At 44.7% G+C, this 71,455-nt stretch overlaps 1 protein-coding gene across 1 annotated transcript; it reads left to right on the top strand.

Annotated features, from left to right (window-relative positions):
- The first annotated feature begins 46,202 nt into the window (after window positions 1–46,202).
- On the top strand, window positions 46,203–66,557 carry VSTM2B (V-set and transmembrane domain containing 2B). Its single transcript, XM_054640882.2, has 5 exons — window positions 46,203–46,856; window positions 47,444–47,628; window positions 49,197–49,226; window positions 50,003–50,420; window positions 65,844–66,557. The coding sequence occupies exons 1-5, from the start codon at window positions 46,784–46,786 to the stop codon at window positions 65,930–65,932; spliced, it is 795 nt and encodes a 264-aa protein (XP_054496857.1). The 5' UTR covers window positions 46,203–46,783; the 3' UTR covers window positions 65,933–66,557.
- The last annotated feature ends 4,898 nt before the right edge of the window (window positions 66,558–71,455 follow it).

The raw sequence follows: 71,455 nt of genomic DNA, 5'->3' as shown, positions 1-71,455 counted from the left end.
ATGACCTCTGCTAAAAGGCAAAAGAGGAGAAGGAAGAAGAAGTGACAGACTCTTAGTGCAGTATCTTTAGTTTCACTTCCAAACATAATTTTAGCTCCTCAGAAACAAGGTTAATGCACACAGGCAGCTCGATACAATTCCTGCTCTTTTTCATTCACGATGTAACTCATAAAAATGTCTTGCACCATTTATGTGGAGTCTGTTGTACTTGACATAAAAAGGTGGAAAGAAGTTGTTTCATGGAGACTGTAGCATGGTCCTCTGGGAGTCATGAAACTCAATTTTCCCTGACTATAATTAATATCTTTCCCATTATGGACTCAGGGGTGATCCATGTAGCCTGAGTTGGCAGCAAACTAATCACCAGGAGAGACACAGGGCAGGGAGAATCATATGCTGGGTAACCATTTAGAGAGTGAACTCGAGGGGAAATCTGAGAGAAGCACTAACATCAGGCTTTATGGCATCTCTACAAACTGAAGAGGGCCTTTCCCTGGCCTCCAGCAGTTGTTATGCAGTGCAGTGGGTCATTTCAGCAGCACCTTTATCAAGTTCTCATTGCACACAAGGGGCCAAACCATTCCTTGATGCAATCCCCCTCACTTTGCTGAAGGAGCACTGTAGCTGAATTTGGTTCACACTTGCTGTAAATTGCAGCCTTTTACCAGAAATTAAAAGGAGAGGTCAGTGTTGCCCTGATTTTTTAAGATTTTCTGAGCCTTCTGATATTGACATTCTTGTAGCGAACTTTCTCACACACATTTTGTAAATAACTCATTGTTTTGCATTCTTTTATGGAGGAGGAGAAATTTGATGGACTGGTGGTTTGTCCAGTGTCATTGGAGAGGTGGCACTTTCACCCTCCAATCCACTGTCACTTTTGGAAAACTATAAATGTTTGGGTCAGAAAATAAAAAGTGCCTTTTTACCTTGGAAAGAGCAGCAAGTCCGCGTCGTGTTGTTTCGTGTCCTACGGTGACAGGTCAGCACAGCATTTTCCATCCCCATGGAATAGTTTTTCCCCAATAATTATGGGCCATGACATTTATCACCAGGTAGCTGTGCTTATCTTTCTGTCAGATGTAAAGCACCTTTATCAAGTTCTCCCAAAGCTGTTGGGACCTCAGTGTCACTGGTACAGACTGGGGGAGCAGCGTGGCCTCCAGCAGGCAGCGACTCCAGGAGGGCTTTGAGCTCTAAGGGCCACATGTGGAGTGCATTCTCTTTGTGTGGCACTGAGGGGTGACAGAGCAGTGTCTGGCCTTTCTGTGAAGCCTTGGTGAGCAGACTCGTGTGACAGGGTAGCTCCAGGGAGGAGGCACTGCTTGATCAACTGCCAGAAACCTGAGGATGTCAAAACCATCTTTTATTCTTAACCCTTGGAACATGGCTTCAGCAGCAAAAAGCTTCCTTGGACTGAGAGTTTCTGCCCCTATGAATTGAAGATTCATAGCCCCCTCTGGGGCTTCTTCTTTTATCTGCCAGTAGGGCTCTCTCCTCATGGAGTGACTGTGGCAGCCACTGTGCCAACAGTCAGCACAGGGCTGGGTGCTCCTCTCCAGATCTCAGTGCAGTGGAACAGCACTGCACCTGTCAGGCTGGCTCTCTTCTGCTTGGACATGTCCTGCTTATCACTTTCCACTTTTATCACCATTTTCTGCTCAGGGACAAAACCTCCTTTTATGTTCCAACAAAAAATGTTCTCTAAAGCGATTTCCAACTTATGTCTGATGTCTTCCACTATTAGACTTGGTTTTTTATAAATTCTTTTCTGTGGTATTCTGGATGAACCAGTTCAGATTTTTTTCAGGGATTTCACCCTGACATCTCTGAGCAAGCACAGAGGAATGTGTGATGAGCTTGGTGTAGTTGAACCACCATGGAAATATCCCCAAACCCTGAGAGTCATTTCAGTAATAAGCAACATATTTACTGGTGGAGTGAGAGACCAAAGCCTTCTCTGTGTTTCCTGACCAAGCCTCTGGAAAGTTTCCATGCAGTGAAGGAGACTGAGCTGTGGCTGAGGCAGTCAGCAGCAGCCTGAAGGAGCCTGTGGTGAGATTTTTAGCTCTGCTGGAGGAGCCATGAGCTCATCACACAAGGGCAGCTTTGGGAGGGATGGAGCTGTGAGGCCAAAGAGGGCAGGAGTGTGTGGCATTCCTCTCATTACAGCCACCTCTCCTTCTAGGGTTCATTTTCTGGCTGCTACAGGCAATGAACCTGTGAAGTGCCACAACCATCTCAGAGTGGCACAGGGTACCAAACAGTCCCACCTCCCATCGAAGCCAGGGAGAGTTCAGCATGTTGAAATTCTGATGGCTTCACAAATCAGGACCAAGTCCTTCATTTACCAGTTATCTGCACTTGTCTGATGGCAATCAAGTCCATTGGTGTTATCCTATTTGTATAGGTCAACAGCATTAATTGGTTTTCCTGCATCTCTTATATTGAGCATGCAGAGCGTGGACTGTCTTGCCAAGAATAGAGGCAGAGGCAAATTACAGACTGCTTATGTTGGGGTAATCATAAGATGCTTCCAGGTAATTTTAATAAATTAGTTGTTCAAGTCACTCAGATAGCACTAAATTAATATGTCTAGAGCAATGTGCTGCATTTTCTATCAATCTTTTTTTTTATTCTTCTTAATTACATTTCCTCCACTTTAGCTATTGCCTTCTAGCTGTGGAGCCACTATACTTTAGCTGCAGTAGGTACAAAGATTAGAATACAAACAGTGCATTTAGCTCTCAGCAGGGGGCTGGGTTTAAAAATGGTTCAGTGAGTGAGTGCACAACAGTGTTAAATGTGGAGTGTACCACAGATGGAGGAGCAGTTCAGAGAATCCTGTTCAGCTAATGCACAAGGAACATACCCAGGGCTACAGGGTGTGCAGAGACACTAGAAAAGACAGCCCTGAATACCTAGTGGGCTATTTTTGTGTAGATAATGGAGGGCACTTGGCTTTTACTAAACATCAGAGATGAAAATTTTTAATAAAATAGGTTACTTTAGACCTAGCATAGGCTTCCCTCCTCTGCACAGTGGTATTATCAAAGTCCTTGAAGCTAAAGAAGCCATGGGAAATGTCACTTGCATCTTCAAAGGCCATTTTTTCCCTTTCTCTGCTGCTGATGTGTCAAGAGCAATTCTAGTGAAGTCCAACCAGTTAGACTGGCAAAGAACCAATCCAGATCACCTCTTCAGAATACAAGGCCCTGATCCTGCAAATCTGTCCTGCCTTCACAGACAGCTTCTGACAATCTGTGCAGTTTGTGAGTTACCTGCACTGAGCTCTTTGGCTCTCCAGCAGCTCCTCTCCAAACCTGTCAGCACGCTTTAGCCCTGGAAGGCCATTTCAGCCTTGTGACACAGGAGGTTAGCAGGGACTGCTGAACCATATTGAACACACCAACACAGCTTTATTAGCTGCTTCTCCCTTCTGGAGACAATGAATTGGCAGAGCATATGCAGAGACATTTGGAAAAAAAGCTGGGAATTCAGTGCAGAAGCCATGGCTTACAGCCATGGCTCATCCAACCCTGAGGTTGGAATATTGGAATACATTTTCCTTGGGTGTACTCCAAAGGGAGGGGAATGTCTGATGTACTGGCAGGGGGGATGTAAAAGCACAAAAATTGCAAAATTGGCACAAATCTGCTGAAGATACGAGTGAGAAAATCATTCTTACCTGGCACCAATAAAATCTTTGTGATGGAATGTCTATATTTAGATTTCTTCCTGTTTCCTCACGCACTTTCTGAGTGTGGTGTTTTTCCCTTTCTTTTTCTAAATCTGTGAATTTTTACATGATTTTAATAATGATGTTGACACTAGGCTAGTGCATCCTTTAAGACAAAGCCTTTAAGGCATGCTGGCAGGGCTCCAGGAAGCCTAGTTGTTGTTGTTGTTTATGCATGATGTCAGCCACAGAGCTGCCTTGGCAGTAAGGCCCAGCCCCAGAGCCTGGGCTGTTTGTGTTTTCCAGTTCACTCTGTAGTTACATAGATCCTGAGTAGTTTGTATCTAGCAGAATTGTTTTGTTCATATATTTAACATTCTGGCTGAAGGTGAGATAGGCAATCAAGTTGTAGCAGTCTCTGTTCTTAAGAGAGTCCTGTTTAGCAGTGCTTCACCTGTTAAATTCAAGGGTTGCCATCTGGGTTGCATGATGGATGTTTAGGGGAAACACCAACTTAGTTTTAGCCAAAGTTAATCTCAAGTTGAGGGGTTCTGCTCCTTTCTTCTTGCATTTTATTTTTTTTTTCCCAGTGTATCACTCTGAAATATGTATGAACACTTCCAATTATGATTTCTGACCATCTGTGCAGTCTAGTGGGGATTTCATAGACTACTTCTAGTAAAATTTCTCATTTCTTATCCATTTTCTGGAGGACTGAACTTGTACAGGAGATACATGAGGAATGCCCTTGAGATTCTGAAGTGCTGAGGAGAAGAGCACATAGAGAACAATACAACCAAACAAAAGCTTAAGAGCCACTGGAACATCCTTGGATACTTGATAAAGCTAAACACAGTTTCCTTTCAAGCAAGGCAACGTGTGCCTAGTACTAAAGTGAAGCAGACTGCTCAAAAAGTGGGTACAGGTTATGAAGACAAATATTTTAAAAGCAAGATCTGCTTTATTGGGAAAACCTCTCAAGAGAATGAGTGGAAGATTCTTCACACAGCTCTTTGCAAAATGAGGTTGGTCAAAAGTAATCAGTCCTGGCTCAGTGCTGCACTAACTAGGTAATAGCAGACAGCCTCAGGTCTTTTCCATGTCTAATTATTATGCTTCCATGAATATTCTCCAAATTCAGGTCACTCAAATCATCAGGTGCTGATCACAGATGAACATTTCCTAGCCTGATTTGCATTTTGTAGTATGTGCTCAAAGGTTTTGAGAATCGTGGATGAAAATTGAGGATTTGTGGATGGCAGAGCTGAACCAACTCTGTTTTATTGAAGATGGAAGGCCAGCAATTGTCCAGTGTGCCTGAAGCTCTAAGAAACAAATTTCACACAAGTGAATTTCCCCTAAATGAATTGTTGGTGCTCATTCTTGAAATAATGGTTCCAATCTTCTAATTTTAAAGTTTCTAAAATTTTTATTCACAAGTTGTTCTTACAGAAGTTCTCATGCTAAACAAGAATAAACAAACTGTTCCCACAGGCCCAGCATACTGGTTGTTTCATGGGGAGTGATGAAATTGATAGATCTGTTGTTAAACTACCCCAGCAGCCTGCAAAGGGGAAGTTTCCAAAAGCAGGGTCATGTTTGCAGTGCAGTGTTCCTAAGAACACAAGCTAGTTGAGTTTTGAACATGCTAACATCCCATTTCAAGAAACACTTTGCTTCTCGAGGGTAAGGTTAGGCATCTCTGGTATTTGTATAACATTTATCCCCTAGGAAAACACTGTTAGGATAAAATTCTCCTTTGTGTGCTTTTTGTTCTCTTCCAGACTGGCTGTGGGCTTTGGTAATTCAATGGTGATGATAAAATGTGTGTGTTACCCTACTGCACTTTGGTTTCTGTTTCTCATTGTTGTATGTAGCATCCAAAACAATTTTTGTACCCATTTACTATGGCAGCTGATTTTTAATTTCTTCCTAGCTGGTTTCTATTGTAAGAACAAATTCCACCACCAAGAAAAAGCTGGGGGTTTGTGTTTCTGGTCCAGCCAAAAGCATCTTCCAATTTAGTCCTGCTAGCACAGCCTCAAAGGCTCTTTACATTCACAGTGAGACCCTTGTAGGCAGAGCATAAGAGCAGCTTATGTAAAATAAAAATAGCCAGGGGGCTTTAGGATATGCTTTGAAAGGATCTTGAAGTTTTAGTTTTGCTGTTGCTCTCAGAAGTCTCTAATAATGAATACAAAGAATTTTTTCTATAATAATTTGTGGTAACCTGGTCATGCACCCACATCAGAATCTATCTCAGAAAGTGCATTTGTCTGCAGTCTTGGTTAAAGCCCCATGGATGAGGGAAAGCTGTGTGGAAAGTATGGTTGTGGAGCTAAACATCCACCAAAACATGACCTTCAGAGTTTTGGTGCTGAAATTCCACTCATGAGGTGGAGAGAGGTTATAAAAGCAGAGGAGGATTAAAAGGCTCTTGGCTGTGAGTGCAGCTGGCTGAGAGCCTCCTGGACACCCCTCTCCATGTGCAGCTCCTTGCCCTCTTCCTCTGCATTCCTCACAGACATGCCAGCCTGTATTTTCTGTCTGGACTAATAATCCATGAAATACCACAGGTACCTGCTGAGCCCAGCTCTCTGTGACCCTCCCTGGCCATCACTCACTCCAGTCATTCTCAGCTTGCCAGAGCTTTCATTTCAGTTTTGTGACGGGGTTTATGGCATCATTTCAGGGATGTGAGACCTCCCCAGGCCTGACTCATCCCTGGATGGCTGGAAAGCAGCAGACAGGTCCCCCCTCTCTTGGCCAGAGCTCCAACATCTGACAATTAAAGATTGCATTCTGCAGCAATGCAGAGCCAGCTGATGTCACACCCTGAAAGGGCACTTTGGAAAACTGGACTCTGTGGAAATGGGTGCTGGGGATGCCTGGGACTGCAAAAGCCACAGTCCTCTCTCAGACCCAGCAGTGAGAAATGTCACAGCATCTTGAATGATGATCTGAGCTTCAGAAACTAATACAAAACCCAGGCCGGGTCCATTTTTTAAAACTCCTTGAAGAATCATGTATCAAAGTAACTGGAAGCTAAGCTGAGGGAAAACCTTTTGTTTTTTGCTAAGCAAATTCATTGCAGCTTAACTGGGAAAAGTTCACAGGAACATTTTTCAGTGCGAGACTGTTGCCTAAATTTGTCACATTTCATGAATGTGCTGTCAAGATGAAAAATGTCACCAAGAAATCAGCTACAGAAATTCAGGAACGTGGCAATTGGGTAGTTTTGGGGGTTTTTTTTCCATGGGAGAAGGAGCCATGGTTTTACTGCTTCTGAGCTTTGTGTCTGCTTCTTCACAGCTTGAATTGAAAGTAGTAGGAAGAGCTAAGTCAGTCCTGGAGTCAGGCAGTGTGGGTGCTGCTCTGGCTCTGTGGAGTCAGAGGGTTTCTTTCAGAAGAACCAATATAACTATTTAATAATCTCTCTGTGTCTACCACCTAGTATGTTAAGCTCCCAGTAGTTTCTAGGGATGATGGAAGTTTAAAGTTAGTGGTGTTCTTTGGTACTTATTTGGTGTTCAGTGCTTGTCTTTGGTGATTTAACCAGAAAAGAGCTTGGAAATTCATGAAATTAAAGGGATTTTCATATTGACCTTCAGTGACAACCTGGGTCTGCTCTAAATTCCTTCCTAGGGAAAAGCAGCTATAAATTTAAAAGCCCAAAGAATCCACTAAAGGGAATCTGAGCATTTTTTCCTACCCCTGAAACTTCCCATAAACTGAAGTATCCTGAAACCCACATACATGTGTTCTTCTCTTTGGCAAGGCCCATGAAAGAGACCAAGATTTGTTTTAGCTGGGTTAAAAATGAAACTAAGCATGTATGTTTTTGAAATTACTGGTGATTGTAAGAAATGAGCAGGTTACTCTGCCAGGCTTAGATTTGTAGGCTCAGGTTATATTTTCATCTGTAGCCACTGGCATACTTTGATTTTTTACTGAAAGACCAGGTTCCAATGTGGACCTGTGCTGTAGCTGTGAGAGGGAGATCAGAGGAGCCCTGAGTGTAGAAGCTGAAGAGCAGATCCTATCAGGGAGGAGGAATCTGGCCATTTTAACAGGGACTTTGATCTGAGTGCAGGCAGCTGTATTCTGTAAATTGCCTCAGAAAAAAACATCAGAAGTGTATTTTCCAATTATTCACTGAGAGGAACTTTTCCTATTGCAGTAGCTATCATGCCTGTGACATAAAGCTGTGAGAGAGTCATGTTATAAAGTTCAAGCATCCTATTTATATTAATTTTTTCAGATTTGTTTCCTCTACCTTCTGATTAAAATGTGTAGCCACTGTGATAGAGGTGCCCTGCTGGAGCTTCTTCTTTCATATGAAGGCACTGATAATGTCAAGAAAACAAATGGAAGAGAAAAGCTGTCTGATTGAAAGTAAATACTTAGAGCAGTTTCAGCAGTCCTTTGGGTGGGAGCTAATATAAAGTTGCTTAGTAAATCAGTAAACAAGTTAAAATGTGCACAAAAAAGATAAAGAAGTAGAATGCCATCTGAAATGAAGGGCTCCCAGGAAATAAATCAAGCAATCAAATATATGAGGAGCTGGGCAGAATCTCAATCCCCTGTGCTGCAGAAGGCACAGACAACTCTCCTCTCACACTTCTGCATCTCTGAAGTTATTGGTTTTAATTGTAAACATCTTGTAGTTCTGCCAAAAGTTACTTAACCTCTATGGCCAGTGTGCCTTGATGACAGACTTCTCTCTGGAGGATTGAAGAGAATTTGAATTATTGCCATTAGCACTATACCACTAACTGCTACAAGGCTTGTGCCTATGTTTGATATTTATCTCTTTTGGATAGATGAAGATAATGATAATTAAGTTTTTCAGAGATGCACTTTTCCAAAGTTTACAAAACGTATTTATTTCAACTGAACAGGTAAAACTGCAATAAACTTATGTCTCTAAGAGAACTTAGACTTTAAAAAGGCAAGAAATATGTAGCTTCGTTTCTGTGGAAACTGAGCACTCAGAAACCCACTGTGCACCTTTGAGAAATCTGTAATAATGCTTAAGCTGCTATTGCCCCATTTTTTGCAACCCTGGCAGAGTCTCATGGTTTGGATTGGGCTTGTGTATATCTTCTGGGTTGTGGGAGGCATGGAGTGAGTCTTATTTCAAGTGTTGGAAGCTAGAGGCCATTTCTGGTTTTATATTTATTGTACTAGAATATTCTGTCATTAACAGTTAAAGCATTATGGTGGGAAAGTGTCTCACACTCACATGCTTGTAATGTGTTTGCAGACAGGATGATGCTCACTTGGAGGAAATCCACCTTCAGTGCCATGGCACTGCTTCACCTGGCTCCTATGGTTCTACCCAGATCTAGGGAAGTTCAGGTTTTAAATGGATGACCCAGGTGTCTTGTTTGAAAACTTATAGACAGCAGTGTTTACCAACAGCTGTTTAAGACACAGGATTTTTGCCTAGAAACTATGACAGATCAGGAAAAAAAATTAAAGAACAAGCTGTAAGTGTGTTTATGGTTTCACTCAGTTCATGCTGAGCAGGACAGGCTTTCCTCTGCTATGGGAGGGAAGGTCTGGGCCAATTTGCAGCCTTCTGGGCTCCCCTGCTCACTGGTGGAAGTTCACAGGTGTTGCTCCCAAGAGCAATGTGCTGCTCTGGAAGGCTGAGGACGTTTGCCCTGTGGTATCTCATCAGACAGACAGAGTGTGGCAGCCCATCCCTGTGTTCCTGGGACCAGGCAGCAGCTGGGGGAGCTGCAGGCAGCCCCACAGCCCCACTGCCCCCTTGCCATGGCCACTGCTGCAGCATCAGTGCTGGGCTTTGGATCTGAGCCAGTAAACACTCTCCTCTGGAAAACCAGTGCAGGTGTCCATTTCCTCCTTTGTGCCTTGGCAGAATCTGAGTGGTGGTGTGTTTTTCTTTACTCTCAGTGTATTTGGTGAATCTTTCACATCACCAGCAACAGCAAAAGTGCTCAGCAGCTCGTCCAGAAATGTTTCCCTTTGCTGCCTGGTGTCCTGAGCAGCCCAAAGGAGCAGGGCCAGTCCCTGTGTGTGCCATTCTTGATTGGATCCAGTCCTTGTGGTGATCAGTGACCCCTGCACTCATCATCTGCATCAGGAACCTTTTCTAAAGCAGAGAATTAAAGTTCTGTGGAGCACTGCATGGAGCAGTCAGTGTGTCTGAGCAATTCTGCCTGCTCAGCCCTCTGGTGAAGACAAGAGTAAATAATGATGGGAGGCCTTTCAGTCAGCCACAACCACGCTCTGCTGGGTGGTCAGCGGGGCTAGGCACTGTGGCCAAAGCCTTTAACCACTCATCCAAACCCATTTGCTCTCTATCTCAAATGTTCCATGATTTGAAAGCTTTTTGAACAAAGAATAAAAGTTTACAAAATACACCCTCTCTAAATGAGTTTAACAAAGCTCTCACAGAAAGCAGAATTTGTGATGCAGTCATGTTTTCTAAGACATTGTGGCTTTGTACATAAAAATGTACATGGAATTTAAATCTTCCTGAACTGAGCTGAACTTGAAAATGTTATAATTACGAATGTTCTTTTTTCCAGAGATAGGAAAAGGAATTCTTACCACTTGCTATTCTTATATTTCAACAGCATCAGGTATCTAGATTATGTCTCAAAACTGTGTATAGACTATATAGGTGAACTGCCTGTTCAACAATTCCAGCTTTCAGAGAAGCAATTGGTATGGGAGTGGGTGTTTTTCCTGTGTGATTTATCACAGATCATGAAGTTGTCTGTCTCAGGGCTTGTAAATTCATTCCAAACATAGGTATATTTTTTGATATTGAGCATGCAGATGTGACTAGTGCAGTTTATCTTTTAGTTTATGTCCTGTTTAGTCTTGCTGCACACCAGTGTCATTGGATCATATTATTTTGTTTCCTTTTCTTTCCCTTCTTCATTACTCAAAATGAATTGAAAAATGAAATTAAATTAATATTTGTGCTTATTGCAAGCCACATATTTCCTCCTCATATCATACAGTTCCCAATTATGCTACTGGCATTTAATGAACTGGAAGTATTCAAGATAATAATTTGATTCTGTTATTAAGGAGAAAATAATTTTGGCATAGAATAGCTAATACTACATGTAAGCAAAAAGCTGTCAGGCTGTGGATTGTTTATGAAGCAAATTTTGAAATTCTGTTTTAAGACTGCATGTTTATTCAAGAAAAATGGTTGGGGGTGGTGGTTCCCTTTCCCTTTCCATTTCCCTTTCCCTTCCCCTTCCCCTTTCTTTCCTTTCCTTTCCTTTCCTTTTTCCTTTCCTTTTTCCTTTCCTTTCCTCCTTTCCTTTCTCTGTGATATCAATCACAACCTACCTGTTAGGCATAGCTTAATCAACAATCACATAATGAGATCAAATCTGCTCGGTCAGAAAATCTGTTTCTGCCTGCTGTTGCTTCTGCCTGGAGCTCTGGGCAAGTTATAGAGCACAGCTCTATTTCAGTACCCCCTGAACATAACATTATCTGCATTTTCATCTGGTATTAGCCAAAACACTTGCTAAAATCTTGCAAGAATTTAGTAAACATAAATGGAAAAGGAAAAGATATTTCTAGCAAAGCATTGGTATGTCTAAATCAACAACAATTTTCTAGACTCGCATTTTTGGGAATGGAAATTAATCTTAAAATAGAAATTTGTTCTTTTAATTACATAGTGTTTTATGAATTGTCATGAATTCCTGCTTTCTTTAAAGGTGTGTTCTGGCATAAAACCTCAGTTTGTTAACATGCCCATCTTGTGATGGTAGAGACAGTTCTGTTTGGCAGTAACTTCTCTATTTTCCTCCCATAATTTCAGAATCAATGCCAGCTCCATAGACCTGGGTAATCACCATTCAGAGATAATCCTCTCTGCTCCAGGCCTTCATTTCCCTATCAGGATGGCACAGAATTGGTGGGTTTGGCTGTTGTCAGGTTTGATCCCCTCCTTTCTGGTGACACCATTAACCCCCCTGTTACTTTAACGAGGTTTCAGTTGTGTGCCCTGCCCTCCCTGCCCTGCCCTCTCTGCTCTGGGTGCAGCTCAGCCTGGCCACAGTGCCAGGGAGGGTGGGCAGGAGCTGTCCCCTCCTGGTGGCAGCAGGCACAGAGAGCCTCTGTCTGTGCCTGTTGCTCGTTGGGTTTTTGTTTGTGTGTCACTGCAGCTTAGCCTCATGTTTCAGGTCTTTAGAAATGGTGGTGTGTTTAGCACTGATCAGATTAACGTGACAAAATTAATAAAGTGCTTTAATACACAGGGTGAAGAGACTGAAGGGAATTGAAATTAGGGAGACAGAAGAACAAAGGCACTTCTTAAATGAACATTTTTAGCAGGAGCTTAACATTATGAAGATTAATAGGAATTAATTTGCATATATAATGCAGTGTACAGAACACAATTCAAACTGACTACCAATTCTACAAACACTATTATTGTAAAAGAAGAGCTACATAAAATAGGCATATCTGTTTTCTTGCCCTGGCCTAGCAGGCATGCTTGACTAAAGGTACAGCAAGTGCTAGTTAGTAATTTCCAGATATTCTTGTGTCATGGGCCTTTGTCTTTGCACAGGCACAGCCATCCTGTGTGTTGGTTTTAGTGTGAGTACTCTGACTTTATAGCAGATCAAAGTATCCCTACTTATAAGGAATGATAACACCAATAATCAACATTTATAACAATGTTGAGCCCAAAAAAATTGATACTCTACTGGTTGGTTGCTTAAGGAAGTAAGGATAAAACAGCCTCAGGAAGAATCAGGAACAGAAGTTTTATGCAGTGTCCCCCAGTACATTATTAATGTGTAAGCTTCAGCCCAAAACATACAGGTCCAACTGAATAGGTTCAGCCTCTGTTTTTTCTGTTCCTCTGGGTATTCCCTGCTCATCTTTTCCCAGTGTAAACTGCAGTAGGGGTATCCATTATCTGCCCATTTGCAGTGTGTATTTGCAGTGCTGTGGGAAGGCACAAGTCTGGGGAGCAGCTGAACACTCCAACCCTGTTCCCAGGGCACTCCTGGCCAAAGACCAACACCCTCCTCCTGCATGAAGGTAGATTTACCTGCTGAGGGTGTGCCTTGGTCTCCAGCCCCTGTAAACCTCTGTCCTCACAGGATGCTCCAACACCTCTGCATTGGCATCATCTGCCTTGTTGTGAGGGGTTGCATAGAGATGTTGTACAAAAAGCAGTAGGAGGGGAGCTGGACACCATCTCAGGAAGATTCTGACTAAACAAGGTGGCTCACATGGCCAGAGGTGTGCAGAGGTGTCCTCAGCACAGCTTGTTAGGAACCAGGCTGCAATAAGGGCTGGCTTGTAGCTGCTCTTTGTGTCAGCTAATGACTGCTGGTGGTGAAGAGATTTTATCCCAGGGCTCAGATAACACACCATGAAGCACTGATCAGTGGCATTGGAGTGTCTACAAAGACATTTAGTATCTGGAAAGATTCCACTTTAGACAGGTGAAGGCAGCTGCACCATTTTGGAGTCTCTGTGTGTTTCCTTTTCAAATGCACTCATTGCTCTGCAATGCAGTTTGGGGTTTATACAGAAAAGCTTCTCTGAGCAAAATTTCCTTTTTGTCATGAGAATGAACATGTCCCCAAGGCCAGGAGTCCCTTGTCTTCAACCTCTGTGTACAGCAGCCCTTGGGAGTGGTGCTGCTTCACACTTGGATGGAATAGCTGGGGCCTCAGTTTTAATTTTTTGTTGCATTATTTATCATTTAGAGCACGTCTGTGGGTTCTGCAGGTAGCATGCTGCCCTCAGCCATTTTCTGCTCTGGAATAAGGAATCCCCAAAAATCCAGGCAAATACAGAGTCAGTGGATTGATCCAAGCTGGATCACACCATTAAGGGTAGCCTGTCATTTACAAAGCAGGTTTGAGATTGGTTTGTTTGCTGCAGCTGGAAACCTTCATTTCATTACACAAATTATTTCTCTGAAAGCTGCTAAGAAGGATTGTGGTCTATAATTAGAATAATACCCCACAGGATTACGTTCACAAATGTAATTATATAATCATTTAGAACTAAATTGTGCCATGAAACTACAGGGTTTTTTAAATGGTACTAGCATTTCTGGAGGGTTCTTTTCAAGACTTTCTGTTGTAATGCAGTTGCCACAGGCCAGTTAGAAAGACTTCCAGTTCAGCTGAGAGCTCCTCCCTCCTTTTCCTGTCAATAGTTTGAGATTAATCAAGATTAGAGTTTGTGTTCAAATACCTGCTGTGGTTCAGAACCAGTTGGTGGCACTGGAACCAGGTGCAGGGGGTTCAGAACCAGTTGGTGGCACTGAGATCAGGTGCAGGTAATTCAGAACCAGTTGGTGGCACTGGGATCAGGTGCAGGAGGTTCAGAACCAGTTGGTGGCACTGGGACCAGGTGCAGGAGGTTCAGAACCAGTTATTGGCACTGGGATCAGGTGCAGGAGGTTCAGAACCAGTTGGTGGCACTGAGATCAGGTGCAGGTAATTCAGAACCAGTTGGTGGCACTGGGAGCAGGTGCAGGAGGTTCAGAACCAGTTATTGGCACTGGGATCAGGTGCAGGTGGTTCAGAACCAGTTGGTGGCACTGGGAGCAGGTGCAGGGGGTTGCTTGCAGTGTTTAGGGTGCAGTGGTGTAAGCTGGAGTGTGTCTGTCAGAGGCTCACAGAGGAAGGCTGCTCTGCACAGGCTCCTTTGGTGCTGCAGTGCTGTTCAGAGGCAGACCATGAGTTGCTGAGATGGTTTTTTGGGGCAGAGTACCCCAGCTCTGTGCCAGGGAGAGCTGTTTGTGCCCACAGGGGAGGTGTTTCCTGTGCCCAGAGCCAGCCTGGCTGCCCACCCTCACTCAGGGCCCTGCTGCAGGGTGTTCTGGGGGGTGCTGCAGCTGCTCTGTCCCTGTCCTCCCTGCAGCCATGCCCAGGACAGCCTTTGGATCCCCTGTGCTGGGAATGGGGATGCATTAATCCCTTGGCACACCTGAACCTGTGTGAATGTGTTGCTGCAGCTCATGGATGAACATTGACACAAAACTATTTCACACTAAATTAGTTTCACTGCTCTCCTGCCTGAATAACTCATAAATACTAAATAAAGTAGTTTTTCTTTTCTTTTTCACATTTGCAGAGCCCTTTTTAATAGCACTTTTAGTAACACCGTTGATATGGCATCAAGTTGAATCCTCTTTTACCTCAGTTTCCTCACTCGCTGTGCCTTGTCTTTGCACACACAAAACTGTACCAGATGGTTTGTTTAGTGCAGCAAAACTGCAGAAATAGGAGCAGTACCCTGCCCTGCTTTATTAGGAATTCATCCACTGTCCTTTCAGGTTGCAAACCCCGGGTTAGTAAGTCAATGGGCAATAGCAGGGTAAACTAATGAGGTTCTGCAATATTTGCAACCTGAGAAAGGCAAATATTTCACAGAGCTCTCCAATTATCTCTGGTAGCCTTGTACACTTCTAATGAGCACAAGGTAATCAGCCTATCTCTTCACTGTATTAACAAGAGCCACTTAAAATTCTCCAGGATTCCTGTGGAGAACTGATATATGGACCCAAATGGATAAATAAAGAGGTGGTGCAATTACCACTTCAAGGGCTGCCATGCTATTCCCAGGGCTGGCTGGCTCTGCCTGTGGTGTGTTTTGCTGATGCCTTTATTGTATGCAAACTAAAGAGACAGTGATTTTGGAATGGCCAGGGTGCTTTAGCAGCAGCTTCATCTGGCTGCTGTGAGACTACAAAAATCATTCTCCTCCAAGACAGCATCTCCTAACAAGGTGTTCAGCTGCCAGCTCACAGCTCAAGCAGTGCAGCTGGGCAAGAAACAGGATGTCAGAAAAGACCAACCTGAAAACAGCAGCAGCTGCTGGCTGGGCTTTCACCATCCCAGCCCTGCAAGGGACAGCAACAGGAGCACAGCAGAGGGGTGGGTGGTGGGAAGAGCTAGATGTGCTCTTCTTTGTGTTTACCACATACCTTAACACTCTGGAGACTAAAGATGAAGAGTACAAATTAAATGTTAGATGCTTCTGATCAGCAACAGCAGCTAGATTTGTTTGAGATCTTTTAAAATAAGGACAGGAAAAATTGTTGCTCAAATAGTTTTTTCCTGTGAGATTGGAATACCACAGAAATTTGTTAATACTGAAGAGAAACTTGGAAAGGAAAGAGAATTTGTGAACACTCTCCATTCCAAAAGTCTGTGTCACAGTGAAACCCATTTATAATCAGAGGTTTACAGGAAAAAAAATATCAGTCATTTAAAAAATGTGAACTGACAGCCAGTATCCTTTCTAATTCCCTAATCTGCAGCTGTGCTGAATTCAAACATGCACTTTTGGATGCTCAGGGGATTGTTTGTTGATGGGTGTAACTTTAAGTCCAGGGGGTACTGAAAGTGGAAGAACATACTGAGGTATGTTTTAGTACCCCCTGGACTTACACCCCAGGGTTGTATGTCCTTGCAACTCACATCTCATGGGTTTGTAGCACACCTCAGTTGAGGGTTTTTCTCTGTTGTTCCTGTAAGAAAATCAAAATTGCAGAGCTGAGGTTTTGGGCTGTGTCTTTGTCTTGGAGCAGGAGGCAGAAGGGACAGGTCCCAGGTCCCTCCTGTTCCACAGCCCTTCAGTGCCTGCTCAGGTGGGGTTGGCACCACACACCTGCACCCCAACACCAGCCCAGCCACCTCCTCTCTGTCCCTGCTGCCTGGGTGGAGCCCTGGCAGTTTCAGTCCTCACACAGCACCAAGAATATCAAAATTCTGTCTAAAGTGCAAGTAAAAAGCTTCATCCAGCAATGCAGCAGCCCCAGGATTTGCTGCTGAGAAAGTTCAAAGCCCAGAAAGAGCTGGGAGTGTCATGAGGCACCAGCTGACTGCCAGTGCAGCCAGCAAGGGCAGCAATCTGGGGCCAATAAGGAGAAAAATAAGTATTAATATGAGTGAAGTGGTGTGCCTGTGTATAAAAGCTGGGGTTTAATCTTGTGATACCTTTTCCTTTGGCTTCTGATGACATTAGGCTCTCTAAAGGTTTATTATGTGCAGCTGGATGTACATCAGCCTATTTATTAGTCATCACAAGGTTGTTGACATTATTTCCACAGTGCTTTTACATTAAGAGCTTACTGAAATGATATATTTGTTAGGGTACCAAAGTAATTTCCTCATATCAGGACAGCTTAGAAATACAGGGACCTAAGCTGTTGCTGTAATGAATTTTCTGCCTCTCACTGGGATATTTATCCAATCTGTTCAGTAAACAGAGAAATTAGTTCAGACTTGTGCAAATGCTTTAATTACACTTAACTGGATTAATGGCTCTACTCTGAGGAAATGTTGTTTCCTTGGACAAGACAGTGTGACCAGGTCAGAGATGTATTTTTAAACCCAGCCTGGTGCCTCTGTGTGAGCTGGGCTGGTGAAGCCTTGCTGGGTTGGGATGTGAGGATCTGTGTTTGGGGTTAGGGTTTGTGACAACTTCTCTCTTCAAGCTCACTTCTTTTGGATAGATTTCTCTTGGAGCCTCCAAATGGTGACAGTTTCACAGCCCCTTTCTTTCCATATGAGTGAACTAAGATTTTATGGTGAATATTTGCTTATCCATTACCTAAAGGTGAATGCAGCAAATCATGTTAAAGGCTTCCAGTCTGCTTTCCTTGACTGTATTGTGTCAGCTTGAGCAGCTTGCTCAGAAATTCAGTAACTGTTGGAGGAGTGACAGATGCTTTGTTGCTTTGGTGGCTTCTGCATCCCTTTGGAGCAGCCTCAGCCATTCCTGAGTGAAACATGCAGCAAAACCCAAGCAGCCCATCCCAGGCACAGCTCCCTGCATCTTCCAAAACCACTCCTTGGCCCTGAGAAGGATTGAATTTCTAATCCCACCTTGCCCTCATCCTCTCATTAAATTGCTGCAGCCAGCTTCCTGCTCAAGGTGCTCCTTTCAGAGTGGTATTGAAGCATTTCTGTCTCATCTTTCACCTCAGTGAAACTCAGTACAGCTTGAGAGAGGGGTGAAGGTCCCAGAGCAGAGCCTGGACCAAAAAGAAACATCTCTAAAGGTTTTGTTGTGTCCAGCCCCAGGGGCTCAGCACCTCCAGGGCTCCCTGTGCATGCTCTGAGTGCCTGGGAAAGCCCTTGGCAGCTCATCAGTGCTGACAGTGAGCACTAAAAGTTATTTATTGTCCTTTCTTACTGCATTCGAGCTACACCTGATGAGTGGCCCAAGGCCTCATGGACATAAGGCAAAAGGACACCTTGAAATTCCACTCTTCTCACCTTCTCAGGGTTCTGGGCAGGAATGTCTGTGCTTTCCACAGATATGCAAAATGCCAGCACTGTCACCTCTGCTGTTTCTAGAGGTTCTGGGATTTCCTTGTCAAGTGGCAATGCTCAGCTTCCCTTCCCCACCTCTGCCCTGCTGCAGCTCCCACTCCCCCACCCTTTGGCCACTTAGAGGGAACAGCTCAGCTTCCACTTTGTTTGCCACTGTCTGAATCAGAAATCCCAGAGAGCTGTGGGGTTCCTCTGGTTTCCTGGAGTTCCTGAGACCAGAATTCCTTCTCAGCCACAGCTGCAGTAGGAAAGTCTTCATGGCATATTCCAGCAGTGTCTTTGGAATGTTTTCTAATTACCTGTTTCTGATAAAAACATGTTTGCCATAAAGATTATATACACAGGGAGATTTCAGGCAAAGCAAATATCACTTTAGTATACCCACACACTTCCATACAAAAATAAATGTTGACTTTGATCATTAAAAAGAAGAAAACAAAAAATTACACTTTTCTTTTTCTCAATATTGGAAAGATACTGTTGCTAAAAGGACATCTGTGAGCTCTGTTCTATAGAAGGTTTGAAATAGCTCTCTACAGAAAACAGGGAAAGGCCAGGATTGTCAGATCCTTCCAGAAAGGAATTCAGCTACAATCCAAGTGTGGCATGGCACTGAACAGCTCACCTCACCTTGCAGGCAGGGCTGGCCTAAACAGGATCCCTAAATTCAGCTTGTGTGAATTCCCGGTAAATTGGAGTTCACTGCAAGTTGGCCCTGTGTCTCTTTTGATTTAAAATATTCCAGATTTGCAGTGGTTCACCTCAGGAGAGGGAGTCTTCCCCAGCTTGCTAATATTAACAGTGAGTGGAAATGCCATCAGCATTTATCATTTTAACTTTGTTGAATGCATTACACTGCAGATTTCATTGCTCCTTCTGCAGATGGAGAGAGGGAAGGAATTGTGTTAAATGCTCTGTGCTTGTGCCAGGAGGCTCTTGCTGCTCCAGGAGCAGCTGTCCCCATGGGCAGGAGAATCTCCAGTGTCCCTGCAGTGCCCTGTGTGCCTGGGAAGATGCCCAGGGTCACCTCTGTGTGTGAGCTGTGCCCCTGAGCTCACAGCCCGTGCTGGGAAAAGGCTCAGGCCGGGTTCCTAGAGCTCCTCTGGTAGGATTTGGAACAGGGCTGTAGAGGGTGGGGGTTTTTAGCCATGGGAACAGTGGCAGAATTTGGTTATTTCCCCTTTCAGCACAGGAGCACAGCCCTGGGGCACAGAGAGCAGCTCTGTCTGTCACATGGGGGGCTCATTCCCCTTTCTGTCTGTTCCCCAAAACAGGAGCACAGCCCTGGGGCACAGAGAGCAGCTCTGTCTGTCACATGGGGGGCTCATTCCCCTTCCTGTCTGTTCCCCAAAACAGGAGCACAGCCCTGGGGCACAGAGGGCAGCTTTGTCCATCTTGTACCTGCCTGAAACGGGGGCTCATTCCCCTTTTTGTCTGTTCTCCAAAACAGGAGCAGGTCAGCCCAAGTCAGAGGAGCTGCACTGGCCCTGACTGCCCAGAGCAGGAGTGTTTGAAACTCATCAGCTCTGCTTCTTCTCCTGGAGCTGGTGGGGAGGGAAATGCTTACAAGCAAAACCTCAGACAAGCAGAGAATTTCTCAGCACTTGTTTGGCTTTAGAAAGTGTAATCACTTGTGTTATTACCATAAAACAAATACCTTGGAGGGTTTGCCAGTTTTTAGTGAGCTACTGAAAGCTCTACCGAAAAATGGTGTTAGTGAGAAATAACACACACACAAAATAAAAGTCACTGCTCTCCCTTTGCAGAGGCAGCAACAGAAAAAGCTAAATATCAGTTTTCAGAGCAAAATTGCTATTTGTTGGTGAATCAGTTTCATGCATATAAAGAGTGCTTGGGGATTTTGCTCCCATGCATGTTTATTTATGAAGTGGAAAGGAAGCAGAAATTTTGAGTAGTCCCATGGTACAACCCAGAGCTGAAATGTAAAGACAGAATGCAAAAGCCAGTGATGCTAATAATAGAAATGCAAGGTCTCTGAGGGTGAGCTTGATCTGTGGGGAATGCCAGGGCTGTTGCAATCAGGAAAGAAAGGATTCTTCTGCTTCACTTCTTCCTAAAAATTCAGGAAAGCTTTTAGTTTGTTTTAAACTCGTACTTCACAAAATCTGGTGGCAATCATGACCTGAAGGAGTAGTGCAGAAGCAAACCATGAACACAGCAGCTCTAGAGTTTGAGGGCAGAGTGAACAGCCAGGTTTGGCTTTGTGACGTTCAAGGGAGAAGATTCATTCCCTCCAGGCTGGCTTTGACCTTGCCAGCCTGCACAGGGCTGGGGGGTACCCTCTGCTGCCTCTGAGACAGGATGCTGCCATGGCTTCTAACTGCTGACATGAGCAGTGAGAGCACCCTGCCTCTCAGCAGCACACAGGCACAAACACAGGGAAGGTCCCCACGAGGTGCAATCACCCTCCCTCATCCCCTCACTGCTGGAATAAGATCCTTTGGTCACATTTATCTCAAATTCCACTGGTGTGTGCCCATGCGCTCTCCCATCATGCAGCTTTGCCACTGGGTTTGTTTCTGTGTTTGTTTGTTCTCTCTGGCAGCATTTAATACCTTTTTTAGGTTTAGTTTTCTCCCCTTTCCCCTCTGTCCCTGTGTGGGTGCTCACAGGGGTCCGAGGATGAGGGAAGAGATGAGGATCTGACTCCATGTTTCAGAAAGCTGATTTATTATTTTATTATATATATTATATTAAAACTATACTAAATGAATAGAAGAAGGGATTTCATAAGGAGGCTGGCTAAGAATAGAAAAAGAAAGAATTATACCAAAAGCTTCTGGCTCAGACAGAGAGTCGAAGCCAGCTGACTGTGATTGGCCATTAATTAGAAACAACCACATGAGACCAATCCCAGATGCACCTGTTGCATTCCACAGCAGCAGATAACCATTGGTTACAGTTTGTTCCTGGGGCCTCTCAGCTTCTCAGGAGGAAAAAATCCTAAGGAAGGGATTTTTCATGAGAGATGTCTGTGACAGCCCTGTTAGTTCTTCAAGCATTCTGCCATGTCTCTCCTCCCAAAGTGGCCCAAGCACCTCCGCACGCTCAGCCTGCATGGATGGCTGCTCCTGCTTCACCCCGTGGGGGCAGAGATGACAGAGCCCCCTTCCCAATCCTATTATACCTCCTTGTGCTTCTCTCACAGCCAGCAGCAATGCTGGGGAGCTGGCCACAAACACTGCTGTGCAGGACACCCCTCCAGTCATGACTGAACACTATCATTCAGCAGATGTAAGCCACTAAAGCTTTCAGCAAACTTGTAAGGCTTAACCCAAAGCACTCAGAAACAAGATAAAAGCTTAAGCATTTCCTCATCTCCCATTGGAAGCTGGAGATCCGTGTGTACTGACCTTTCATACTGCTGGAATCAGTGTGCACTGAAAATCCCTCTGTAATTTAGTGCTACAAGGAGAGCAGTCTGACTCATCTCTGAGACACTTTGTCTGCCACTCAGAGCCCAGAGCAGCTGAGTGTATAAATAACAACACCTAATGAAAATAGCACTCTAGTCAAGGAAAGCAGGCATGTTTGATCCACCTGGTTATTTAATTCACAAAATACAGGAACTGAGGAGCTGTGAAGCAGCTCTCAGTTATCCAGGTCTACCACTCACCAGTTCCTGCAGTTGCTTCAGTCACATTGAGATAAGGAGAAATGTGCTGTGCGGGTCTGTGAATATTTCACACCATTATTTCCATTTTGTGAGCACCTCTGGAGGGTGTTGGAGCTCAGTTTGTTGGGAGATGTTGTGCTGTTGCTCCACCATGGAATCCTGGCTGTGTAAAGTCACATAGCTCTTGCCTTGGTCCTTTTGCCAGGGTTACAGCTGTATCCCTGTCCTGAGAGGAAATTAAGGAAAGTCTCTCCATCTTTACAACAGATGTTCTGTTACTAAATAAGGGGTTTTAAATAAACCTTGGATGGTTTTGGTTCTCTTTCCCATATCCTCATTGAGCACTGAATTTTCTGGCTAAGTGGGGCTGTACATCTCTGTCTAAGCAGGATGAGTAAAACAGCCTAAAATTGTTTAAAATATCTGCAAGTGTCCTGATGATGTGTCTTTGTGCAGTTACTGAAGTGCAGCCTCAGCCAGAGATAGAGAATCTTTGCAATTAGTCACCTTCCATGTAGGAGGGAATGCACTGGCTGATTAGATTGTTCTCCTTATCAGGGTATGGCCACTGGTGAGAGAAGCAGAGCTGGGCCAGGCTGGGCTGTGCTCTGACTCTCACTGAGGGACCTGCCCTGCATTCAGAATCAAGGTATGGTGTTCCTGGCACTGGAGTGTCTGCAGGGCCTGGGAACAGCAGGGCAGGAAATGTGGGATGATTTCCCATCACCCAGGCAGTGGCAGGCTCAGCAGCCAGCTCTGACTCTGTACCTGGGACTTTCACTCACTCTCTAGGTTAAACAACTGCTGGGAGCAGCATCCATGATAATCTGTTGCCTAAAAGTCCTTGGCTTTTCTAGCAGGGGAAATAGATTGGGCCAGTCAGATTGTCTTCTGTGATACCTGTCAGTTTAAATTGTATGACCTTTTAGTGAGCTCTGAACCTCACCTGTCCAAGTCAATTTAATCATGTGTCCTTGCAAGGTTTCACAATTCCAGAGTTCTTTCAACTGAGAAAACTAATTGAAAAAAGTTGGCAAATACTTCACTAAAGAGTAAGTAAGCTTGGAGGGGAAATATATCTTCTTCTGCATGGAGTTTCCTATGTTGCTGAACTTAACTGCTGAAAATATTCACCCCTAAGGCTGCCCTTTATCTTTTCTAGCTCTGCATTTGACTGGTTCTCAGAGACCAAGATCTGTGGAAAGCAATTAAATTAAATCTTTTTTCCTAATTGGACTGGGTCTGTGCAGTTGTTGTCCATTCCCTTCAGACATCTCACCATAGAATAAACTATTTCCCCTTGGATATTGAGTCTCCTCTTTTCTGTCACAGCACCAATAGCTGTATTTCACCTTCTCATTCTGGCAGTTCTTGTTTGCATTTTCTAAACTATGGCATCCTTCAGATTTCTAGTTCTGAGGAGAGATGACCCCTCTGTGTTGTCTTTAGTATAAGAACCTCCCTGGGCAGCCCATTCCAGTGTCTGACCTCCCTTCCTTTAAAGAATTCTTCCAGATGTCCAACCTAAGTGTCCCCTGGTGCAGCTTAAGACTGTGTCCTCTTGTCCTAGCCCTGGTCCACTGGTTTCAGGGAGTTCTAAACTTCTTTTGCTCCCTTTCACCTCTCCAGCTTTCCCAGGGAATTGTCAGAAGATTTCCAGCTCTCAGTGAAGATATCATGGTGTGTCTCAGGAGCATGTGTTGCCTTGTCCCCTGCCTTTGTTACAGGATGAGCACACTACTCATGACAAAGTGTTCAGAGAGCATATGGTAAAATTAGGGCAGAAAGGTGGCTCTTTAAATCATACTTTCAAGAAAAATGAAGGTTCCCATTTACAAGAGTTCCAAAATCTAGGAACCCAAATGTATTCTGTGAAGGAAAATTAGGGGTGAGAGGCACTCAACAAAGTTCTTGAAAAAAAGTTTTAAAGCTGAGAAAAAAGCTGTTCTCAGCATCTCCTGCAGAGTGGCCTTATTAGCTTTGAGGCTGGGCACTCCAGGGGGAAGAGGCTCATCCACCCTGCTCAGTGCTCACAGTGCTGTTGGTGTTCCCACCCTGGCCAAGCATCAACTCTCCACCCTTATGGACTGGAGTTATCAACAGGCCCTGCACTGCCTAAAGTAGGGGGGAGCCAGAGGCAAGGCCAGGCTGGAAAGGCCTTGTCCATGATGAGTTTTCCTAGGCTTTGAATCCTCTTTATCCATTGCAGAGCAGGGAAGAGCCTGGTAATTCAGAGAACAGTGCACAGGAATGTACCAGAGAAAGGCAGGGACACTTCACCTGCTGAGGAGCCCTGGAAGAGAAAATACATTCAATGTATATCATCCAACCTCAATTTCCAACTTGTCTCTCTAGGGAAGGAAGGATCCAAGAATATAAATCCACTCATAATGCAATCTGAATTTTGGAGCCCTTGTTTCATAATTTATCAGATCCCATTTTGACTTGCAGGAAGCGTCCACGTGGTGAGACTGGGAGAGCTGCAGCTGCATTGGTGAGCAGTACTTGTGATTTCACTCCATCAGAATCACTCAGGAGCTGCTCAGCAAAGTGAATAAGAAAAGGTCTGCTGTAATTGACAGTAAAAGGCCTCTGAATTGAGTTACTCCTGCTTTTCCTTTTAAAGTTTCTGATTGGAGTGTAATGGCTGCTCAGTAGCAGTCTGCAACAAAACTGCCATTTTTCCTCCTCCATGTATTTTTGGTTTTCTGATGCCAGTCACTCCGGAGCAGCTCAGTAATTTCATGGACTTGGTGCTGCAGAGGACCCTCCAGCTTGTAATTAAGCTGTTATCTCCCAATTCCTAGTGCTTATTTGACTTCAGCACAAAATATGGCTGTTGACTTAGAATTCATTGATAGCAACAAACAGGCTGAGGTTATAATTTATCAACTGTGTTCACTGGGCACAGGAATTGTCTCAGCTGATAGATTTCACACAAAGTTCAGGAGCCAAATGCACAAGAGGCATTGCTCCAGGCAGGTGGCACATCTCCATGCTAGTGCAAGTGCCCCAAAAAGCTTGGATTCAATTAAAGGGGCTGCAGCACAGCAGGGAAGGAGAAAAACACGTCAGGCTGGGAGAGACATTGAAAATCTGGCAGTTCACCATGCCCTTATAACATATGCACTCCTGTGAATTTCAGGCAAAGCACAGTAAAAGTTTCTTTTGTTACAGAGGCATTCAAGCAGAATGAATAAAGAAGATAAATTGTCTTTTAGAAGGGAGGGAGGGTTTCCAATATTCCTAGCGACTTTTATAGTTTTATGTCAAGCAGTAGTGGGGGGGGGAAAGAGTTCTCTTCTAAGGGATCTTTCCTTAAAGGATGTGATAGATGATTAAGGTGCACAGAAAGCTTCAATAGTATATATGTGAAAAGTTCCCCCAGCAAGGACTCATTGTAAAACAAATGTGCTGCTTTAAGGATAATGGCATGGTATTATTTATGTAGACAGTTCCAGCAGTTCCCAAAGAGAAGTAAATGCTGTAATCATACCCATAAAGGCCTGCCTGCTTGCTTGCACATTATTTGGCATTAATTTTAGTACAGGATAATTATCAAAGGAACATTTGGATTTATTATCTGTAAAGGCAATTTGAAGTGACGTAGGAATTCAATACAGTAAGTGTTCTTCTCTCAGCACTGTGAATCCAAAATAGAGTCATTGTCTTTCACCCACTAAGTCAAGCTGTGCCTGGGCATATGGAGATTTTCATAATATATTCTATTCAAGAATCAGATAGCAGTAAATATTTGTGAAAGTGATAATCAGCAACTGTTTCTGAGGGCGGGAAGAATGTACTGTAAGATTTTGAAATGAATCCCTGCAATTAGTGCTCCTCAAGGCCTTTTGGGGAGAGAAGGAGGCAGGAGAGTTGAGGTGTTAAAACACTGAGAGAAGGGATGCAAGACAAGAGCCTGAGTTAACACTTCTCACTAGGATGCTCACCTGCAGTGAAATGTTCACCTAAAATTTCAGCTCTGCCATTTTTCAGCTTCTAAAAGTAAATGGCTTAGGAGATGGTACAAGCCATCTGTACTGCTGCAGCCAGTAGGTTTTATTGGGCTATTTTTGTTCTCACTGGACTAAACTCTACTCCTGGCTTGCTAGACAGCTGAGAAAAGAAGTGTCCTTTTCCATCTGCCCAAGCCAAGTAATTTATTTTGCTCTTCAGGCTTGAAATCTGCTTTATGCCCTCACATCCTCAAGTCTTGACAGCCCTGTAATGGGCATTGTACAGTGCTAACAAGAAAAGCCATGCTCAAGAACCAGTTCAAATCCTTCAGATCCCACTTTTGATCCCTTTTGATCAGAGTAAGGCAGCAGAAGAGTGACTTTCCTTTGCTGCATGCACTGGTGTTTGCCCAGGAGCCCCTGTCACTAAATAAATACTGCAGGCACTTCCCAGTGCCTTCCAGGTGAGATTTCAGCAATTTCTTCTCTTTCAGTGATCCCCTGGTGTCTGGGAAGAGCTCTTAGAGACAGCCAGGGGAGCCCACTCCGGGCTTTCTCCTGTCCCTGTCATGCTCTGGTTTTGAACAAGACCTGATGATCTTCTGTCTGTAGATCTGCTTTATTTAGTTAATTATTTGTGTATTTATTTAATGGGAATCATAGATAGTCTGGGCTGGCAAACATTGCCCCAGCAGGGTGAAAAGTGCCTGAGCAAACAGAAAGAATGGTGCTGAGCAAATCAAAACTGGCAAGTTCTCAGGACTCAAACTCCATTTTGGACTTTTTCTAGTAAAAAAATTAGCTTTAAAACCCACAGGGCATTAAAACTTTTTAAGTAGGAGGAGGACAGTGTAGCAGTTCTGAACAGTAATGATCAGCACTGCCAGCCATGAACTCTACTTTGCAGAGTTCTCCTGGATGTGGAAATACAGGCAGGAAAATAGAGCAACCCGAACAAAAATCTTTGTTTCCTATCTCAAAGTAATTGATTAGAGCACAAACCTTGAAATTGGAGAGTTATGGTGCTCACAATTCTGAAAGCAGACATAACAAAGTCATTGGTAGAGGATTGGTTCAGTAATTTATCCCTTCTCTCTGTTCATGGTTTCTTTATAATCAGTGAAGCATTCCCCAAGTGGATGAAAAGAGACTGTGCTGTCTTGAGCAAGATATTGATGTCAGTCCCTAAAAACAGAGCCAACAAGTGGCTGTGGCAGAGCCAGCACAGAGGACATGGTGACAGGAAAGGGACAGGGGCTGAGGGCAGCTTGCAGAGAGGAGAGGGAAAGCTCCACTTGCTGGGCTGGAGACCCAAGAGCAATAGGAAAGCTTGAGAGGGACAGCTCAGGCAAGGAGAGAAAGAGAATGGCCCTGTCAGGGAGGAGAGCAGGATTCATGGCACCATCAAGAAAGCAAGAACAGACCAGATTTCCATGTGGTGTCACAGGGTGCTGTGACCAGTCTGATTTTCACCCGGTGAGAATCCTCCTCACCCTTTCCAAAGGGGCTGCTGGGCTTGTCTGGCTGAAAAATGTCCACGAGCAGCTGTGCCCCTGATGCAGAAGGTGCAGGGGGTGTCCAGGCACCAGCACCATGCTGGAGGTCAGAATTAGATGATCATAATTTTCCCCTCTGGCTTTAAAATCTATTAACAGCTATTTTATGAGGCTGGCCATTCATCATCACACTGCAGACTGCAGGAGCAGGACCACCATGATATACTTCAGAGATAATTTATTTCCATTAGTTCACAGCTAAACTTAATTTAAAAGAATTTCTAAAAACTTGATTATAAGGGAGAAAACCTAGAGACTTCCCAGTGTAGAATTATTTTGGGGAGGGGTGGGGGAAGGAATTTCTAGAGCTGTGAGTGAGATGTAGATGTCTGGCCCTTGGTTGTGCCCCACATTTTAGTTGTACCTTAAATTTTACCACACATCCCAGGACACAATTGTCCCACAGGATGATAAGGAAGTAATTCTAATGATGTAGGGAAATGTTGGACTTGTTTTTCCACTTGTGTACATTACAGTAATTTTTTTTTCTTGAGAACTTAATCTCTGTATTAAATTAAGTAAAATAATCTTCTTGTCACTATAAAAATAATTACCATAACTTTCTGGAAAGAACATAGGAAATAAAAGAAACTTAACCCCCCTCAAACCCATGCTTTTCTTTCCAGCATTATTTTAATGATTAAAACTGTGTTAGATTTAAAGCTCCAATTAAGATTAAAGCACAGGAATGACCAGCTTTATATTTTGAACATATCTGCTGTTGTTGATGCTGCTAATAGGTTCCACAGGCAGAAGTACTAATTGGTCTAAGACCAGATAAAACTAGATTTTCTTTCAGGCAGACATTAAAAAAAAAAAAAAAAGGAGAACAAATATGTAGAGAACAAAAGAACAAAATTTCCTTGTTTTTGTGGCATAAAAACCCAGAGGCAAGAAATCAAGCCCTCCAGGTCTCATGTCACTATTGAATGTGCTCTCCTAATTTCTGTCTCCTCCAGCCCAGCCCCAAGCACAGAAATGGTCCCAGTGGGAGAGAAGCAGTGACCCTTAATCAGTCATATCCCTTTGCATCTCTCAGAAGTTTTTATTTTTAGAAGTTTTCTTTGTAATGATTACTTATATTCTTGTGCTCTTTGGCACAGATCTATTAACCAAATGTACTTTACTGTTAAATGTATGACCACTACCAAATACAAACTACACTAACAGGACAAGGTTCCTGATTGCTAACACACACAGAGCCAGGGTTTAAATCTGTGCTGTTGGGAATTCTCTCCTCCCTGTGCATTTTCTGCACTGGGACCATAAGCCCTTAGTGGAACTTCCCAGAGGAATTCCCAAAGGGGAGCAGATAAAGCTGAAATGGCTGTGACTGGCAACAGCCCTGGCTGTGGGCAGGGCTGCTCCCAGATTAGCCAAGGCCTGAGTGCTCAGATAAATCAGGACAGCAGCAAATGACCAGCAGAATGCATTTCGAGTTGTGAAATTTATTTTCTCCTATAAACTCTTTTGTTTTCTGCTGTTAAACTGAAGGATTTTACTGCCCAGTTACTAATCCTAGCAGCAGTTCCTCAATAGTCCTGAGAAGCATCCTGAGACCAGGTGGCTCTGCTCACCCAGTCCCTGCTGCCTTGCCCTGTGACAGGGCTGCAGGGAACAGCTCCCACAAAGCCTCACCACGTGTGCTCCTTCCCAGTGTCAGTGCCTGGGTTTATTCCCCAGCCATGGCTGGTGATGTTTCCAACACCCTCTGTGCAGCTCTGGGATTTGTTTGTTTGTTTACAGCAGCAGCTTCAACAAGAGGAGGGAGCAGGAGGCATCACAGAGCTGATGTAAAGAGAGCAAGAGTCTTTTGTAATTCCTTGTAGCTCTTTCAAGTACATCCATTTGTTTGACACTGATGCTGTTGTGTATTTTAACCAAACACACACAAACAAAGGAGCCAGTCCTGGAGCCTTTGCTTATTCAGTGTTTGGGGAAAGACTTCCAGATGTTCCTTATAGATGTTTGAACTCTTTTAATGTAAATTTTAATTTTACATCTAAAAGGAGGGAGTGTAGCTCCCTGCCAGAATCTGAAGGCTGATCTGGAGGAGAAAGTTAAATGAACATATTGATGCCTGCTACTGGAAGCTCTCCTGAGATATTTTGACACTCAGGGAAGGATGCCAGCTTGCTACTCCAGTTTTAAGATATTCCTAAGCCTTGTCCTGCAAATTTGGCAAAGTGAGGGATTGAGTGAGAGTATTCACATTGCTTTTGTGCAGAAAAGTCTCTAAATGTGGAAGTAGATTTCCCTCTTTCTCCTGCCATCATCTAGCAACTCCCATGATTTTCTGTTTGTGTGATATCACTAATGTACTGTTCTGACACCCTTTGCTATCATTCCAATCCATCACAAACTCTAAACATTATGCTCGTGCATGTGTTTTACTCCTCTGTTTTTTTGCATAGATGTACACAAATGAATCCTGACTTCAGGCCTAATACCCGATTTACACAGATGCAGATGGGTTATTATGCCTTTAATTTGCAAGCATGGTTGATATAATTAAAGACATTTCTGCTTTTTAGCCACACAATTGCATATGGCTTTTTAGAAAGAATGATACTCCTGAAGGATTTTTCCCCACTAATGAACATAATGATTGAACATCAGGTACAGAACCATTCTGCAGGCAAGAGAGTGATATTGCAGTAAAATCTCACATGGGTTGGTAGTTGCATGGTCTGGAAATAGATTATTACCAAACAGACCTGATTTTTGCTGACCTGACGTGCTGCCCTTCCTTCTGGGTGATGGAGAGGAATGTACAGGAGCACTAATATATGGTAGTCCATAAATATAACACTCCTCACTTAAATGATCTTTTCAAAAAGTAAAACTTGCCAAAAAAAATGCTTCAATACCATATAATCTATTTCACTCCCTCAGTAAACGCAGAAACAGCTTAAAATTCTCAATAATTTTGTGTAGAATATTCCCAAGCAAGTCATTTGTATGCTGGATTTCCACTTGATGCAATATGAAACCACAGAGATACCTTATCATACTCCAAAGGCTGACATTATAAGGCACTACTGGAAATATTGCAGAGCTTTGCATAGCAAAGAACATTCAGCCAAGCAGTTACTGAAAGTCCTGTGTTCTTAAACACAAACACCTTTGCTGTTCAATATTATTACTTCAGAAGACCAGAATCTAGCCTATAATATTTATATCATTTTTAAGTGTCATGGGGGAAAAATCCAAAATGAAAAGGGAAAAAAAAAAAAAAAAAGCAGGGGTGAAGGGGTGGGGAGAAAAAGCAATTTAGCTGGAAAGCTCCAGGGACTCAGTTCTTGCATACTGACATTTCACCACAGTGAAAGCTTCTTTTAATGCTGGGCTGTGCAAACAAACAGAGGGATGTGTCTGCTTTGGAGAAATGAGAGGCTGATCTGATGGAGCCCCTCTTCTCTGTCAGCCCAGCTCCTGCACAGGTGTTGCCCAAGCAGTGTCCCCAGCACAGGGGTGGCTCTGTGTCTGTCACAGCAGGCTCTAATGAAAACCTGGGGCTAATCTTTAATAACACCTGGGTTTGATACAAGGTGAGGGTTGGTTCTGAGGTTTTGTCTTTCTTCTTTGTCTAAAACTTGAAATTTAAATTGCGGTTTCCTTAGGGAAGGCTGCACTTTCAGATACCTCATGTTTTCAAGTAAGAGCTCAAGCTTTTATGCCTGGTTTTCCTGAAGCCTTTGGAACTGGATATGATTTTCCCATGGAATCAGAAATAGTGTTTATATGGGGTTTAAAATAATTGGTTTTAAAACATCTCCCAGTGGCTAAATCCTTTGCTTGCAGATGATAAGGAAACATTTTTTTGCTGGATGTTTACTGCTGTTTTCATGGCTTTGTAAATCTAAGCTTTAATTTTTCTCCCCATTTGTGCTTATGTCCAAAGGTGTTAAAGTTGAACTATTGTAAAATTAATTGCATCAGGAAACACGGTGTTATTTTTCTCCCATATCTGATGTTCATATTGTGGCTAAGGGAGGGAAGGGGATGGAAGGGGAGGTTTCTGAATGTTGTAGCAGACAAGCTGCTTGTTTCCTGCACTGATAAAGAGAGAGATTCCCTCAAAGTGGAGTAGGAAGATGGCTTGGGGCTTTGGCTGTGAGTACCATCACTCACAGCTGCAGCAGGAGCAGAGTCAATATCAGGCTTTGTGGCCTCTGAGTGCCTGGCAATGAATGCTTTATGGGCACGTTCAGGGCAGGCTGAACCACAGCTAAACCAGCAAGAGTTTCAGATGCTGAAAACTCCAACCTCTGCAGAAAGTCTTATATATTCTATACTAATAAGAACTGTGGTAAAAGATGACTCTGAAGATTTACAGTGACACATAAACACATAGAGATGCTAATGTGTGTAAGGAGCAGTGGAAGAGAGGAGGCAGATTTAGAAGTGAATGCAGGAAGGAAAAGCTAAACACAGTTGGACTGCTGTAGCCAGAAAATCAGAAAATGAATTAGCACTGCATTTCTCTGCCAAGCACAGGATATCCATCTCATTTTTAATTTTTTCCTGAGCCATGGATATAGAGCTAAATAGATGTGATAAAAGGTCAGGGGTTTTAAACTCCACACTTAAACAATAAAATGATGGGACTGATTGTCCTGAGACCTTCTGCAGCTCATAGGAAGGACAAAGACAACTTTGGTGTCTTGATCCTGTTTCATGGAGTTCAGGGAAGCACTGCCCTCACCTTGTCCTTCAGGGGAAGAGGTTTCTTCCTCATCTGGATATGTACAAACTGTCTGCTCAAATACTTCCCAGGCAGCCAGGAAGTTACAATGATACTGCTAAACTTGGTGTGATTTTCAAACCTCCCCATCTTGATTATCAGCATCTCTGAAGATTCATTTGTCTCTTGGGGCTTGCTGTTTTCTCAAAATCTAACAAATCCCATTTCTTTGCAAGTAATGACAAAACTATGGGGGGAAAATAAATAAAAGAAAATAAAAATAGAATATAATAAAAATAGAATAAAATAAAAAGAGAATATAATAAAAATAGAATAAAATAAAAAAATAGAATAGAATAGGATAGAATAGAATAAAAATAGAATAAAGTATAATATAATATAGTATAATATAATGTAATGTAATATAATAGATTATAATATAAATAGAATAAAATAAAATAAATTAAAATAAAATAAAATAATAAAATAAGCAATGCTATGAAAAAAGTAAAGGGCCAAAGTCCAAATAAATTTCTGAGACTCTAAGAATTAACCCTATCTGCAGGCAGATTCACCCCCATCTGCAGGAATAATCTGGTTCTTCCTCTTGCTCTTGAGGGCCCCAGCTCTCCTTGCCCTGTGCCCATCTCAGAGGGTGTCTCCTGCCAGGGCAGTGCCTGTGTCACTTCCCCAGGACCTTCCCCTGCTGTGCAGCTTTCTGCTGCCTCCCCATCCTCCTGCTCTTGTTCCCACCCGTCCCTGTGCCCAGGTGCTCAGAGTTTGGCAGCAGGGTGGGGACAGAGCTGGCCCTGTGAGCCACCCCACTGCCCTGGAGCAGCTCCTGCAGCCCTGGGTGCTGCCACCCCACCCCAGAGCAGTGGGGACAGAGCTGGCACTGTGAGCCACCCCACTGTCCTGGAGCTGCTCCTGCAGCCCTGGGCGCTGCCAAGGCAGGGGGAGCTGGGGCAGAGCCTGGGGCAGCTCCATGGCAGCACACAGGGCTGCTTCTGCTCAAGACTGCTCCCAATAAAAGTGATTTATGAGGGCTTCTTTTCCCAAGGTGGTTTTGAAGGAATGACGTTGATATCTATATCTGTCATTTATAAAAAGCAGAGAAGGGGGGGGTTTTCTTTTGTTTCTGTTTGATTTTATTTTCCTTAATATCAGATATCTCTGTGGAACAAGTAGAAGAATTTCTCTTTTTTTTCCCTGTTTTTAAAGTGTGGTCTTATTCCCTGGATTAAATTTCAACATTACCATACAACATTTCACTTACCCTGTGTAGTGTTGCAGTGGTGAATACTGAGATGAAGCTACAGAAATCTGAAATCAAGAAGTTTTTTATCTATTTTAAAACTGCTCAAAGTCATTCTAAAGTTAGGAATAAAGAAGGTATATTCTCTGGAAAAAGAGGGGACATTCACCACAGTTTGTTTATTCTTCTTTGTTTGCAAAATAGTCCTCCTTTCACCTTAATAAATAGAAGAATTAATGAAAGCTTTTTTTGGCACCCTGACTATTACTTTTATATAGCCATCAAAAGGAAATGTGAACAGGATTGACAATTTCATTTATCTTTGTGATAGAAATGCAAAGTAAAGAATTTGTAGCAAGTTCTGTGCACATCATAATAAAAGGGCAGCAAGAAACCCTTTTCCAGCCAGTGCAATTTATTTACCTCTTTTCAAAATCAACTCCTTATTGTGTGCCTACAAATCTGCCTGCTCTGAATACGCATTCAAAGAGGAAGAAAACAGGGCAACTTTCAAAAGGATATTACAGAGGAAATTGCAAAAAGTACTTTGTAATTAGTTGGAAGTTTTGTCAAATTGGACAGTGCATTTTTGTGCATTTCAATAAGGTATAAAAAATGCACTCAGCTGATGACCAGGGGAAAGGGGAGCCAATGTGAGACGAGCAAGGTCCATTCCTCAGCAGCAGCAGCAGCAGCAGCAGTGTCCATCCCCAGGAAAGGTGCAGAGGCTCTCATCTGCAGAGGGTCAAAGAACAGAGGAGATGGTGACCCTGAGGCAGAACTGATTTATGTATGTTGGGATTAGGTACTGCCAGGTGAAAAGGAGTGTAAGATGAAGGAGCTGAAATGAAGCCTTTGAAGTTCTGCTTCTCCATCACAGGGGCTTTTCCCTTCCTGTTCCCTGGGGATGGAGATTGTTAGCTGTCTGCCACTGCTTAAAAAAACACAAATTGGGTATAACAGCTTGGAATAAGTGACCTAAATCCGTCTGTCCCCACCTGCTGTGTCCCCCCTGCTCAGGTCCAGTGGCTGTGCTGGCCCTCACTGCTGCAGGCAGGGGCTGCAGCTCCACACGTGCATCCCAGTGCATCCCTGACTCATCCTCAGCTGGAAGAAGGCCCTAGTGGGAGTTAGCCAATATCTAGAGCCCTGAAAGGCATTGCCTGCTAAGATGGCTGGGGAAAGGAGCCATTCAATTCCATGAGCAGGTGATTCCAGCAGTTCCCAATGAGAACAAAGGTCAGTAATAACATTTGTATAAAATGTACTTGGGGTTTGTTATAGGAATGGAAGAAAAATTTACTTCTTGGGTTGAGGAGAAAAGCATCAAGCAAAGTTCTAGAAATAATTAATTATGGGCACAAGCAAAGCAAGTGTTTCAAACACAAATCCTACAGTGCCCATCAGGCACCTGCCAGAGAATTCCAGATAATCAGCCATGAGAGGTGATTAATGACAATGAGCAGCTGGGAGAAAATAACAGACTCTCCATGCCACTCCAAGCTGGTATTTCCACAGGGTCCTAATCAAAGAATGGATCCCCACCACTGCTGTTTAACTAAACCAAAGGTTTATGTGGCTCTTTGTCCTGGAGATAAGGTGCAGTCTCTTCACAGAGATTGTTAAATTCAACTCACAAAACCTCCAGTCCAAAGACAGGGATAAAAGCAAAACCATTGCTGAGTCCAAGACAGGAACTTGGCAGCGTGGGCATCAGGAACACCTTCCTCCTTTCCTCTGTCTCTAAACACCAGCACAAGTCAAATGTGGAAAAAATAATTCTTCAGTAGAAACAACTCTGAGCACAGAGTTTTCATGTGCTTTCTCTGCTTGGCATTTCATTGAATTTGCAGAAATCTGACAAATCTAACCAAGCATTAAAGTGTGTAATAACAGTGATAACTAAAAAGCAGGCTTTGAGGGAGCATGCACAAGCAAATGCAGACGATGAAGAAACATAAGGAGAATTTCTGATTCATGATGAAGAGATTGAATCATTTGGTCAGACAGTTTTAGTAATACGTCATTTATTCATTAACTTGTACTGCAGAATACTCCTATTTATTTTGAGTGCAATGGCAAAGTACAGCTGCACAGAATGTAGGCAGAGAGCTAATAAAGGATAGTTTTAGGACAGTTGCTGTTCTAGATTTGTAAGCAGGCATTTCCATAATTAATAGTGGAATCACCACATCCAAAACATTCACTTGGGTAAAATGCCCTCATATATTATCAAGGTTATGCTAAAGCCTATCAATAACTTTGGAGAATTTTTAAAAATTGTAGGCAAATATATTTGTAGACTAAAAGGTGAATCATTAGGTTTTGCAACAAATTTAACTTTGTAAATATGACCTTTTCCACGGCCTATAATTTCTGATCACATATCTATAGAAATTCATGCTATGGTATTTACATTTCATAAACTACAAAGGTTGTTTTCAGTGTGTGTGGAATATTGTGTCAAATGCTCAGTGCAATACAACTCAATAGCATAGAAAGTTGTAGTTTGCTGAATATTTCTGGAAGCAGATCTCTGTCAAAAGTGCAACTTGTTTTTTCTACCTGAGTGAGCCCCAGGTTCAAATGCAATCAGATGAACATTTCAGTCTTAGCTTTAAGTCTACCATTAGCCAAGGAGTGTGGAAAGCTATCAGCCATTTCTCAGGAAAAGGTCAGAGATAACTGCCATAACTGCCAGCAGCTGTGGCTGCATGTGCAGGTTGATCCAAGTACACCAAAACAACAAAAGAGATCTTGGAAGAAAAACAAAGTACATATGACAGTGTCTTAAAAATGTAAATCTTTACAGTAGTCACATCAGAGGAGAACCCTGCCTGCTTTTTTGTCATCTCTGGTTATTCATTTAACCCTGAAAAGGTGAGATACTTTGGAGGTTTCATGACAGCAGTGCTGGGGAGGCCACCCTGGCCTCACTGCCTGAGTCCTTTGAGCCATAATTGCTAATTTCAGGCCTCTGCTTTTGGCTTGATGGTATCACATTAATAGACAACCTACAGATGACAGAAGAGCTTCCTAATGCAAAAAAAAAAAGCTTATTTTTATCAGAATTTTCAATAACCATTCACTGAAGTTCACTGCCATGAACTTCACCATAGTCTAATCAGCCAACCAGCCCTGCCTATTTGATTTGGCTTTTCTAATCCACAAAACACAACCATGAAGTTGCACTTTAAAATACACATTTCATGAAAAGGAAAGGTTTTGTAGAAAATCATAAGGATCAATGAGGAATCATTGTGGTACTTTCAGGGTCCCAGGACAGAGGAGGAATGATGAATCTAACTCCATGTTCTTAGAAGGCTAATTTATTATTTTATGATATTATATTAAAGAATGCTATACTAAACTATACTAAAGAATAGAGAAAGGATACTCACAGAAGGCTTAACAAGATACTAATGAAAATATGGTGACTCACCAGAGTCCTGACACTGCTGGACTGTAATTGGTCATTAAGTCAAAAGAATTCACATGTTGGATAAACAATCTCCAAACCACGTTCCAAAGCAGCAAAACACAGGAGAAGCAAATGAGATAATACTGTTTTCCTTTTTCTCTGAGGCTTCTCAGCTTCCCAGGAGAAGAATCCTGGGCAAGGGAATTTTTCCAGAAAAGATGACAGTGACAGAACCATCACCCATAAGGTAAGAGGGTGCTCTATGAAGCAGATAATGTAATCCTGGTAATCAGGACAAGATGAAGCGTGGTGAGGTTATGATTTGAAATCCAATCCAGAAGTTTCCCATTGAAAGCCTCCTTTGAAACACTGGGGATGGTGTTTATAGCAGGAGCCATGTGTGCCATACAGGAAGAAAACACAAATAACATTTTCATGGGGGTTTTGGCCTTAGAATACATTTTGGTGAGGATTTGGCTGTCAGCTTCCACATAGGCTGGTTTAACTTGGGAGCATGGAATAGACTGCAAATACACACCCAGCTCTAAGCAAAACACTGCTTTTGCTGGGATAGAAAACTCAATCATGCTTAGATTTGTCCTCACAGTGCTCATCTGCTAACATTGTATTGGTAATTAGTAATAATCAGTGTTGAGGCTGAATCCATTCTGGGTATCACCACAGTCAACATCTTCATAACTTCTTCCCAGCTTCCTCCTGAAACTCTGAACTGCACAGTAGCCAAAACTAGTGAGTGGTGGCAGGATCACAGCTGAATGCAAAGGGCTCTAAGAGAGAACACATATTGTGGTGAACTTTATACAGGATTATGGGGATTATCTCCTAAAAAAAGATCAAAATAAGGCAGACCTTCTGAACAATGGAAATCTCTAACTAGCAGTGTGGTCAATTTATTTAAACAAACATCTATTTTTACATGGTGGATTAATTTCCGATTAGTGAAGTGAAAGCCTTAATATTTAAGCATCTGTAAACATCTGAATTCTAGAATTTTTATTATTTTATTATTTATTTACAACAAACGTTGTAACTGTTTGTTTCAAATACCTTTCTGCTCATGAAACCTTTATCTTCCCTGTGTGGCTGCAATGCACTGCAGGCAGGTGAGGCTCTGGGTCCTGGGCTGGGCAGGACCTTCCTGGAGCTGCAGAGCCCCAGCCCTGGGACCACTGCCCTGCAAAGCCTCACAAATGCCACCCACACAGCCTGAGTCCCAGAAACCAAATGAATTCCCAGCATCTGTGGAGCCTGTCCTGCCTAATCCACCTGGAATTCACCAGATGGGATGGAATTCACTTCACTGGGATGGCTGCCTGCACATGGCTGAGGTGCAGCTTGGGGAAGAAGCATTCTGCTCAACATTTGGCACTGTGCAGAGGGTTTAATCTGAGCAAAGTCACATCCAAGCACCAGGACTCTCACCCAGAAAAGAGACTAGGAAGGGAGAAACATGTTGATGTGTTTGAGTTTTGGTATCTATGTGTCATCCCTCATCCCCAGCCACTTTGAACAAGTGTGTGTAGCAGTTTTTTCTCTAAAGGTCTGCAAGTATAACTATTTGTCCATGAAACTCTTTGTTAGAACCATTTGCTCACCTCTAAAGATTCATTTAATGAAGACATTTTGTCTCAGACTTTTCCAGGATGCTTTTGTAGATTAATTGCTGGGACTTGTGTATTTCTGCAGTGGTCATTATTATTTTCCTTGAATCCATCTTTCAATATGTTAAATACCTCTTCTGAGTACTGGGCTTTGTCTACAGCCAGTGTTTTCTGCCCACCCTTTTCACACCTAACAAACTCCTGTCTGATGGAAATTATTAATTACCACTCTGTAATGCACAGCTTCTAATCCACACCTACCAAATGAGCTGCTGAGGTTAGGTTTTGGTGTTTCTTACTAGAATCAGTACAAAAGGATGAAAGGATGACCCATCAGAAGTTAACCAGTTCAGATCTTGGGATAAGGGAGGTGAGAAATAATTATTTTTAATTTCATTTCCCTGAGAACACTGAGAAAAAACATCAGAGTCTGCACATGAAGGATGTGGAATCAAGAATGATCTGCCTTTTAGTTTCCATATTCATTCCTTTTTTTTATGGCAGTATCTCCCCAGGTCTGCTAGTGCCACAAACTCTTTGGAGAATGGGGAGAGGCTCCTCTTCCTGGATGTTTTTGATCCTCTGGGGCTATGCAACTCCTTCTTCTTTGGAAAAAAAATCCTTTAGGGCTGTGTGCTGCAGGAAAATTACCCATGACAAAATTCATCCTGGCCAGGAGTGTGTTCCAACCTTGGCAGCCAGAAGCTGAAGGCATCCCTCCCTCACACCTCACTTTCCCAGGTCAGTGGCTGCAGCTCTGAGCCCAGCCCCTCCCAGCTGAGTGCCAGCATCTGCCTGACACAGCCCCACTGGCCAATTCCTCTCATTCTGGGGATGAGCAGTTCCATTTTCTGGATGGATTTTCCTTCAGCCTGAGTCCTTCCTACCATAAAACACTGATGTGCCAAGAGGCCATTCCAAAGCTGCCCAGTGTCAGCTCCCACTCCCATCAGCCGTGCAGCTCTGTAGCCACGGCGGGCACTGAGGACACAGCAGCAGGTAACACCTGACCCTGCCTGGAGCAAAGAGTCATTCCAGGGGTCCCTTAGCAGCCATGGTCCCTCTCAGCCCCTGAAGCATGGCTAAGGGCTGGGATCACCCACAGAATGAAGAGGTATGTGCTCAGTGGAAGGGTTATCTGCAAACTGCAAGCTCTCCTCCTGTCCCTTCCCTTCTCTTCCCACCAATGCAGGTGGGATGGGGGAGTGCAGGGAGCCCCTCTCTGCCAGGCTGCTCCAGCCAGGCCTTCTCACCCAGCCACAGCTGCTGAGAGGAGCAACAACAGAACAGGGAATTGGGGCCAAATTTTCTTTCTTTTTCATATTAAAAAAAAAAAAAAAGTAATATAAATGATTAAGTCAGAGCATCTGATTCATCCATACAGCATGAGGTCAGGTGTTTCACTTGATAAATGAAGACATTGACTTATTAGCTCAGTTCTGGCAGAATTATTAAGAGTGTGTTTACATTCAAGCTCATTAAGAGAGACATCTGAAACCAGAAGCATCCAAAATTAATGGATGCTTTTGGAGACTGTTGGCTTCAATGAGTTGTGTTGCATTCTTTTATTAAGTGGATAGGTTTTTGTGGTTTAGGCAGAGAGCAGCTGCAGACAGTTCCTTAAAAAATGTAAACGTATTCTTAATCTGTAAAGAAAAATTATTGAATACCTAGAAGCTTTTCTGTGCATCAGTCCATATATTTGCACCCAATATGATTTCCCATGTTGTATGTGTTTTATGTGTACTATAAGATTCTTGTTTCACTTGAAATTTTCCTTGCACTCTGATCTTTTGTGCTCTAGTATTAATTGGAAAGATGGGATTTCTGTACATTTCCTGCTTACACTGATTTAACAAAGGTCATGATTTTGGCTTTACCAACTCACCAGATTCCTGCTGTCAACACCTTTTCTCTTGCTGTCTCACTCACCCATGACTCCAAAACATGGTACACTGATGTGCTATGCACTCAAACCCCAAACTGCCAGCTGCAGGAACCCACATCCATTTGGAGTATCCCCTTATGTTCTCACAGCTTCAGTGCCATTTATAAAGGTATTTAATATAGAAACTCTTATAAATCATTTAAAGCACAACAACTCTGAATACCACATATCTATACAGAGACACTATGTCTCTCTATATAGAGATCTACATAAAATAAAATGCATTGTGTGTTAAACAGATTTTATACCAGTTGGTGCTGGTGGAAGGCCCACAGGTGAGCACAGGAGCCTTGCCCCTGTACCTGTGAGGAATCAGAGGCCATCACTCTGCAGAGGATGCTGCAAGTGCTGCTGACTCAGCTTGCTCCCTGCCTTCTGCAGGAGCAGCTTCCTCTCTCCCAGGCAGTCATTCCTGAGCCCCCTGGCAGCCACATCAGGAAACCTAATTCAGCCACCTTTAAACTAAGCTTTACAAGCTTTAGCTTCAGCTTGACCAGAGGGATGCAAGAGGTGACTTTCTAATGGTAACTGTTTTCCTTCCAATTGTTTATCAAGTATTTATTATTTAAAAAAATAAGGAAAGGAAAATGAATCATGTATCCTAAGCAACACTCACTTTCCCACCTCTACTAATCAGGTTTTATTTGCTTAGTATCTGTGATGTAGCAGTAATTACACTAATTCTCCAGTCACTCATTGAATCTCTCTCAAAGAACTGGATAGATGTGACTTGAATTTCTCATCCTTTAGATTTTCTAGCTTCATACTAGCGGAGAGCCCAGCGTGATGTGATCCTGGCAATGCAAATAATGTACAGGAAAGACAAAACAATCTTAGCTTTTTTCAAAAGCAAAGCAAACTCCCTGGTTCTACACATGGGAGAACATATATTTTTCTTTATAATATTGCACAGCAGGTACCTCTTCTCCCCCTTTACATTTGGAGGTTGTTGAGACATTTATATTGCAGGTCACAGAAACACTTGCAGAACTGAGATGCTTAAGTGTTTAAGAGTTTGCTGCAGATCTGTTGGTTTTTTACATGGATTTCTTTCCTTATGAGGTGCTGGGAGTTCTTTGAGATCAAATATATGTTGGTTTTCTATGTGGGAGATGTTATGAATATCTGTGAGCACAGTGAGAAATACAAGGAATTGCCAAACTCAGAGGTGTTCTCTCTTGGACTATGGTGATCTAATATCATTTCTAAAGATCTTGGTATAAGTGAAACATTTTACTCCCAGGAAGTAACCACAGTGTGTAGGTAGAGACATTTCAGAGTCAAAAAAATTCACTTACATTCTGTTGGGCACTGCTGGGACATCTTGGAGTCACAGCTTCTCCTGGTAAAGTGGAATTCTGGCTGCTACCCTGCACTTAGCACACTTCTGCAAAGCAGAGTATTTTTTCTAATTCCCAAGACTGAGCTGAGCTGGCTTTTACTCCTCTCTCTGCCTCTGGGTGATCCACCTCACTCAAGCTCTTCCCAATAAATTTGCTCAATCCCTTTGGTGTGCAGGGGCTGCACTGAGCAGTGGAGGAGCAGCAGCTCCCATCTGCTGCAGGCTGAGCTGCCAAATGCCAGCCCCACGTGCTGATGGACATGACAGATGATAATTTTTGTATGTTTTCTTCTCATGCCACCTTATACTCCTGTCTGTTGGGCAGCCAGCATCATGTCTTGTATTAAAACAGGCTATATGCTGTAAATTTCAGGTATGTTTTACAGTGTGGAATAACCTGCCTTTCTGGCTGTCTTTGGTTTTGTTGTAAGCATGGTGTACTAGAATGTGAGATTTTGTTGCATTATTATGAAGATGTTGTCCTCTCTTTCCATGTGTTTCTGCATGAGTGTCTCATCCTGTTAGATCATTTAACAAAGAATGTCAGATAAGAAAGCAAAAGTAGAAACTAAAGTTAATTAAAAATGCATTGGCTGCATAAAGTGAGCCTGGCCAGAATGCAGAAACATGCTTTCTACCTTAATCAGTTTCATGGAAAGTTAAATAGAGTTTTGTGGTGGAAATGTCACTTGTCCAGAGTGAGGATAAATAAACCAAAGAGGTAGCACAATCTGCCAGTTTTAACCCTGAATTTCCTCATATGACACCAATCAGTTCTTTCTGAGATACTGTGTTAGACTTCTGACTATCACCTGGATCCTGGAATAACTTCAAGGCAGTGCAGTCCTTGCTTGGAGATGGGAAATGGGAAATTCACAGTGTATATTGAAAACAATCCAGCCCTTTGAACTTGCAGCTTTTATGACCTTTTACAAACTCCTTCCAGGAACACAAATATGGTGTTCATATTTGATCAGGCCCAAAACAGGGATTGTTTTGGGCATGATCAGGACTGGAATTATGGGGGGTGGGAAGGCAGAAACCAGGCAATTATACCTCCTGATTTGATGTTAAACCAGTGACATTTTAAGGGAACCAGGGTGGCAGTTGCCAGCCTGTTTTTATGAGCTGCTCTGAGATAGAAGCTCCACAGTGAAGGTCACTGTACTGGAAGCAGAGATGTGAGCATTTTAGCATCTCTCTACTTTTGCTTTTTTGGGTGTCTTTCCATCCAATATTCTTTTCTGCCCTCACCTATTTTCTAGAGCAAATGCAGTTTGCAGAAGCCCCTCAGCCACAGCACACTCAGGCTCCAGGGGGGCACCCTGAGCCCCAGAGGGGGCTGGAACCCCTCGTGGGAGCTGAGGGGCAGCACTGCCTGCTCCAGCCCTCCATGCCCACAGGGGTCACGTGCAAAGCATTTACTTTCTGTGACTGGAAGCAAAATTGGCTCCTGTGACTGCAAAAACATGTCAGTCTAATGAGAAAAATGAGAAGGGAAAAAACCCTGACAAAAATCTAAGAATAGAGTGTTGAACGGGGCTTATTTCTGCCAGAGGATTTAGGGGAGAGATGAATATTACTTAAATATGGTAGGAATACCATGTCACATCAAGAATGTTACAGCAGCTCAAAGTATGTCTCATCCCACATGCTTTGTGTGTGTAAATTTGGACATTTCTGCAGCTTTCTCCTTTCCAAAGGTAATCTGCACTGCCCTAATTTCTGAGTGGATTAACTCCAAACAGGAGAGAAGGCTCCTCCAGCAGCCATTAGAAAGTGTTTTGGTCATTCAAACAGAGGAGCTGCTAGTCGTTTAAAAGTATTCCAGGGAGAATTTACAGACATTCTCCAAAGTAATCAGCTACACAGTGCTGGAGCCACTGAGGGGATTTCATGAGCTCCTGTAAAACAGAGCCCAGCAGCACCCAAAGAGCTGTGCCCCTAGCAGCCCTGAGAGTGGCAGTGCCTGCCTGAAGCACCAGGCACTCAGCCACTGCTCAGCACCATCCCCTCCCAGGGCACTGGGGCTCTGCATTCCATACCAGGGGGATCTGGGTTAGGGGTGCAGTGTGACAATGGGGCCCAGAGATGGCAGGGATGGCTGTCCCTTCAGAGGAACTCTGCTGGTCCCATGCAGTGCTCCCTTCACACTCCTGGCTCACCCAGAAAGGTGCTCAGGAGTCAGGAAGGGGACTTGAGAGCTTTCCCAGCCACCAGCCCCTCCAGGAATGAAGCCAATTGTACAAAGTGATGGAGAGCCCTGTTACAGAACAAATGCTCCTGTGCTTGGGTTTATCCTACGTTAGAGGGATTTTCTAGTAAAATCAGATTTGGAAGTGGAATACTATGGAAATGCCATAGAATTTGTCCATAAAAACAACCAAATTCAGTTTGCCCAAGTGTAAAATATTGTTACCTATCTGCCATACAGACAGCTGCAGCAAAAAAATAAGATCAACTAATCATGGCCTTTACTTTAAGCACCTGAGTAGTTTCCCTGATTTCTGAGAATTGCTGGATGATGCTGCAGAATCAGCAACTACAAAGTGAGCTTCTCCCTATGACATTGCTGCCATTCATCACCTGTTTGGGGTAAGAGTGCAGGCAGGTGAGAGCTTTTGCTGTACAGGTCCCTTTTGCTAGCAGGATTGAATCAATAAATGACTTCAAATGCTGTTATGATCCTAAGAGCAAGATGATTTGCACAGAGTACTTGCTAGTGAGTGTAGAGCACCATAGTCCCTCATTATAGTTTTAGCAGGAGAACATAAAAAGAGTCTTGGATTACTCTAACTTGAGACTGTGAAAACCACACTGTTGTGTTTCTTACTCCTTACTTTAATTGAACACCAAGATATCAGCACTTCAGTGTCAGCTGCTTCACATAAAATCAAACTTAGAGGGTAGTAAATACAGCAGAACTGAAGGTTTAGTGTTATATATTGAGAGAACCATTCAAGATAGAATTGTCTCAACCAACACTACTACTACAATAACAACCTTAAATTTATTAAAATAGAACTAAGTTTAAATGCACTTGCCTTTCCTTTTCATTTTTATTACGTATTTTTTATTTCTAAGAACCAAAACTCACTTAACATAAACTGGGTATTTTCACTTTCCCAGCTGTTGTAAATTTTCACAATGTTGCAATCTCAGAAGAACTTTTTAAACATCAATTTTAATAAAAACTTGAGTAAAAGTGTTTAAAACATGATTTGTCACTAGCCATTTGATGTAAAAATTACTTGTTTTGATCCTGCTTATCCAAGAGGAGCTTTCTAATCAATCCTTGTGCAGAGGGCACAAAGTTGTGGAATTGCCTCTCTAGCAGAAGACCAACTTAACCCATTCCTGGGATTTGACTGGGAGACTTGTGCTGCTGAGCAGAGAGGCTGCTGGATTTGCTTTCTCAGGTCTGTCTGTCCTGATGGCTTTTCCCTGCCTTCCTCATGTCCTGGTGGGTGAGCAGTGCCTGGGGACTCTGGCACAGTGACCATGTGAAAAAAGGAATAATGCTGGATGAAGCACACTGAGCCTTTGGGTGAAAAAGCAGAGTGTCAGCAATTGTTACACAATTTAATTAAACAGTGTTAACTAGTAATCACAATAAGTTTCTGTGACTGCTAACTCCACCTGCCTGGGGAACTGGGCCTGCCTGGGGCAGGATTTAGGCTCCCAGTAACCAATCTGGAGAAAGGCAAGTTGCTATTCAGGCAAATTGTCATAGACTTGCCAGAGGACTGTCACATGATTTAAGTCACTGTAAGATCAGTAGGAATGGCTGAAAATGCTGCGAAGAAAAAATTTTCCAGCAAGAAATATTGATTTGGTGCAGCTTGGGTATTCTTCAGGACTGTGTGAATTTTACTGGAACTTCCTGATGGAAGCCTTGCAAAGGTGGCTTTCCCTAGCAGGGAGCCAGCAGCTGGCAGGGTCCAACCTCCACCAGAGATTTTTGTGATGGGACAGGGAGGTAGCTGGGGAGCTAGAGAATAAATCAAAGCTGGTCTGATTTAGTTATTCAAAAAAGAATTTTCCCAAATATTTTGTTCCATAGAAATCTTCATGTATCCAGATAACACATCATGCATCTTTTTTTTATGGTATAGAATGAAATAATTAAAAATATAGAGGAAATTTTCTGTGGATCTTAAAACACATGTCCCAGGCCATCACAGTGATAAAGTTGTGGCTGAACAAAATGGTGACTTTTAATGGAATTTCTGGGGGGCGAAGGGCAAATATTTCAGAAATGCACTTCAAATTTATTAAAATACAGCTCACTCACATTAGTTACTGCAAAAATCAAATTCTGCTTATTATTTATACTCACTGTAATGACTTTACTGATGACTTTTCACGCTTCTATTTTTTAATTGGGACATTAGCCTGAGAAACAGCTGATCCATGGAAACGTTTTCTTATTATGATGCTGTTTTCTAAATCAATAGGAGTGGATTTTGTTGGGGTTTTTTTCCCCTTAATGCATGTTAACAAACGCAGCGAGCTGGGGAGGCTGACGGCGCCGAGCGATCGGGAGGAGGCCAGGTGGGGCCGGGGGTGCGGCGAAAGCGCGGCTCGGCCGCTGCGGGCTCAGGGGCTCCGCGGGCGCTGCCGGCGCCACCCGAGCCGGGCCGGGCCGAGCCGAGCCGAGCCGAACCGAGCCGAGCCGAGCCGGGCCGGGCAGCGCGGGAGCCCCAGCGGGGCCGGGGCGGGGCCGGGGCGGCGCCGGGCGGGGCCTGGCGCGGGGGGCGGGGCGGGGCCGGGCCCGGGGGCAGCTGCGGCCGGGGCCGCGCATCCATCGGATCCAGGGGATCCAGCGGCCGGCAGGGCGGGGAGGGGCGGGCTCGGCTCGGTTCGGGCTGGGGCTGGGGCTGCCGCCGCCGCCGCCGCCGCCGCCTCCCCGCGCAGGGGCAGAGCCCGCGACGGGCGCACGGCGGGCGCTGCCCGGGCGCACCAGCGAGGGGAGGCTCGTCCCCGCCGCCGCCGCCGCCTCGCTGGACATCGCGGCGACCGTGGGATGGGGCTCGGAGAGGCGCCCGGCGTCGCCTCCTCGCTCCCGGGCTGCGGGAGCCCCCACGCAGCGCAGGGCAGTTGAATCCCGCCCGCGGTGGAGAGAAGGAGCGGGACGCGATTTTGTTGCTGCATTCCCAGAAACGTCGCTTCCACCTGCGAGCGAGTTTGAGCAGCCGGCTGTGGATTTTATATTTGCTTTTCCGCAAACCGAGGTTAGCCGGGAGGCTTTGGCTTTTTGGGAAGGAGCCCTGCCCCGGCCCGCTGTGTGCGATGGATTGAGGCGTGCCCGGCTGCGCCCCCAGCCAGGTCCCCGCCCGCAGCCCACATAGATGCGATGGAAAGTCGGGGGCTGTTCTGCACCCTTTGTTACCTGATGTTCAACGCTCCTCTGCTGTTCATTGTCACCGGTGAGTAGGGAACTTCGGCCGCTCCGGGCACAACTTGCCGGCGGGAGCCTGCGGGGCCGTCGGGGCTGCGGGGCCGCAGCCGCCCCGCTGCTCCAGGCCCGGCCTCCCGGGCGCGTTCCCAGCGCGGGGCTGGGGGCAGGGAGCTGCCCGGGCGGGCTCTGCCTCTGGCTCTGGCTCTGGCTCTGGCTCTGGCTCTGGCAGAACAAGGTGGCACTGTTGTTGGGCCGCAGCTGCCGGCAGCGCGCAGCGGAACGGAGCGGGGCGCGCAGCCCGGGACAGTCCCCGCGCCGCTCGGCGGGAGGGGACAGTGCCACACCGGTGGCCCTGTATCAAACCGAGGGCTCTCTTAGAAGGAGCAGGGGGTTTTTGAGTCCTCTTCAAACTTTCCGCTGAAGCCGCGGGTGTAGGGTGATGGGGCCCGGGTGCGCAGTCCTGGATGCTCTGCTCACCCTGTGGTCCCTCGGCTCCAGGAAATCTGTGCCGCGGTCAGCGCTCAGCTCTTGAGCTGAAACAGCTCACGTTAGACTGATCTTGCCTTTTAATCTCTCTCGTTAACCAGCCCTTGTAACTCTATCTTCCCCTCCCAGCTACCTTTACTGAAGTTCCCAAAGATGTGACTGTTAGGGAGGGAGATGATATTGAGATGCCTTGTGCTTTCCGAGCCAGCGGATCCACCTCTTACTCCTTGGAAATCCAGTGGTGGTACCTTAAAGAGCCAGCCAGAGAACTTGCACACGAATTAGCCATCAGTGTCCCCGGCAGCAGGAGCAAGGTAATACATTGCTATGGAGATATATCTCTTCATCAAATGCAACATGCTTAGGCAGGGATCAGAATAAACTCAGCATTCCCAGAGTGCTTCCTCTGCCCAGTGCCAGCCACCAGTAGGAACCGTTAGTGTGCCCAGGCCCTCTGAGGAAGGCAGGAGTACAGGGCATGCACCATGAGGGACTTCATGTCAGGAAAAAACATCAGTGCTGTAAGGACTATAAACAGAAAATGATAAATGTTCCACTGCAAAATCAGCAATGAGGTCCCAAGAAAAGCTGTTGTATGGAGTGCGGACAGGCAAAAACCAGTGCTTCTGTGGACTGAGCTAAAAATCACTGTAAAAGGTGGGAGAGCCTCTGCTCACTGGTAGTGCAGAGAAAGGCACGAGGGATACACCTCTCTGTTGGTACATTAATGTGGTGCCAGTCTGCACCTACAAAGGCACAGTTACTTGTCCATGTCCTCACTCGTGTCCATATCTGAGGCTCAGAAAGATGTTTTCAGTCAGATATAGCCATTAAAATGCATGAAGCAGAGTTAAATCTTGTGTGCCTTTTGCCCTCCCCCTGGGAAGCTGCTTGGTCTGAGGGCAGGCTTTAGTCTGAATTTTTCAGCTGCGTTTCTCCAGCATAAGCCAGTTCACTCTGCACCCCTCCCCAGCAGAGCAAAGACAACTTGCAGGTGCCAAGCGGGGCTGTACAAGGAGTGGGGTAAAGCAGGACTTTGAGGCTGTGTTGCCCTACTGTGCAGGACATGTCATCCTCTCCAGGGCCCGTCCTCTGTGCCAGCAGGGTGGCCCGTGGCAGCCTCTGTGCCTGTGCCAGCTCCCCTCTCTGTGGCACGCTTGTTTTCCTGCAGAGCTCAAATAGAGATGCAAAGCATATAGACACTGAGCTAATGCGATGCCGCCTAGCTGGGGAAAGTGTAAGTCAGTTGTCAGACTGGGAAATAAATCGCTTGGATTTAAATGTCTTCTTTAACCTTATATAAAAACTGTGAGCGGCTTTTACAATAAATGATGACAGAGCAAGCCTGGAGAATGATGACCATCTCCCTGAGAGGCGTATCAGTGAGGTCTGAGGCATCACTTAGGTTTACAGTGGTTGGCTGGAGACAAAAACATAACCAAATATGAAATCTGCTGCATGATACCTGCTCCCAGAGTGTTTCAGGACTGAAGCTCTGCCCTGAGCCATGCAGGATCCAGCTTGCTCAAGCTCTTCCCTGCTGTGCTGCTGGTGAAGCGTCTTCCCCAGTGCTTGTCAGTGACTGTGAGCAGCAGAGCATGCAACAAGCGTTTCTTTGGCTGCTGTTCACACCCTGGGGGAAGGCAGTGCTTCTGTGGGGCAGCATGGGAAGTTCACCCGAACAGTCGCCCCGGCTGAGCACTGGTTTGCTGCCTTCCCCATCACCTGGGGAACTGCCCTGAGCCACACAGGCTGTGTGAATGGCAAGCTGAGAAAGTTGCATCTACCCATGTCCTGTCCTTCCACCGGGGTGGGAATATGAGCATCCTGTTGATGTGCTGGCAGTGCTGAGTCTAATTGCCCTTTTTTTCTGTTCTTTTAGGTAGCAAATAAGGATGCAACTAAAATCAGCGTAAGTGCAGAGATGGGTGCACACCCCTCCTCCCACGCATGTGGGATTTACTGCATGCCCCCCTCATTTCCTGACACACGAATGCAGCTGGTCTCACTGGCAGCCGCGCTCCCGCAGCACGGCGGGAGTGTGGCACGTTTCCCCTCCTCGCTGTGCCGCGGCTCAAGACGTTGTTACCATCTGTTGCTGGTTTTGCAGTCACGTCTCATTCCTCGCAAATCCAGAGGAGGTGGCCCTTCCTTAGCCACGTTGGAAAAGGACTGTGGGCCAAATCAGAGGAGAATCTTGCTTTTTCCCCCAGCCTTCTGCAGCCCCCAGTCGCCTGAGGCGGCCCCGTTCCCTGGCTGTCCCGCAGGACACCCGCTCGTTTCCCTGGAATGCGGCCCGGGAGCCGCTGCCCCTCTCCGCGGTGCTGAGCACTCGGGCCCGGAGAGGGGGCCCGGAGAGGGGGCCCTGCCACCAGCCGGGCTCGGCTCGCTGCAGCGGGCGGGGGCTGCGCTTTCCCCGGGGGGGTTCGGGCGGTTCCTGAGGGCCGGGGGGCGACAGAACCCCCGCGGGGGCGGGTGGCAGAGCGCTGTCAGTGACAGCGGGGACGTGGCGCGGAGCGATGGGGACAGGGCTGGTTGTGGGTAGCCCCCGCGAGGTAGGGCTCCGGCAGCGAGGTGCTGGGCTGTGTGCGCTGCTCTGGGGGCCAGCCCGGCCCCGTGCTCCGGCAGCAGAGGGCACGGCGCTGGGCCAGCCCGCTGAGGCCGTGCCGGCCGTGCGCTCTCTTGCAGACGGTCCGCGTCCAGGGCAACGACATCTCGCACCGGCTGCGCCTGTCGGGCGTGCGGCGGCAGGACGAGGGCGTCTACCAGTGCCGCGTGTCGGACTACAGCGACGACGAGACGCAGGAGCACAAGGCTCAGGCGCTGCTGCGCGTCCTGTCCCGCTTCGCCCCTCCCGACGTGCAGGCGGCCGAGGCGGTGTCGCACATCCAGAGCGGGGCCGCCCCGCGCCGCCACGGCCCTGCCGCCCGCCCCACGGCCCCGCCCGGGCCCGCCAAGCGCCCGCCGCCGCCGCCGGCCCCCGCCCCGGGCGGCACCGCCGCCAGCGCCACCGCCACTGCCACCGCCTCGACGGCCGCCGCCGCAGCCTCCTCGGCATCGCCGCCGCCCGGGCAGGCCGCCATCCTCCGCCAGCAGCACGGGTCAGGTAGGGCGCGGCGGGAGGGACCCCGTTCCCCTATGGCACTCACTGCCCCGGCACTGCCATCGCTTGCGGGTCGGGCACGGTGACCCCGCTGCCGTGGGGGACTCCCTCTGTGATGCTGAAACTGAGTAACTGCGCCCGGGGCTGCTGGCAAAGTGCGCTTGGGCTGTCCCAAAGGCCGGGACTGTGCCTTGCCCCGGGACAGGAGTGAACACAGGCATGGGGCTGGGGAGATGGGTCCGAGTACAAGGCTGGGACCTGCATCCCTTTGGGTAGGTGCAATGGGGGGCCCCACGGTCAGAACGCCCTTGCAGCATCTAAAACAGCAGCTGCAGCCTCAAGTGAGCGAAACACCATGGATGTTCTGCAGAGAATTCAGATCAGCAAGTGGCTTACAGGGCTAGTTGTCCCAAGCAGATGCGAGGCCTGTGCAGAGCAGGATGCAGATTCAGAAGGGAAATGTCAATTGCTGTGTAATGAGCTCCACATCTGAATTAATGGCAGGATAAGAATTGGAGATACAGTGCTCTATAATGTTTTCCAAATGTAAACATCATGCTAATACTGATTGTCTATCAGTTAATACTGTATTAAGTTATTAATGCCATATTACCATACTGTGGTTTGCCAGAGAAGGCAGTTATAAACCTTTATTTATCCAATGACAGGAATGTCTGGGATGAAGAACATAGTCTTAAATCTGCATTGCAAAACTGTTTCAAGCTTCAGAGGTGTGGTGCTGCTCTGGCTGGGCTTCAGCTCTCCTCTCAGCCACTGTCACTTGGCTAATGTTGAACAAATGTCCCTGCCAAGTTATCTGTGGAAAAGGGAAACAGTTTTGTGCCCCTAACTGTGCAGGGAAGGCCCTGAGCTCCCTTCTCTGCTGAGCCTCTTCTGACGCAGATTCATAATCTTCACACAGGGAAGTTCACACTTCTTCCTGATACCTCTTCACACTTTCTGGGCAAGCAGTTGCAGGTTTTGGCTCACAGTAATGGAAATCATCCCTGTATGGGCCACTGTGACCTGCTGGTGCTTTACAGGTGCTGTGTTTTATCTGGCTACCACCTTTTCCTGTTTTATGAATAATTTAGTTTCTTTCTTCTGTAGAAATACATGTGAAAGTTAGATTTTACTCTTTATCATTCCCAAGACTGAGCTGCTTGTTCATTGCTGTCTAGTGGTAGATAAGGTGACAGTTCCTGAGATCTAACTACAGGGTCTTGTGGGCATTTAAAGAAGTTAATTTTGCTTTTGCTGAATCCACTGACCCCAAGAAATTAAACCAGACACTGTAATGCTCATGATATATCATTTTTTGTTTGGAAATATCTGCTTTTCTCTCCTGGGACCCCAGGGCTGGGGCTTGTTCTCATGTTTCCTCTCCACTCTGTGACTGTGTGAATTCCTGCAGTGTTTTCCATGCTGACAGTAGAGGTTGGCTTTAGGACTTGCAGCACTGTGCACCCTGCCTGCTGAACCCAGAGCTCATGTGGTGCCTATGAACTGAAACCAGGACGGTGGAAGTGCAGCGGGCTCAGTTCCACGTCAACAGATGGATGTGAGCCTGTGCTGCCAAGACAGCATGTCACATATGCCTGTGAGGGCAAGACCTCCTGCCCAGATCAGCTAAACTGCTGTCTGTCCTGATTTTTTACATGTCTGTGGTTTGGGATATGGCACTTCTGCATCGTTTCTAGGCTGCATTAAAATCTGAAAATAAACTGGTAGTGTTGTGGCCAGCAGTGGAGGCAATGGAATGATTTTCAGTGAAAAAGGCAGCAGAGTACAGAAAAACATCTAGTGGGGTCTCCAGGTGGATACTGATGCTGAAGGCTACAAAAGTGGCTAAACAAAGATCTGGTGCTGTGAGCTCCCTGCTGGGCACACAGGTCTCTGTGAACAGTGCCACTCCGTGGCAGCTCCAGCTGGAGAAAGCCAGGTCAGGCTGTTCCTGTTCCTGCACCGACTTCACAAGGTGTAGACCTGCTTTTGTCCCCAAAAGAGGGAGGTAATTAATAGTGTATTTTGGTATGGCCCTCTTGTAGAAATAATGCCTTTTCACTCTGCTTGAATCAAGGCCTCCCTGGATAACAGGATCCTCCCTGGTTTGTTGTAATTTCTGTACCTGTGGTAGTTTGGAGCTGCCTGTAATTACGAACCAATAGAACATCAATCACAGCATGCCTTTGGAAATTTGTAGCTGAGGGACTTGACCCTCAAAAATTCCTGATTCAGGTGCTTTCTGGACCAGAACTGCCTGAGTCTTGTTACCACAAGATGTCTCTTTGGTTGCTTCTGTGAGGCAGATTGCTGCTGTCCCAGTCCCCATCTCCTGGGTCCTTTAGAAGGACTGTCTGGGACAGGGATTTGGTCTGAAGCTGAGAGAGAGCCTCAGTAGAGCAAGAAGTCTTCCCTAGACATGAATATTTCATAGAAACCTGGATAAAATGTTATCATGGCAGTCAGTGTGATGAGGGCTTGCAGGGGGAAAGGGAAGACTGGGGTCTCCAGTGCTGCCACTTGGGTTGGAGAAGCACTAAACTTTCTTCAAAATGTCCTAAATGAAAATGACATCTTAGACCTTCTGGTTTCCCATTTGTATGTTCAAGTGGTGTTCTTTAGAGCTACAGTTAGGTCCAGTAATTATTGTTCTCCTTAAAGGATGCAGTTGCTTTATAGGAAATGGGGTTTTCCCCTTTATTTACTTCTGGGAACTAGAAGCCCTGTTTTGAGTCCACCCCAAGGCAGTGTTGTAACTGGTTTTCCACCCACTAGGACAAACAAATCCAACTAAATCTTTGTTCATGTGGTGTTTAGACTGCAGGACCTAACCTGGTGTTGCTGTATGAGTTATATCTGCATAGCAGTGTAATACACATGCCTCATTATCCTATTTTGAGCTCCATAACACATACAGATAAGTGCTTGCACCAAATCTGTGTGTAATAATTGAATAGTCTGATACATTTGCAGTACTTAGCATTTCTAAGTCTTTTCATTGTACACAGGGATATTTCCTCTGTATAAAAGCAGAAATGTGGTCAGACAATGGATTTGCTATCAGTGATTAAGAAATATCCTCATTTAAGACACTGCAGAGCTCTGCCTGAGAGCTGATGGCATGGCACTAGCTACAGTATCCTGCATGAATTGGCCTATAATCCTGTTTTCCTTGCAGTAGAAATCTTCCCAATACTTTCAGTGTAGTAAGAGGGGGCCTCTATGTACTTGGATTCCAATAAACATGATTACAGATCAAATGCTCCATTGGGATGTGCCTGCAGGGCTCTTGTTGACTTCAGCTGCTGCCCCAGTCATGCACCATGGAAAAGTATGATTCTTTACATCTTCTAAGTGAACTGAAACATGAATTTATTAGGATAAATGTGTCTGTTACTGAGATTATTTAAAGAGCAGAGAGTCTCATCTGACAAACTGGGTATAAACAGAAAATCCATTGTTTTGAACATCATCAGAAATGGTATTTGCCTGAAGTCTGTGTCAGCATTGTGGTACATAAGGCAATAGATCCAGTATAACTGGAAAATTGACCAATATGCCACAAATATTAGCTACTTAAACAGAATTTTATCTGCGATGTTTAAACAACCATATAAAAACTGTGGTCTCATGGAAGCCCAGCAAATGGGATTTGGGCTGTGAGGAGACAAAGATCTGCTGGCAAGAACATTTTTAACACTATCAGAGAAGCAGTCATCCCTGTGGTTCTAAATGAAATAATATTGAGCTTTTAGTTTAAATGCTTGTACACAAATGGAATCTTACACTGTAGGAGAAAAATGGGGGTGAGCAGGTGAAAGTGTGCAAGTTGTTACTGTCTGGAAGTGCTCCTGGTTTCACTGGGTAGAGCAGGGGGGATGCAGGAGCATCACTGAGTGAAACACACGGTATCTCTGTCTCAGGAAGTTTGTAGTCCAAGTGTTTGAGACACATAAGTGACACAAGAACAATAACTGACTTTGTTGTGTCCTGTGATAGCTGTGAAATTAAATACGAAAACTTAATTTCAGATCTTCTAAATTTAAGTCCAGTGCCTAAGTTGTGAGGCTAACTTTGTCATCTGATGGTGCAGTAATAAACAAGGATCTTCATCCTGACCTCCTGGGAGGGAAATTGACTGTATTATATGCTATCAAATGCTCTCCAAAATGAGTGCCTGTGTATTGGCTTGGGGGCAATTTTTAGTTTAACTTCTGAGCAGAATGTAGATCAGACATTGCAGCTTCCAAATCCCCTTTTATTTGTTTGATCTCCAGCCTCAAAGCTCAGGAGTGAAAGCTTTAAATAAAATAAACAAAGATGGGAGTGTGAAACAAGAAGCTCTAGGAGGAACACAGGCACATGTGTTATGCACAGATGAAGTGGTCATGGCAAGGAAGAACATAAACCTTCACTCCATGCCTGTCCCTGCCCTCCTCAAAGCCCTTTATGTGTGAGGCAGCAGGAGCTCTGCTGCTGGGCTGCTTGGCCAGGATCAGGCAGCAGCAGCCCCTGCAGCCCCCGTGGTGCTCAGCAGAGCAGGGCAGGCACAGCCAGCCCAGCTGGGGGCACATGGACACTCAGATCTCTGCTGGGCACTGGAAGCAGGAAACCTGTCTGTGCAGCTCAGAGACAGCACAGGAAGGGGCACAGGGTTCACTGTGTGCAGGGCTGGGGCTGCTCAGGGGCACTCTGTGCTTGGGTTTGGACTAACTCTGGGGGAAGGTTTGAGTTCAGGGCTCTCCTGGCTTTGTCAGAGCTTTAATGACTCTCTGCTAGTTGGAGCCACAGCCTGTGGAGCTCGTTTATGTTTGACAGATGAACATTACATGAAATAGCAAGAAAGGAAAGTCTGTGAGGCTGTTCAGCTCAGGCTCCCTGCCTTTCCCACTCAGTAATGTCTGGGTCTACTCCACTTCCCCTGTGCTTTTTATGAGACCATGTGTGAGCTCAATTCTGATGTTCCTTGTAGTTAAATGCAACCTGGGTCACGTCACATTTTCCTTTACATTAAATAAAGTAGCAAGACAGAGGCCATAACTGAATTATCAGGCTGACCTCCTAAATGTCACTGGATAATAAACATGCAAAAAGAATTCTCATTAAATACACATCACTAGCATTTTAATATCTAGGCAAATTAGACTGCTTTGGGGACAAGTGAGGTCAAATATCTTCTTTTGTGTCTGTGTAATGTGGATTAATTCTCGAACTGGACAAAAGCACTAACTGCTGTACTGTGTCACCTCATTATCTAGGGCAGAAACAAGCTGTGCCCGGGTGTTTTTGTACTGTGGAAATGCAATTTATTTGAGTAACCTCCTTTCAGCGGTTCTTGCTTGTTCCCCAGAGGACAGACAAACTGTACTAACCTATTCTACTCCAGCCTGTTCAGTGCCCTTGAAGAAATCCAAATATTATTTGAATTTCTTTGAAATCTTTAAGTTATAGATGAAAAAAATCTTCTAAAAATATTACTAAACACAATGAAGGGGGTATTACAGGTCTTTTTAGTGAATATTGAAGCTGTATTTAACACTGGTCTAAATTTCTATATATGATTGATTAACTAGTGAGTGAGAATTAGAAATTTATATGAAGAAAGGCTCAGTGCACCCACATGTGTTTTTGCATGAGCAAACAGCATTTGGGGCAGGAACACACGTGTAGTGCTGGTTCTTTATACATGATTTCAATGGATACTTTGCAAAGCAGAGTCATAGTTTGCAGCACCAGCTAACTTTGTATCTTTGATGAGAAGCAGTAATTGTTCCTCACTCCCCACCTCGGCTATACCGGTGCAGCTTTACTGATGTATAAACTAATGCTTGAACTGTGCTGTCGATTTATATAGGTCCTTAACAGTTTAAAGCTTAGCAGTGGTGGCACAAAGAAATGCCCAGACAGCCTTGCTGGTACTGGTTCTGAGAAGGCTTTTAGCAGTGTGGGCTGTAGTTGGGAAGCAAACACAAAGTAGCCTCTGCCAGGAAATTAATCTTACAGTAGTCCTGTGTAGGTGTTTCCTTTTTTACTTAAGAGAGCCTGACAGGACTGTGCTGGCAATAAAAGGAGGTTGCTTTGGATTTTGATTTAGCTTTGCTAAAGCAGTAAGAATGCTGTCAGGCTCACTATTGCTGTTTACTATGTGTTTTTTAAAATTAGATAATGGTAGAGCAGTCCCATATGTCAATAATAAACAGTTCAAGTAGGTTTGTATTGGAAAAAATGGGGTTGTCAGCAGAATGGTATTATTTGTCACAACAGCAGCTAACAACCAAGCACTTTATATTGCTAGGCTGTTATCAGCTGGGAGGCAATTTTATTAGCTGGAAAGAAGAGCAGTTTGGCAGAGCAGAGGGGTCTGTGTGAGCCAGCACGAGCTGTGCTGGGCTGGAGGGGGGAGCTGTGCTCACTGAGCAGAGCCCAAGCACTCCCCTCAACTGCTGCTCTCACCCTGCCCTGCCTGGGAGGGATGCCTGGGGAAGGCTCACCTGGAACAGAGACTGGACAGAGATAAAGAATAAAGTAGGGATTTATTAAGAGTGTCAATTGATCTACTTGTGCAGCACAACCCAAAATGGCCACAAAAATGGACGAGTGGTCACGGGGTCCCTCACTTTTATAAGTTCTGATCCATTAGTGTATTGGAGCTAATTGTCCAATTACAGCTTCAGCTTATGAAGTCCAATCCTTCTTGTTTGCTCCCTTTGGAATACTGTTGTTTGTGCTCTTGGGCCTGAGATCTGGATCATTTGTCCTTGGTCCCCAGCCAGAGAGGGAATTGTTTTGTCTCCCTGCTCTGTGCACAGAGCTCACCATCCCCTAATGTGAAGCTCAGACCCACACACTAAAGCAGCACAGAATCTGAAAAATAGAAAAGCTAAGACCTGAGGCATCAGGAGCAGGACATTCCTGTGTGAGCAGGGAGAGGCTCTGACTTCCAAAGCAGGCAGAGCACAGGGAGCTCTCTCATGGACACTGTTTTCTACACCTGTTGTTTTGTTGCCATGCTGCTGGAGGTGTTCAGCAGACATGGCAAGGTAGCACCTGAGGACGTGGCTTAGTGGTACACAGTGTGGTGGTGCTGAGCTCATGGCTGGGCTCAGTCATCTTACAGCTCTTTTCCAACCTCACCAGTTCTGTGATTCTATGGGTAAAATTCATCAAACAGATGTAATTAGAACTAGTTTACTGCTTTATAATTTTTAGAATTGGCCTGCTAATCTGAATCCCTCTCACGCCGAGGAGCTGGAGATTTCACATGTACAGAGGGTACTGAGCAATATCCCATGTCCACAGTTTTGTCAAATAACCCTTTGCTACCTTATTCTGCAAAGCTTTGCCTCCCTGACACCTAGGGCATAGCAGAGTCTTTGGTTAACTAACATCTAGCAAATATCAGTCATTGGAAATATTTGGAGGGTCTCTGTATTTCTGGGTCAGTCCCAAAATGCTGCTGTTTGTCTACAGCAAAAAGGTGATCCCTTCTTTATTGAAATCACAGGCTCTGCTTTTTTTCCAGGCACATGCTCTCAGTACAGCCATTTTTCGTGTGTCATCATGCATTCTGCTAATGCACTTAGCTCTGTTCTTTCAGTATGGACAGGATAGAGTTATTTAAAAAAAATCCTTAATCTGCACTTGCATCTGCTTAAGTTCAGTAATTCTGATTGGAGTGATAATTACAACTACATTGGCAGCTTGTTCCTAATCCTGATCGAGTAAAAAATACTCTAAAAACAGTGAAGTGAGAACCACAGGGTCATCATCTTTATTTCTGGGTTGCAAATATTTACAACTTATATCATTTACAGAATGTGAAATCTGTGCTCCAGTCCAGGGGGACTCATTGTCAGTCTTTTCATAAAGTCCCTATGGAATTGTGTGACCATATCTAGCTTGCCTGCTTTTCTGCAATATGACTTTTTAGTCCTCCTATTTATAATGAAAAACCTGAGAATATGCCCCAAACTTGCTTCAAAGCTCAGTAGCTGAAACCAGCTCCCAGTATTTTTCATTGCCTTGTGATCCGAGCAATTTGAGTTCTCCTTTTGCTACTTGTGTGTATGATATGCTCTGGAATTGCTCACATAATAGTACAGAAGTAGGAAGTGTAGGACTGGTTGCTTATTTACCACCTGAGCTACCACTCATTCAGTTACTTATTTTTCTCTGTATTTTAATTTAGAATTCATTTTCCACCAAATTTCATTACAAAGAATTTTGTCTCTCTTGTTATTTAACTTTCAAGGAATGAATTAATTGTTCTTGGTTTTGTTACGTTAATTTTATATCATGGAACTGCAGAAAATTCTGGAAAATAAAACAATAGTTGCATGGTTTAAGTGTCTTAATAAGATGTTTGGCAAGGAGAGATCATCCCACTGATACCAAAGCAGAAATCTGTTTATGTGAGGGTAATACAAAGTAGAGCCCAGCTGCAGGTCTTAAAAGAGGAAAGTTACTGGCTTATTTAAATGCAAACTAATAGAAAGTATTTGAACTGTATAATCTATATAGAATGAATTACTCATTTTAAGCATTCAGGGTGCATTTCTGTTCTCCATTGACACGTCTAGAGCAGTGTTTCCTTTTGGAGCTTGTTATAAATTACTCCTGCTGTTGTCTGGAAGTTGCTCTTTAATTTCTCCCAAGTGGAGATTTGGAGTGCTTGGGTGGTTGGTTTGGCTCTCTCCAGTGCAGCAGAGATCCCAAGAGCAGCTCCCCAGGGCCTGGCTCCCTCAGCTCAGCTGCTGGGCTGTCAGTGGGCCCTGCCTGCCCTCAGCACAGAGCTGTTCACAGGCACATGGAGTGGTTGGAGGAGCAGAGGGAGGCTTTGGTAAGAGTGCTGATTGCTCTGTACACTTTTGGCTACTACAGAAGGGAAATGGGGATATTGAGGGAAAATATTTCCCATATTGTGTTACCCCTATTTCTTGTAACTTTGGTGGCAGATAGTTTTTTGCCAGTCTGTTGGCAATGAAAACTGCTTATTTCTCTGGGAATCTAACACCAGAAGTATTTGTGTATAAATACAGGATAATTTCTTGCTCCATAGCAGATATGCATTTCCCTGCATTCATCAAATCCACGAGCTCAACAGCTCCTGTTAGTGATAGCTGTAAAACAAAGGTGTTGTGCCTTGCAGCAGCTGTGGAATGGGTCAGAGCAATTGTCCATTTAATCCTGTGCCTTATGTCTAATGATGTCCTTGTGACCCAGGAGAGGGGAGAGCCTCTGTAGAGGATCACAGAGCACTTGGCTGCTCTGTGAACCATCAGCATGTTTGGCAGGGACTGTCAGTACCAACATTTTAAAGAAAATTTGGCCTTAATGAGTCTCAGTTAAAATGAGCTCTGTTGAGATCAAAATCCACCTCAGTGGTTGCAGGTGCCTTAAGGAACACATCCCCAGCTCCTGTACCACTGCCTGTGTCTGTCCTGTCCCACAGGCACTCACACATTGACTTCCAGCAGAGCACTGCAGTGCTTCAGAAAATCAATACTGCAGAAAAGGAGTATTTTTCTTCTCTTAGCTTCTTAGCAGAACCAAACTTTTATTTCTGCATCATTTCCTTGCATGACTACACCTCTCTCTCATTTCCAACCAATTTATTTGTTTTCTAATCTGTAGCCTTACTGCTACCATGCCAAAACACTAAAGTCTAAAGCACCAAACCACTAAAACACCAGTCTTCTGTCCTAGGTGAACTTTTCAAGCTGTCACATCAAGAACAGTCAAAATTAAGGACCAGGGTACTACAAGGAATTGGCTTTTTCCTCAAATACAGATATTTTTCTATCTATTCAGGAAGCTTGCACTGTGCTGCCCTGTATGCAGCTTCTGTAGAGTTATCAAGCCTTAAATTCTGCCTTACCTCATTGTTTTCAGGTGAGTTTAGCCCAGCACATAAATAGATACAGGAGTGGGCAAGTAAATTATTGTAATTTAGTGTCCTCTTTTCAGGACTGCTAAATACTCCAAATACAAATGAAATCTTATTTGAAATATTAAAACCTGTTGAGTTTCCAAAACCAGGACAGGAGGCTTTCAGTAACTCTTGTAATGTGGGGTTTTGGCAATTCACCTCTAAATATAGGCCTGAATATTGCAGTGGATATTTGCAGAAAGTAGAGAAACAGTGAAACTCAGGTGTATTTGAGAAGACCTAAAATGATGACAGAGTTTTACAAAACTCTGGTCAGTGTCTTCTGGCCAGTAAAATTGCTTTCAGCTTCCTGGAGAGTTTGAGGCTCTGGTGTGGATAAGGAAGTGAAATGTGGGCATTATCATGAAAGGTGTGGAGGGCAATGCTGGTGGTTTCACCTGGCTGTGTGAGAAGATTTACTCCTGACCTTAAAAACCTTGATGTCATGGATGAAGGAACAAAGCAGAATCACAAGCTTCTACCTGCATGGTTGTGTAGAAATAAAAACATATGCTGACTTCTGTGAGGCATTTTCTTGAGATGAGTTATGGAAAGCTGTTCCAAAACTCGGCGAATCATAAATAAAAACTGTAGTGGATAGAAAACTAATTTTGTCATCGTGCCTTCTAGGCAGGTTCAGTGGCAAGCAGAGCCCATGCAGTTGCTCATAAATATGTGGGAAGTCAGCACTGCTGAAATTAGCTCCCCCAAAAGGCAGCTGAGGAGCTGAGGCTGTGCCTGGGCAGGATGATCCACAGCCAGCCAAAAGCCAGGAGCAGTGGGGACACCACAGTTCAGTGGTTTTTCCTGTTGTACCAATTCTGCTTTGAAAAGCAACACCTCCTGCTCCATGCAGTGCTCTAGGGTAGAGCTAGGAGGGTCTGCTAAAACCAGCACAGGCTCTGCATGCACTTCTGCACAGCTTCCTGGAGAATTAGCTCCTGGGGAGGACTGGGAATTTTAAGGCATTAGTTACAAAATAAAAGGTAAAAAAAAAAGCAAAAATGCAGTGTGTGGATTGTACTGGAAGTACTTAAGAGTGGAAGGGTGTATACAGTTTATAAGATCTTGTCTCAAACTGTGGAATAGTTCTAATGGGGTGTAGCTTATTATCTCTTTGGTTCAGTGAGTGTATAGTGGCTTTAGTAATTTCAATTAAAAACTTCTAAGAAGCTCTTAGGTCTGAAGTTGGGGAAATTTAATTCAATGCAAGTGCTCCAAATGTATGTCAGTGAGTGAGAATCTGTTTTATCTAGGAGGTTATTGTTTGTAATGATCCTTGACTAGCAACCCATATAAAACTCCATTTTTTCCATAGATACCAGAACAAGAACGTGTATCAAGTGCAGTCTAAATTTTCTGGACTGATAGGACAGATCAATCTGCATGGCCACTTCTTAATGAAATGCCAGGTTTGAGGGCTTTAATTGGGCATTGTTCTGTAAGGAAATAGGCCAGGGCTAACAGGTCACTGCATAAAAGGCACTACAGAGAAATGTCTGTGACACTGCCAGCCAGGGCCCCAGCTCCATCATCAATAGGCAGTCAGATTTTAGGTGTTATCTCATCTTTCAAGGAAAATAGGCTACTGATGTCTTTCAGCTTTTTATTATATGGGCCACTGCATTTTACCACCATCTCAGAAAGAGACATCAAAGGACTTTTCAGATTCTTTCTAGTAAGAAAAATAGGTGACTGCAGGAAACTGTGGGTTTTGACCATTGGTTAAATATAGCTTGCAAAAGAATCATTCCTATTTTTTCTGGGTGTCACAAGTCACTTGGTTAATTAATGTTTGTTTTTGATTGAACTGCTTTAAGTCAAACTGTGATTAATTCTGGCATAAAAAAAATATTAAATAGAAAATTACAGTAAAACACTATTATGTCATAAATTGCAAAGAAGGATGAGTGGTGCCAGAGAGCAATTCACCATACACAAAGAGAACAATTTGTTCTTGTTCTGCATGGGGGTAGACTTTCCCTTTTGGCCATGAGCATATAAATATTTTAAAAGCAAAGTTTTAAGTCTGTGTAGTGATAAATAAGCTTGCAATAACAGAACATCAAATGAATATTAAAAAGATCAGTGAAATGTTTTCTCCCAAGTGTCTGTAGTTTGCAAGTAACTGTGTACTCCTGATTTAGGGTGTCTGGATAAGAACCCTCTCTTCTCACACCTGGGTCAATCATGTGTCCAGAGCCTCATGCTCAAGCCCACATTTTGTTTGTTTACATCTACAGATGTAGCAATTTATTAACTAAAAGTCAAGACTTCTACTACTGCAGTAACAGCAGAATTGAGGACACTTAAGTTCAGTTTGTTGTTGAAATTCTTTTTCTGGTCTGCTTATATTTAGAGGGAGGAGAATTCTGGAGTTCTGTGTGTCCAATACTGCCTGAAGTCTTAGAGCAGAACTGCACTGAATCAGTATGAAAAAGAAGCTTGTATGTGGTGTTCAGTAAGAATAATCACTTTCAAATATTTTTTAATATGTTTCATTTAACTGCTGAGATTCTGTTAACAGAGTCTGAACTCACATTCTGCCATCAGAGAAGATGGAGAATATAGGTTAAAAACAACAGCAGTTTCTACAGAAGGAAAAGACAAAACTTGGACTGTTGAATTCACAGTTCTGAATTGAAATTTAAACTAAAACTGGTACAGAAAGGTAAAACCAACCTAGGAATGATTTTGGTAGGCAGGCACACCGGTGCTGCAAGGAGCTGTGACTAATCCTGCTTTCCCTTCAAAGCAGAAGCCATCCTAAGCTGGTGTTCCTGGCAGCCCTTCAGCACCATAGTGGTGAGGACACTTGAGCTTCAAGAGCCCCTTTCTCCAGGTTGAGTTTCTTGTGTTTCCAGGGGAATTCCCTCACAAAAGCACATTTTGCTGTCTGAGCAACTGGCAGCATCTCAGACTCAAGCCCTGCTCATTGAAAGCAGGGAAAGAATGGGTTCTCAGAAGAGAAGAGTGGGTTTTCTCCCTAGCAGGGAAGGAATGGCTTCTCAGCACCCTCAGGTTTGATCATAATAAATATCCAAGGCCAGCTCTTCCCTGCAGTGCTGGCCAGGCGTGGAACTGGCATGAATTTGGCCCTGAGCTGTGTGCAGCTGCCAGGAGTGTTGGCTCTGCCAGGCTGCCCCTGCCATCCCCAGGCTCAGGGGACAGTGACAGCCCATGGGGACTGTCCTGGGCTGGCCTTCTTGCAGCTGTGCCTTGTCCCAGAAGAGGGGACTTCCCTGCACACACAGTCCTAGTGTCTTTTTGCAATGAGTTGCAACTATCCCCTTTAGCTGCTGGAGTTAGTTGTGTTTGTTAATGATTTTTCAGCTTTCAAAACAAAAATCCTGTATTCATCTTAATACCTTGCTGGGCAGGCAGTCCTGAGCACATGTTTGTGCATGCAGGGATTTAATTAAAACCTTAATAACCAAATAATCACCACACAGTCTGGGTGTCTGTGAGATAGCACTGTGGGGACATTTCCTGAGTTCCTCAATTGCACACCACATTGCTGTGTTCTGTTTTTGATGTGGGTAATCATGCTCCAGCATTGCTGGTGAGGTGTGTACAGATTATGAGGCAGCTGGAGCAGTGAGTCCAAGAGCAGTGCTCTGCTCAGGCACTGTTTGAGGCATTTCCTTTGATCATGCCACAGCTGGGAGACGCTCACATGTCCTAGAGACCAAGACTAAAGTATTCACATTACCATGCCTGAAGTGAGTTTCATAAACAGAAGTGCCCTGAATACCTTTCCAGAGATACAGAAAACTTATTTTTAAATTTTTCATGCTTTGCAAAGTGTCTCTCAGAGTCTGGGTGGCAGTCAGTGTTTTGGGCATTGGTCACTCCTGTAGGTGGGTGTTCAGCAGGGAGGATCTCTCTCCCCAGCTGTCCCTCTGCACTTCAGCTGCAGGGCAGATTCCCATGGGCTCCTGCTTTTGTCCCACATCCATCCCATGCTGGTGGCAGCTGCACACGCTGGTCCTCTGGTGGCTCAGGAAGGTGTCCCCAGGGACATTTGGGCCAGGCAGCTGCTGTGGCCCAGCCTGGCCTTGTCTGCATGGGCTGAGCCAGGCTCAGGGAGTGCCAGGCACCTGTGTCCTGCCCTACAGCAGTGGCAGGGGCTTCTCCTGGGAATGGGACTGCTCCAGGGAATGGGGCTGATCCAGGAAATGGGGCTGTTCCAGAGAAAGGGGCTGTTCCAAGGAATGGGGCTGTTCCAGGGAATAGGGCTGATCCAGGGAAAGGGGCTGCTCCAGGGAATGGGGCTGATCCAGGGAAAGGGGCTGTTCCAGGGAATGGGGCTGATCCAGGGAATGGGGCTGTTCCAGGGAATGGGGCTGATCCAGGGAATGGGGCTGTTCCAGGGAATGGGGCTGCTCCAGGGAATGGGGCTGTTCCAGGGAAAGGGGCTGTTCCAGAGAAAGGGGCTGTTCCAAGGAATGGGGCTGTTCCAGGGAATAGGGCTGATCCAGGGAAAGGGGCTGTTCCAGGGAATGGGGCTGATCCAGGGAAAGGGGCTGTTCCAGGGAATGGGGCTGATCCAGGGAATGGGGCTGTTTGCCTCTGCCTCTGCCCTTGCCAGCAGCACAGCAGTGGCCATTCCAGAGGTGACAGCAGAGCCTCATGCCTGTGTCCCCTGCTCTCTTGGCTGAGCGTGGCCATGAGACCTCAGCCCCACGGCTCAGCCCTCCCATGCCAGTGACAGGGGCACACCACAGTGCACACAGAAGATGTGTGCACACCTTTTTGTATCTTTTCAGCCAGAAAATAGCCACCTCTCTAGAAAACAGAAGAACTGAGGGAGTATCTTGGTGAGCAGGGGTGTGAGGCAGGGACAGCCTGGGTGGCTGCAGCACGGAGTGGCTGCCCCTGGTTGCTGGGAGCAGTTTCCTCAGCGTGTCCTGCCCCATGAGTGAGCTCACTGCTCTCCTTGGGACAGGCTGACAGGAACAGATGTGTTCCACACCTGACCTCTGTTTTTCTATAGCTCCTGAGCACATTTTTAATTTAAAATTCTGCTCTTTCCCATAAAAGGTAAAGAAGATGTCAAGGTCTTGCTGTTCCCATTCCAAATGGAATGGGTTCATGTCCTGTTAATCAAGAAGTACAGACACAGCATTTGTCATTTCCCTCTAAAGTAATGGGTGGTTGATACCTGTCATTTCTCAAGAAACTATATACCAGATTATGGTGTATTTATAGAAATCTCAATTGCTGGTAACTTGGCTGAAGCCAAGTTTAGGCATACCATTAGTAACACATAATGAAATGACCTCAGTGGAGTCAGAGTTGGGAGGGGGAGGAAAAAGCTATTTGAGTTGAATAGCTTGAGGATGCTGTTTTACTATTAAAATTAAGCTTCTGACCCCTGGCACTGAAGTGATAAAAACGAATCTTCCTATATTTCTCTTTTGCATTTAATCTTCTATATTGGAAAAGATAAAAAAATCAAATCTCCTTCTCTCCCTTGTCTCTTTCTCTTCTAGGTACAGGACCTATTTATGCTACAGACCCACTCCTATACATGTCCCTGTTAATACTGCATAAGCTTGTACATTTATTAGTAAACCACTGACGGACTGCTCCCTCCACTCCTCCTCAGCCAAACAGAAAGGAACCTATTTAATAACAAACAAAACCCCTGACAAAGGAATCCCTACCGTTTTAAAGATGGACAGAAAGAGACTGAAAGAAGCATGATAAATTCTACATGGGGGGAAAAACATATTTTTGGGGATGCCACAAGAAAGTAAACCACATAGAATAATGCATCTAGTTTCCAGACTCTATGGTGTAAAGCCCTGCTCTGTGCATGGCACTTATGATTTCTCTATTTTAATGTAATATTTTTTTCTTTTCTAAACCTTCCCTCTGACTCTTCATTTTGCACGAACTGTTGAGCAGTTATCTTTATGACAATATGTAAAGATGTTGGGTCAAACCCTTCCTAAGAAAGGAAATATTTTTAGTAGATTATTGTGTTTAGGTTTTTTTGGATTTCCTTTTTCTTTTTTAATTAAATTATTTCTTTTGGAGACATTAAAAAGGTACATCTTACCATAATTAATATTCACTGTCAATAATATTTATTTTTAAATGAAGATTGGAAACAAGGTAAGACATTTGTTTATAAACTGTATTGTATATTGCTGAATAACAGTTGAATAAAAAGATTTTGAAATAAAGTTTTTACAGATGTGTGTGCCTTTCCCTGTGTCCTGAATGTCCCTGAGAAAGCTTGATGGCTGCATGCCTTCCCTGCCTTGTCAAAGCAGAGAGACTTGAGGAAAGTACAAACAAAATAAAATTGAAATCAGTTATTTTTCAGACACCCTCACCTGGTGCCAAAGCCCACAGCAGAACGTGCAGGCAGCCAGTCTCAGGCTGCAGCTGCCTTTTCCTTGGTGCCACAAGAAAGTAAACCACAGTTACCTCTGGGCAGTCAGGGCAAGATCTGGAAGATGGACAGTGGGACCATGTGTGGCATTCAATGTGAATTGCTTTGGTTTGTCCCAGGCCTCTCTGAAAAAAAGGAGAATCAAGCAGTGGAAAATCAAAATTAATCCTTCTGGAATGTTGTGTTCCCTAGTTCCAAGATTTGTTTAAAATATATTCAGATTTTTTAAATGCATAATTGTGTCACTTTTCTTATCCAGGTGAGCTTCCTCTAAAGAAGCTTTTTTACAGCAAATAGTTATTTTTTTGTTGCAAAATGCTTGTTTTTCAAGTGAGCCAGTAAGATGACTTGGTAAAGAAACATGACCTTCGTTAGCTGAATTTAGTGAACTGCCTTGAAATTTCCTATGCCTGACTATGACTCTTGTTCTGTCACTTGTGTGGCATTTTAGAGAGGAGTTTCCTTGTGGGGAAGGCAGAGTGACAGCTCCAGGGGCAGCAGGACTGTGCCTGCAGGAGCTGCAGAGCAAACCCAGGACACACCAGCGCCTCACCTCGAACCTGAGTCCTGTCCTGGAAGGAGGGCAGGAAGGGGTTCCCATTTCCCCAGGTGCTCAGGATTTCCTTTTCCTAGGGCTGCCAGTGACAGCCAGGGATTTGTGCCACTTGCACTCCCTGGGTTGGAGAGCAAGCAGATCTGTGTTTGCTAAGAGTACAACACTGTGGTAGCAAAAGCCTCCTGCACTGGGGCAAACTCAGCATGGGGATCCAGAGGGGATAAAATCAGTAATGTTCATCCCATTGCTGCCAGCTGCAGGCCTGGGGAGCAATCCATTACCCTCCCTGCTCTTTGGAAGGACAAGGAGGAGGAGGTTGTTGCCAGCCTGGAGGTGCAGCAGAGCATGAGACACTGAAGAACACAGTCCTTGGCTTCCATGAGCACACAGGAGCTTCTACACCTGGAAGGAAAAGGTAGGTGGGAAAAAAATTTGTATGTTGGACCATGTCTAAACAAATACCAGCATTCCTGTGTGGCAATTTGCTCAAGGACAGTTACTCCAGAGGTGTGCATGGAGCCTGCAATGTCAGGAGGGTTCTAACCCTTCCACCAAGGGCTGGTCATGCAGGTGAAACCTGCCTGTGTTTGGACTGGGGTTCTCTGGCCAGCTCTTCATCACTGCTGCTGTTTTCTCAAGGGCAGAGAATATTTATCAGGGCCTCAACTTCCTTCTAAGGGAGAGAACTAAAATTTTTCCACAAGAGGAAGAAGAAAATCTGCCTAAATTGATCAAAATAAATAGCTGAGGCTTGAAGCAGTGAAGCATGGCTGTTTAAGAGTTGTTATGCTTCCATTTCAACTTCAGCACTACCCCAACTGGTCTCCAAGTAAACAGGTATCTGCAGTGCTCTGATATTTTTGTTCCATCACTTACAGAGTACATTGTCTCTTAAATTACACACTGTGTGGTTTGGAGGAAATATATCAATCATCTTGAGTGTGTCTTTCCCTTCCTTCTGTAGCCTGTTACCTGCAAAGGGATGTGGCAGCAAGTTTTGTGTGCAATGACAGGAGTAGAATTACCAAGGTCTTTTAGACTTTAATCACATTAAAGGTGAAAAATTATTAAATCTGCAAGTAAAAGTAACTTTTTTATCCTTTCTGAGATCAGAATTAAGCATGCCACAGTAGGAAAGCAATTTTTATATTCCAATTCACCATAAAATCTCAGAAATACTAAAGAATAACCTGAGGATTTGATGAAAAATCTCTTCTAGGAAGAGCAAAAGGCATCTTTTCTTTCCAGTGAAGATCTGTACACAGGCAGAGAGAACTTGTTCCCAGCACACAGAATAACTTCAACGAGTGAGATTGCCTTGCTTTACCTTTACCTTCACCCTCACTACATGTCTGCCTTTAAAAATGTGCAAAATGAGTCCTTCCGGTTTTGGGGCCATGCTTTCCACATTCAGACCAGCTTTTCTTTGCAAAATACACAGCCTAAAATAGGCCCCATATTCCTGTAGTGCAGGGAAAATAAGTGGCTAAAGAGGAGACTGCAGTTTTCAGTACAGTATTTAGTCCTTAAAAAGCACTTAAAGGAATGAGAAACATTTTGAAGAGAAATTGTAAAGAATTCAGAGCCTTATTGCTTGTGAGTGTGTTGAGAACTTTTGCTAAAACACCTGTCCTTTGAGAGTGCTCTTTCTTCTGAAAAGGGCAACTGCCCCACTTGAGCTGATTGTATTTGCGAAGGGCAAAGCGAGGTTTTGCCGTACCCTTAATGGACAGAGGCTAGTGGCAAATCTTGCTCTTTCATAAATCTCAGCATTCCTCGTGGTGTCTGCTGTCAGAATCGATTAGGAGGAAGTGCCTGTGCTGCAGAGCCGTGGGAGGCTGCAGTGGCTCCTGCAGGGCCAGGGGAGCCGGGCACAGGCTCCCCCAGCACCGCGGGTGGGGAGGCAGCCCCGGGTCCCTGCAGCGGGGACAGCACAGGCTCCTCGCACAGCCAGCAAGCAGGGAAACATGAGGGATGGCTGGTGGGGGCCAGAGCTGAGTCATCTGTAATATAATCATAAGGAAACACACATTTTTCCTGAGAGAAAATCAATAGAACTTTGCACTTTTCCTTGTAATATTTCCAGTCTGCGCCATCAGCTGCAGCTCGCTCACAGTTATACTGCCATAAATCCACTGCGAGTTAATGGATTTCCACAAAAACGAATGGATTTACAGCAGTGTAACAGAGCTGGTGCTACAGCCTTGCACATGTAAAAACACACGGAACAAAAGTAGTTTGATAGCACACAGGTGACCTTCAAAGTGCCAAGACCTAGAGAATAAAAACCAAAATTACCCAGTTTGTGGTGTGCTCCTTTTCTGGCAAAGTTCCCGAGGAAAATGGAGCCTGCAGTGCTGAGAACCTCGCTGTGCGTGGCAAGAGAGCCAGACCCACTGAAGCAAAGATGGGTGAATGAGCAGCTTCACGCTGTGATGGAGAGTGCAAAAGAATGTCTGAACATGTCATTTGTCATTTCCTGCATAAAACATTTTGGAGCCTAGTCTCGCTTAGAATTAGTAAGTAAGTAAATAATGTGCTCCCAAACTTGTGTGTCAAAACTAGGTTGGTTAATGTATGAGCTGCCTCCGTTGCATTTGTTACTCCACAGCAAATTTCATGCTTAGCCAGAGGCTGGCAAAGTTCATTTATTCATTATCCCCAAAGTTTGGGCAGTTATTATTCAAACGCCCCTAGTACATCTATTTAATAAGAAGAGAACAGAAAATTGATGGGATCAGAAATGTTAAAGTCTTAATTAATGCTTTTAGCAAAGACTGATTGGAGGGGGGTTGTTGTGAGAATATTAATGTGCAGCAAGCGTGTCTGGCTGGTGTCACTGGGCAGGGGAAGGGCTCTGCCAGCCCTGCCCAGGGAGCTCTGCCCCTGCAGCCCCCTGAGCTCTGCACCTGTGGGACACCCCCTGCATCACCCCCAGGCTCTGAGCCTCCAGGGCAGGGGAGCACTGAAATACCAGCATGTGGGAATTACTGCTGCCTATGGGCTTAAATGGTAAAACATCCACTTGCAGCAGAGTAAAGATGGGGTTTTTTTTCTTTTCTGCCGTTTCTGGGCTTCTGTGGCATTTCTGTGCAGTTCTGCAGATCCTGTGCTGCAATGGGGGCTGCTGGGCACCTGGGGGCTTTGCTGTGGGCACACAGGGACCAGGTTTGGGTTTTGTTCATGCAGGAGCAGCTGCAATTATTCCACAGGAAAATTAACAGGCCTTGAAACAACGGGAACAAGATGAAGGCTGGAATAATCCCAGCAAGGCAGGCTGTAAGGAACCCCTGCCTCAGCCTGTCCTGCCCCAGCACAGCAGCTGTGTGTGATGGGATGGGCAGGAGGGAGGAAGGGCTGGTGTGGAATCCTCTGAATCCTTCCCCCTCAGGGAAATCCCTAGGGCCTTGCCTTGGAGGAATATACCACAGAGTTTTCCCCAGCTAGGCTGAAGAGAGGACCTAGCCCATGGAGCTCTGCAGCACTATTGCCAATCTACATCAGATTGCTTCTCCCACTGGCCAGTGGACACTGCCCATCCCAAATATTCATCCCTCATTGCCCCTACAGGTTACTGCCCTGTGCCCTCAGATCATTGGTCACTGGCACTTAAGTCTGTGCAGACCCCATGGTTTTGTCTTTGTCCCTGATCCCTCTGGCCTGCTTTGGAATAAACCTTTGCTGGAATACATCATACAAAGATCCTTCCTGCCTTTCCTCTGCTGAGCTATCTGTGGTGTGTTTGTGCAGCAATTCTACCACCCTGCCATGCTGCAACAGACAGGATGGGAGGGTGTCACTGAGTTTAGACCAAATTTATAGAAGCCAGCAACCTCTGCTGAGTAGAGATGGATAATATTATAAATGAAGCCAGTCAGGAAACTTATGTGCTTCAGATCTAGAACAATGACAATCCAAAATTTAGCACTGAATAAGGTGGCTTTTTTTAAGGATCCATGCAACGAGGGGATTGAAATCTCCTATTTCTCCTCTGCTGACTGCCCACCTTCAAATTATAGCAATTATGGACATTGCAAGTAAAACTCATTTACATTAAGAGCTGAATCAAAGAGGACTGTGATGTGGAGTTAGTTAATGGATTTCCCTATTTGTTGAGTATAGATTTCCTTTCCTGTTATTATTGA

This window comes from Agelaius phoeniceus, chromosome 12 (genome assembly GCF_051311805.1).
Source record: "Agelaius phoeniceus isolate bAgePho1 chromosome 12, bAgePho1.hap1, whole genome shotgun sequence".
NCBI classification, from domain to species: domain Eukaryota; kingdom Metazoa; phylum Chordata; class Aves; order Passeriformes; family Icteridae; genus Agelaius; species Agelaius phoeniceus.
The sequence above is the reverse complement of the archived record's forward strand: the minus strand, read 5'-3'. Positions and strand labels throughout refer to the sequence as shown.

What these genes read in the sequence shown, in the direction of transcription:
- VSTM2B (XM_054640882.2), top strand. Translation starts at nt 46,784, where the DNA reads ATGGAAAGTCGGGGGCTGTTCTGCACCCTTTGTTACCTGATGTTCAAC. An exon ending in TCCCCGGCAGCAGGAGCAAG is followed by an intron (nt 47,629 to 49,196) that starts GTAATACATTGC and finishes CTGTTCTTTTAG; the next exon opens with GTAGCAAATAAGGATGCAAC. An exon ending in CCGCCAGCAGCACGGGTCAG is followed by an intron (nt 50,421 to 65,843) that starts GTAGGGCGCGGC and finishes TTTCTCTTCTAG; the next exon opens with GTACAGGACCTATTTATGCT.